General features: G+C 44.1%; 2 protein-coding genes and 1 long non-coding RNA gene across 6 annotated transcripts in view; 2 read left to right on the forward strand and 1 right to left on the reverse strand.

The window, feature by feature from the left end:
• Positions 1 to 1,026: 1,026 nt before the first annotated feature.
• Irak3 (interleukin 1 receptor associated kinase 3) lies at positions 1,027 to 53,228 on the reverse strand. 2 transcript variants are annotated; one of them, XM_021174672.3, is made up of 12 exons: positions 52,996 to 53,227; positions 35,167 to 35,349; positions 31,144 to 31,247; positions 30,529 to 30,583; positions 28,614 to 28,765; positions 24,292 to 24,356; positions 20,284 to 20,398; positions 18,937 to 19,055; positions 6,035 to 6,233; positions 5,502 to 5,564; positions 5,249 to 5,413; positions 1,027 to 2,559 (listed from the first exon to the last, which is right to left on the reverse strand). In XM_021174672.3, exons 1-12 carry the CDS (start codon positions 53,126 to 53,128, stop codon positions 2,083 to 2,085), a joined length of 1,830 nt encoding a protein of 609 aa, XP_021030331.1. In that variant the 5' UTR covers positions 53,129 to 53,227; the 3' UTR covers positions 1,027 to 2,082. The 2 variants fall into 2 exon arrangements, with proteins under 2 accessions (XP_021030331.1, XP_085699332.1); XM_085843206.1 differs by lacking the exon at positions 35,167 to 35,349 and having other exon boundaries at positions 52,996 to 53,228.
• Positions 53,229 to 53,291: 63 nt separating this feature from the next.
• LOC115032118 (uncharacterized) lies at positions 53,292 to 54,809 on the forward strand. Of its 3 annotated transcripts, none has more exons than XR_015048474.1 (4): positions 53,292 to 53,353; positions 53,560 to 53,685; positions 53,775 to 54,381; positions 54,621 to 54,809. It is a non-coding gene; the product is annotated as an uncharacterized LOC115032118 (long non-coding RNA). The 3 variants fall into 3 exon arrangements; XR_015048475.1 differs by having other exon boundaries at positions 53,353 to 53,685; positions 53,775 to 53,869; positions 54,188 to 54,381; XR_015048473.1 differs by having other exon boundaries at positions 53,353 to 53,685.
• A 5,428-nt stretch (positions 54,810 to 60,237) lies between these two features.
• Tmbim4 (transmembrane BAX inhibitor motif containing 4) overlaps positions 60,238 to 71,498 on the forward strand; it is a 17,665-nt gene continuing 6,404 nt past the window's right edge. Inside the window, exons 1-3 of the mRNA XM_021174437.3 lie at positions 60,238 to 60,426; positions 67,852 to 67,960; positions 69,412 to 69,517. Of these exons, the coding sequence (XP_021030096.1) occupies positions 60,330 to 60,426; positions 67,852 to 67,960; positions 69,412 to 69,517 (312 nt within the window). The 5' untranslated portion in view covers positions 60,238 to 60,329. The remainder of the gene's footprint in view (positions 60,427 to 67,851; positions 67,961 to 69,411; positions 69,518 to 71,498) is intronic.

Genomic DNA, 71,498 nt, shown 5'->3' on the forward strand with positions numbered 1-71,498 from the left:
CTTTGTTATTTCTATCCATGGCCATAAAAAAAAAAAACTTTGCTAATTTACTAGGTAATATTTACTACAGTTGGATTTTTATTATCTAAATCTGTAGTTATAGCTTCATTAAACACAATTCATAAGAAAACACCAGCTCTGTGGGAGCTCTCGTGCTAAGTCCTGAAGAGATAGCCCCTAACACGCGGGAAGTGTGATGGAGTCATGGCCTATGCTCCAAAGCCAGAAGAAACCTGTGAGTATTTTATAGCCCAATAGATTAGGAGGTTTGGGGTCAGGAGTAGTGATAATTTAAGGACCCTAAGAAAAAGAAAATGTCATCACCTCTTTGAATGGACCCAATGCAATCACTAGGCTCTTTATAAGAAAGAAACAGAGTGTCATAAATGAAGAGATGTCATAAACGAAGAGAAAGAAGAGGAAGACCCTGAAAGAGAGGGGGAGGAGCCAGAGGGAAGAGAAGGGGGGAGAGTCTGCAGCCTGGAGATATATACACTGGTTGCTCTGGTGGAGAAAGAGTCTACAGACTGAGCAGTTCAGGGATAAAGGTGGCTTCCAGAGCTGCAAAGGACAGGCAAAGATTCTTCCCTGGAACCTCCCCGAGGAACACTCGAGCCTTCACACCTCCAACATTGTAGAAGTCAGTTGCATTACACCACTAGCTTTGTGCTCATTTGTTCCAGCAACAGGAAATGAATATTAAGATTTCGCAATCCAGTAAGTGGGGTGACATGAGCCATTCTGATATAATTCAGGAAGCAAACAGCACAAAATTAATACAAAGAAACCGCTGAGATCATTTATGCAGCAAGTCCTTCACTGAGGAGGTGAAGCTGAGGGGAGAAAGGCTCCCTGCAGGAGGGCTCCTTCGCAGAGCCTACAGCTGAGCGCAGAACAGGACCAACTGCAAAGTGATCTGGACTCTTACGATCACTTCTTTACCCCAGGGGAACAAAAAGGACTTGATTTAAATTTCCCACATTCTACTGAGGATGTAACAGGTTTCTGAGTTAATAAGACAACAACAGCGCTGTAATTCTTTAATATAATTTTTTTTTATAACAATTGGAATACCACAGGCAACTCTTCTAAGAATTTAAATACAGAGATGCAGACTTTGGACTGGAATTCCCTCTCTACACAGAAAAAAGCCCTAGCAAGGGTGACTTGGCTCACTTCCCGACAGACCGGTTAACCAGCGATAAACAAAAGAGTAGCAACTGCCAGTCGCTGTAAAAACACAATTCCTTCCAAAGGCACCGGACACCATTTACAAATTAGACATTCCCTACAACCTTTGCGTTTGAGCAACTTCCCTATGACCATGGGAAGCCAATAGACTGTCCGTATCCCTAGTAGAAAGACTAGCATTGAGTGCCAGTGGTAATGATGGTGGGCTTTGTTGTTGTTTATTCGTTTGTTCTTGTGCAAATGATCTGACAACCAAGTAATGCCACAAAGTCACACTATGCAACAGATATCATATGAGAGATATATTGGGGTGGGGTCAGGGAATGTATACAAAAGGCTGCCTCTGAGCAAGGATGGAAAAAGAAAGGGGTGGGCCCTGAAGACCTGGGTTTTATAAAGGGCGTAGGGCATGTACAGAGGGGGAGTGACACTGTATCATGTTTGACTGCTGGCGACTGCTGGCTGCTGATGACTGAATGCTGGCTTGGGGAGAAGGTGGTTCTGGTTCTGGAAGGTGGGTGGTTCTCTGTTCACCTATACCAAGATCTCACTCGGATGAGGAGAGAGAGTGAGAGACTTAAGGTTCCTGCTACTCTTTGCTAGGTTTTGATTGCCAGAACCCAGAATCTTGGATAACTCTGCTTGGCTCCAGTTTAGCTTCTCAGGTTTGGCTGAGAGGCGGTCACTCGGATAAAGCATCTCTTGAAATTATTCTGTTTGGAGGAAGGAATAGACTTCCTTGCTGCTAATCTGCACCATTCAAATTCTCCATCAGTTGGTCCCTTGGCTGTACTCACGGAGCTCAGAGCTCATGCCTTTCCACGGGGACACTATTTGCTCAGTGCCTTCAGCGACGTTTGCTTTTATTTTTTTCTTGATCTTCTGGTGGATTCACTGCTTTTTGGACTGTTCATGCTCACTGCAAGAGAGCCCAGAGGAACACCTCTTCTCCATTGGCTTGCTCCCATAAGAATGGCCTGGTACTTCCCAAGACGAGCCCAAACTGATCACAGTAGGCCTTAAGTCCTGGGATGGCGCCACAAGCTCTGGGGACCAGCATTCCTCACAAGAAGAACCGGGCACATTGCAAGCTGCTTCACTTCCCCTGTTCCCTCTGTTTCGGTCCAAGCCTAGAAAGGTAACCTCAGACTGGCTGCATTCAAAGGGGGTTTTGTGAGTCACTCTATCTGTCCCCAAAACTTCCTTGGGAGGTACTGAATGGTTATTCTGGTTTTCATCATCTTCTACTGGAATACTTGGGACATTATCCAAGAACAGTGGAGAAGGACACCTGAAGGACTTCAAGGAAGTGGGAGGGTCTTCTGCAAAATACAAGCTAGGCTGGGTGCTCTCCAGAGAGGATAGGACCTGAACAGTAAGGAAGCAAGCACACAAGCACAGAGGGAAACTTCAGTGACAATCCCATTTACTTTTCTCACTCTACATCATAGAGAATGTTCTCTCATTTTCCTAATAAGTAAATTAAATAAGTAAGATAAAAAACAATAAAGTAAGTGCAAACATAGAATGATGATTTAGAAAAGATATTAGATATTGGAGAAGCCCCTTTATTCTGAGGGCCACATCAAGGGATTTGAAGGAAGGAATAAAAGAAACTATAGACTATCAAGACACCCGACTTCACCCGTGAACTAGCCACTGCCTCTCTCTAGGCTGTCAGATGGGAATGGGTGGATTTTCAACCACAGAAAGTAGAGGATTCTCATGGAGCACACCAAGGGTGACCTAGCCTCCAGGTGCCAAATGCCATGACTCTCCAGTAGACTTGGGATAAAACCCAACTCCAAGCAGAGAATGAATGTCCCTCTCTCACCTGGAAGCTCCTAAAGTTTTAACTCCTCCTGTTTCCTTTACCTCATCTCTCCTACATGATGCTGAATTTATAACTAAGTCTCTCCTCCATGATGCTGGCTGCCCAGGTCTTCCAGCTAAGGCTCACCTCCATGATGCTGGCTGCCCAGGGTCTTCCAGCTAAGGCTCACCTCCATGATGCTGGCTGCCTAGTGTCTTACAGCTAAGGCTCACCTCCATGATGCTGGCTGCCCAGGGTCTCACAGCTAAGGCTCACCTCCATGATGCTGGCTGCCTAGTGTCTTACAGCTAAGGCTCACCTCCATGATGCTGGCTGCCCAGTGTCTCACAGCTAAGGCTCACCTCCATGATGCTGGCTGCCTAGTGTCTTACAGCTAAGGCTCACCTCCATGATGCTGGCTGCCCAGGGTCTTACAGCTAAGGCTCACCTCCATGATGCTGGCTGCCCAGGTCTTACAGCTAAGGCTCACCTCCATGATGCTGCCTGCCCAGGTCTTACAGCTAAGGCTCACCTCCATGATGCTGGCTGCCTAGTGTCTTACAGCTAAGGCTCACCTCCATGAAGCTGGCTGTCCAGGGTCTTACAGCTAAGGCTCACCTCCATGATGCTGGCTGCCCAGGTCTTACAGCTAAGGCTCACCTCCATGATGCTGGCTACCCAGGGTCTTACAGCTAAGGCTCACCTCCATGATGCTGCCTGCCCAGGGTCTTACAGCTAAGGCTCACCTCCATGATGCTGGCTGCCCAGGTCTTTCAGCTAGGGCTCACCTCCATGAAGCTGGCTGCCCAGGTTTTACAGCTTAGGCTTGTGACCTCTGAGTCATCCCTCAGGAGTGCTGATCACCTCTTCTGAGGATGTCCTCTCTCCTTAATGTTACCCATATCTGACCTGTTCCCAGATCATAGCTAAGCCATCACCTTCAGTAAGGATCTTCTGGTTGCCACAGACTGGCAACCCAACTCTATTCTGACTCTACCCTTCCTGGTCATCCTGGAATTCTGACTGCCATCATGCCTGCCTACTGGACTGAAATATCATGTCTATTGATCTGATTTCTTTGTATTGCAAGCTTGAGAATGGTCACCATATTTTGACCGCCATGTGTAGCAGAATTTCCCCTGTCCAATTAATTTAATTATTTATAAAACAAGAAGCCTGTGATTGGACAGAGAAAAAGGGAGGCAGCTTGAAGAGCTGCATAGATGGGGACAGAGAAGACAGGTAGGGACAAGGAAGCAAGATGGAGGGAGATGAACAGGGTGATACAGATTCCAAGTAATTTTAATCACCACAGGTAGATGTGTTATCATCTAGGGTTAGAACAATTGGGGCAACTTGTCTAATCTAGGTGGGCAGCTTGTACCATTATCAATTGGTCCTGAATTGATTGTGCAGGCATCCTGTGAATTGAGAATTTACTGAGATATAAATCTGGCTGATTAATTATAAGCTTCTAGAGTTTTGTTTCTACCAGGTTGCTAGGTGTGGTGGTGGCTGATGTTGCGTGGGACTGGCATGGCCATGACCTGCCAAGGGAACTTAGTGAGTCTGGTACAGACATTTCAGGAGCTCCAGGTCAAAGAGACCATCAAGTTCAGAGCACCCCACTGGAACCATGTGGCCTAACAGTGCCTGGTGTAGCACGAGATATTGATAGTCGTTTTAATATTTCCAGCAACAGCTATGTATCCCTGGTACCCCAAATACAATATTTGCTTATAAATGAACAGATTACATATATGGAAAATACATTTTAAAACAATGAAAACAAATATGTACCTTTTAAGGGGTCAGACTGTTAAATAAAATGCCCCTTTCAAACTACTTTTCATTAGATTTAAAAAAAGATTATCAATGAAGGTGGGAGTATTCTGGGGAGCTCACTGGAAGGTGACAGGATAACTTATTGTTTGCATGCGTTCTGGGGAGGTCAAACTCAGGTTATCAGGCTTGCCTGGTAAACATGCCTTTACCTACTAAGCCACTTTACTGGCCCCATATTTGATATTTTATAACACTCTGGTTCTACCTAGAAATGGCTTCTACAACCACAGCAGAGTGTGAGGTGTTTGTTTGTTTTAAGCTAGAAAGGTTATCTATTAGTCTAGAATTCTCTGTGGGAAGCTGAATTTGTCTCACTAATGAAGAATTTGCTTGGATGCACAATTTATCGGACTCAGATTCCCCATGGCTCGCCTTTGAATAAAACCTCATATATCTTACTTCATCCATCGTGGGTCTTAACTTGGCCCTCGTTGCCGCACACTGGCCTGCCAGAGAGAAGAGCTTTGCAGAGAAGTTCCGAGGACAGGGCGGTATCTTCCTGTCTAAGAAGGACAGGCAGGAGTCTAGGCCTCTTTTCTCCATCAGTTCCATGAGGAGATCCCGCTAGGAAGAGGAAAGGACAGAGTTGATTCCTGGAACTCTATCAGACAACTAGTTGGCAAACGGGTGCCCGCATGAGCGCAGTTCTTACCAGCTGAACGTGTTTCGGATCATCCAGCACCACTTTGCAGCCCGTTAGAACCTCCATGATCACCTATAAGGTACATCCATCCACCAAGTCAGCCACAGAGGTTGAGAATAACTACAGAATTAGTTTCAACTATTTGACATGACAATGGATTCGGTTCTAATTAATATGCATGTATTTTGTTACTTCAAGGATTATGCGAAAATTAATGTGTCAGATAACGAGTAACAGAAAACCAATAGGTATAAAAGTTAAAACTCTTAAAATTTGTCCTCTAAGCCAGTGGTCCTCAACCTGCCTAATGCTGTGACCTTCTAATACCGTTCCTTGTGTTGTGGTGACCGCCAGCCATAAAGTTATTTTTATTGCTACTTCATAACAGTAATGTTGCTACTCTGATGAATCTTAATGTAAATATCTAATATGCAGATGACCTTAGGGGACCCCTATGAAAGGTTGAGAGGCACTGCTGTCGGGATTTAGAGCCCTCATGGCAGTGAATTCTCTTCTGTAGCTAACTAGCAGGTGACACTCACGATTCCGAAGCTGTAGACATCAGTTTTAACGGAAAGTCTTCCCTGTCTGATGTATTCTTCTGGCATGTACCACAGATGTTTCCTGCCACTGCCAGTCATATTTATGGTAGAACTCTGCTGCTCTGGATTGGGTCGGAAGTGTGCCGCGGCAAAATCCGTTAGTTTGGGTTGGAGCTGGTCATCCAAGAGTATGTTTGCACTGAAAGTGTGGTCAAAGACAGACAGGACAAAACATCACAGAGGCTGAGCTACGACATGGCTGAGTGATTCAGAACACTGTAAGATGAAGGCAAACATAAGTCCCCTTGAGCGAGGACAAATTCAAACCTTTTTCTTCAGGCATAAACATAAATTTAAGTGAAGCCTAAAGAGAAAAAAAAATCTGACCCATGAACAGTGGGTATTTCAGAGTTTGAAACATGTGTAGATGCAGTGCCAACAGGACAAACTAAGATTAACCACAGCAGCTTGCTTGTACTCTTACGGGGACCATGAGCTCAGTTTTAAGCAGCTAGTAGTGGAATCTGTTATATGCAGAGAGCTGTGTTATGGAACGCTTAGGCTTCCTAGAACCATTACCCTAGAAAGACTTGAGGAGTCTTTGACAGCCCCTATTTCAATGGTTCCCAACCTTCCTGGCACTGCACCCCTTTAATACAGCTCCTCGTGTTGTGCTGACAGCCGGCCATAGAATTCTTTTCATTGCTACTTCATAACTGTCATTTTGCTACCGTTAAAAATTGTAATGTAAATGTCTGATGGGCAGGATACCAGATATGTGACCCCAAAAGAGGTCACAACCCACAGGTTGAGAACCACTACCTGACTTTAATACTCATCCCACCTCAGAGTTCCATCTCTCTGAGTTTCATTTTAGCTTTGAGACTCACTCGGAATGTGGAATACTGAGGAAGCAAAGGCAGAGAGCATAGAATTCATTTGGGGGGGGGGGACTGTCACATTAAAAACAATCATGTCACATTTTAAATGGGATTACATGTTGGTTTACTTTATGCCTCAAAAGTCTGTCATAGGACAGCAGGAGAGGAGAAGCCCAGGGGGACATACATTCCACACAGCAGAAGTCCTTCCCCAGGTTCTGAGACCTTCAGTTCTTGCATCTGAGGCCAGAACAGCAGAATCCATGACACTGCTCATGGAATATAAAGTCCCTTGGCTGTCTGGGATGGCTGGATACATTGTAGCAGGGATGGCTGGATTCATTGTGGCAGGGATGGCTGGATACATTGTGGCAGGGATGGCTGGATACATTGTAGCAGGGGTGGCTGGATACATTGTGGCAGGGATAGCTGGATACATTGTGGCAACCATGAGGACTGTCAATCAGCCATAAGGGAGCAGGCAGAGGCTGCCACAGTGGTTGGAGGCCTTGAGTAAGTAAGTGACCTTTTGTTTCAGTTTTGCTTAGGGCTCTTCAGAGCTTGTTTGTATCCTGATGTTGAGACATTTTCTACTTAGCTTGCTCATCCAAATGTCAAGGCACAGATTTTGCAGTACTATGCTCTATTATCAAATGTAGTAGCGGCCAGTGGGTAAGAGGTTCGTAAGCCTGAACAAACACCAAATCCTACAAATGTCCCAAAGGCCTCTGCTATCCCAGTACAAGAACATGACTAGGCAGGGCAAATTCTGAACTGTTACCCTCCAGAGGAAGACATGACTGAGAGGCTACGGTGGGATTCATAGTGGATTTGAGCACATTAGTTCTGTGTTCGTAACTAAGGCCTCAATCCAGACTTTGCCTAGGAACAAGTTGACAACAGATGAAATGAAGTGATGTCCTAGGTTCTTTTAAGAATAAAAACGTGAAGGGGAAGGGGAAGAAAGAAAGAAGGCATGCTTAAATCTCCCGTAACTGCACACTTCAGTTGCTCAAATCTGGGGCTTCTGGACCTACCATGATGCTTTCAGAATTTGGGAGAATATGAACATGCGAGTTTGAAGATGCATGAAGTTGTTTGTAGAACTACATGTAGCACACCAGGCCCAAGAAAGCTCACTGTATGTAAATCAGCCAAGAAGCCAATAAACATCCCAGCTCCACATGGGAGGTCCTTGGAGCTTTTGCCCCTTTGCCTGCCATGGCCAGCTTCCTCCTCTAGAAACATAACTTCTTCTTTTACCCAGTTTATACTACTTTCTATGTCTCTGTCCATTGCCTAATTCCAAAACACAAAATAGTAGGAAACTCTCAGGCGTGCCCAGTGAACTCTCCTATCCAGTGACATCATGAGTTACTCTCCCCCATCCCCACCTCCCACCCCCACCCCCACTCCAGTTTTTACTACTCTGGGAGGCACTTCTGAGTACCCCTGTGTCATCTCTGCCCAGAGGAAGATGTCAACACTCTAAACGCCACTTTTTTTTTGTCTTGTTTTGTTTATCTGTATAGCCCTGGATGAGGTTAGCCTCAGATTTAGAAATTCATCTGCAGCCGGGCGTGGTGGCGCTCGTCTTTAGTCTCAGCACTTGGGAGGCAGAGGCAGGCGGATTTCTGACTTCGAGGCCAGACTGGTCTACAAAGCAAAGTGAGTTCCAGGACAGCCAGGGATACACAGAGAAACCCTGTCTCCAAAAACCCAAGAAAAGAAAAAGAAATTCATCTGCCCTGCCTCCCAAGAGCTGTTGTTAAAGGCGTGTACCATCACCATCTAGCTGACTGCCACATTTTCAATGTCTTCCTCCTTCACCCCAGTTCTCCAGAAGTCATGGTATTCTGATTAATAGGTTAGGCGGTTGAAAATGACAAACCCGAATCTAAACACCACATAGGATTCCCTGGAGGGTTTTTTTTTTTTAAGTATGGGAAAGGAGTGTGGGGAGAGGGAGAGGGACAGCAATAATAACAAAACCTATAATCCTAGCCGTGAACTTGACCTACAGCAAAACAATTGGAAGCTGACAGCAACAGGTGAGTCACAGGACTCTGAGAGCAGAGGTGATCTGGGTGACCACAAACCATGCCACCCAAAACACCCATGGAGGTCATGGGGTCAGCGAGGGGGCATGGGTCAGACAGGATGACCTAAGGATACTTCCCTTACATGCTGAATCTGGTGAAGAGGTGAGTTCTTGCCAGCAGGCCTTAGTGCTGAGCGTACATTTTGAAACCAGTGATTTATTTGGTTCTAAAGAAAGGTTACAAGGAGGCGAGAAAGAGGAAGGCTCAGGTTTAGGAAAGTGGGACTGGTAAAAACTTGTAAAACCTTGTCAGGTTCTACACGAATGCTTTCCCCTGTCCTCTACTTCAACCTAAAATAGAATCTTCAATTATCAAGTGTCTCCAGCTACCACTCAGTATATTTGTTCTGCAGCATGAGAAGGGACTGACAAAAAGAAGAGACAGTTGAAGTCACACCAACACAAAGCCAAAGCGCAGCGTGCTGGTGATTCTGGCCGTTACAGAGGCAGACAGTGCAGCTTTGGCCCACACCTGCACCTCGTGTTTCTACTTCCCATTCCCTACCCCTTACTCTAAAAGTATTTGCTGTAACAGAGAGGCCAATGGGATTTGTAATTCTTTAAATAGAAGGATCCCCGACTGAGACCTTGGGGCAATCCTGACCAGGTGGTGACATTGTACATTACTCAGGTGTAGTGATTTAACACTATTTTTTTTTTAAGGAACATGATTCCCCAAACATACTAAGAACATCTTTCTCTGCTCATCACTAACTTTCCTGGTTTAGTAGAAACAGGCCTTAAAAATTAGGACGATATATATAGATTAAAATGTAAGATTTGAATGTTAAGTTGTGTCTAACAAGGTTGTGTTTGACCCAGAGGATAAGAACTGATCTTTAAAGACACTACATATATTTAGAGGGACTTTTTTGAGTCTCCGTCAATTGTCACATTCTGAAATCAGGTTTCTCTTCACCTTCAACAACTTAGTGCCTATAGGGGCGGGTATAAGAGGATTAAAGAATCAATCCGTCCAGCTGGTGTTGCATCTACTAGGTGTTCTATTAAACACTAAACTGACTCTCAGCCTTCACAAATCTGCAGCTCTCAGCTGACCTGCCCAGGAGGACTGGGATAAAGGCTGAAAGAGGCAGAGTCACCAAACAAGAGTGTCCTGTGGCCGGTAGACCAACCTGTGGCTGTCTATCCACCCTACCGGCCTCCTCCCATACTTATAGACCAGCACATAAGGAACGCTGTGTGTGCTCTCTCCCGCACTCTAATCTTGTGTCTCTGGTCAGTTTCCAGTGTTCAGACATCCCCGTTGAAGCTCCCTGTCTCCCTCCTCTAATGCAGAAGCCTGTTTCACCATGGGCAACACCATCCTAGGACCTGAGTTTATAGGACCTGTTGGAAACACTCACTGAGGTTAAGTTCCTGATTTGGAGCCATTAGCAGGAATGAACGTCTGGGATGGGAACTGCTGCGGGTAAAATGTCTCTCAATGTAAAGTTATCTATAAATGTGAACCCGCAAGGTCTAGCGCTATCAGATGCTTTAACGAGATCCTGTAATTGGAAAATATCTTCACTTCCTAAAGATAAATGTGAGTCTTCTGCCAATCCAATTCTGGATTCTCTCTTTGGATCCTCTCCTTCTCAACTCCCACCATCTGGTAGTGAGTTTTGTTTTTATAACATCCTCTTAAAGAGTTCAGATTACTAAGATATTTTTGGGCTAAAACTGCCAGAGTTGCTGAAAACACCTCTGGAATGTGGGCTTCGCTTCCTCCTGTGGGTGTTCCTCAACAGCAAGCTAGACATTTTGTTTGTTTGTTTGGTTTGGTTTTTATTGTTTTTTTTTTTGTTTTTTCTTTTTTTTGTTTTTTGTTTTTTTTGTTTTTTTTTTTTTTTTGAGACAAGGTTTCTCTGTGTAGCCCTGGCTGTCCTAGAACTCATTTTGTAGACCAGGCTGGCCTCGAACTCAGAAATCTGCCTGCCTCTCCCTCCCGAGTGCTGAGATTAAAGGCGTGTGCCACCATGCCTGTTGAGTCTGGTGACATTTTCCTTCTTAGAAAGAGAAATCTCTCTCTGCTGGAACAAACCAGACTAATGGCGTGGATCTCCAGACCTAATCTCTCTCCCCCACAAGAGTCTGACATCAACATCTCAGAGAGTGCCCATGGTGCTTCTCTCTCTCAATTCCTGTGTCTGTTGATGAGGCCAACGCACCCCTTGTAAGCCCAGGCCTTTAAATTCCCTAATAAGAGCACGGTTGTTGGGAATACAGAGACATGGAAAGGCACCTTCCCTTTCTCATCTGTAGCCATGTGACAGGCAAGTCATGTGACAGACAGGTCACATGACAGGCAAATGCCTGGTTTTTCTAAGCCTTAGCTTTCCTCCCAGAAATTCATTTCAACTACAAATGATAATGATGAGTCCTACACTCAGGGTTAGTGATAAGGGCTTCTGTGGGATTCTGTATGGGATCTGAAGTCCTTGGCTTAGACTGAACACCACAGTCCACCTGCAGTCTAGCTCCAATCCTTCGTGGATAAGTATTTACCAATGCCATAGGATAAATTGCATGTGGCTGTCTCTGGTGACCTTTGTGCTGCTCCATGCAGAAGGCCCCTTCCCGTGTTATTCTTACCCAACATCTCTATGTGCCACCAGAATCACTGCTGCCATGAAATTCTCTGCTGAACCTCTCTGAAGCCCACTGTGCCTCCTGCCTTTTTTTTTTTAAAAAAAAAAGATTTATTTATTTAATGCATGTGAGTTCACTGTCACTGTCTTCAGACACACCAGAAGAGGGCATCAGATTCCATTACAGATGGTTGTGAACTACCATGTGGTTGCTGGGAGTTGAACTCAGGTCCTCTGGAAGAACAGCCAGTGCTCTTAACCACTGAGCCATCTCTCTAGCCCATGCCTCCTGTTTCTGTTCAGAAAAGGAAATGAAGATTTTTTTCCATTTTTCACTACTCTGACCAAAAAACAGCAGAGTTACTCATGGAAAATGATTCCATTCAACACAGATCTTCGAGCCAAATGTCAAGAACACATATGGCTCCCTTGCTAGAAACTGTCTTTCCTAATTATGACTTTTCAAACTGCATGGCAAACACAGGAGAGTCGGTGACTTGGGACCCTCCTAAGAGCAATGGGCTAAGAATTAGGGGGGTCTAATTTTGAGTGAAGGGAAGGGGTCTCTTCAGAGATGCAGGAAAGTGACTAAGGTCAGCCAACTCACTTGGCCAGGACTCCTACAGACAGATGCTGTTACCATCTGACAGATGTTTGGTGGCCTAAGTGAACTGAATTGGTCTTGTTCCAATTCCTAGACAACAGGTGTGCATATCACCAAGTAAGAGGGAGATGCCTATGGCTGAAGTTGGCACCAACGAATATTTTTGCTGGCAGCTCAGCAGAAAGGCTAAGGCTCTGAAGGGGCTTGGTTTGTGCTGGAGCAGGCATGGACGGTGATGAAACCACGCGAAAGCATGATTCCTAGGTACAGGTCCACAGCCCTGGGATTTACGTCTTACACACTTGCTTATGTGTGTGTGTTTGTGTATGTGTGTCTATGTGTGTATGTGTGCATATGTGTTTGTGTATGTGTGTGTGTCTGTGTATGTGTATATTTGTATGTATATGTCTGTGTTTATGTGTATGTGTGTATACATGTTTCTGTGTGTGTGTTTGTGTATGTGTGTCTATGTTTATATGTGTGCATATGTGTTTATGTATGTGTGTATGTGTGTGTGTCTGTGTATGTGTGTCTATTTGTATGTACATGCCTGTGTTTATGTGTGTGTACATGTATATACGAGTGTATGTGTGTTTATTTGTTTGTGTGTATGTATGTGTGTTTGTGTATGTGTGTCTGTGTGTACATGTGTGTGCACATGTGTATATGAGTTTATATGTGTTTGTATGTATCTATTTGTATGTAGCATCTATGTTTATGTGTTTGTATGTGTGTGTATATGAGTGTGTGTGTTTATGGGTTTGTGTGTATGTATGTGTGTTTGTGTATGTGTGTCTATGTGTCTGTGTGTACATGTGTGTGCACATGTGTATATGAGTGTATATGTGCTTGTGTGTATGTAGCATCTGTGTTTATGTGTTTGTGTGTGTATATGAGTGTATGTGTGTTTGTGTGTGTATGTGTGTGTTTGTGTATGTGGGTCTATGTGTCTGTGTGTACATGTGTGTGCACATGTGTATATGAGTGCATATGTGCTTGTGTGTGTCTATTTGTATGTAGCATCTGCGTTTATGTGTTTGTCTGTGTGTGTATATGAGTGTGTGTGTGTTTGTGTGTGTATGTGTGTTTGCACATGTAGGAGACACTGAGCTCCTTATTTTCATAGATTAAAACTAGGACAACTTGGAATATTAAACACACAGCATGGTTCCTTCAAGGCAGGGGATGCCCTGTGGTCCACACAGAAGGCTGGGAGCTGACGTGGTTAACAGCCTGGTGACCTTTGTACTATCTGTGTGCCCAGAGATCACACCAGACCCTCCCTCCAGACCTTTATGGGAAGCTTGCTTCTCAGTCTCTCTATAGATCTATCGTCATGGATATGACATGAGCTTTGCAAAGTCTTTCGATGCAGTCATGTCCGATCTTTAGTTAGCCTACACTGTGCCTCAAGTTCCTCCAGCAGATTTATGTATGTTTTATCGCAAACACAAGATCAAGTTAATTACCCACAGGAACATTTTCATCAAATCGTGCCTTGCTCAATGATGCCTAAAACAAACTACTCCGGGTCAGACTCCTGAAGCTTGAGCCAACACTGGCTACTTAAGTCATGTAGAACTGAACTGCCTTCTTGCCTCCTGCAGATCATTATTCTGCGGGCTGTGGAGGTGGCTGAGACCCTTGCAGGTGCAGCCTATGGATGGGCTGCGTTAGAATCCTCAGACCTTGGAAAATCTGTCATGGTAGTCAGCTTTCCCCCCACTCACAAAACACCCGAGAGAAACAATTTAATAAGAGCGAACGATTTATTCTAACTCGTGGTTTCAGTCCATGGTTGGTTGGTCCCATTACTTTGGGTCCGTGGCAGGAACGTACATCATTGTGTGAAAGCAGAAGAGGTCAATCCTCCCGGTGTTGGCTGAGAAGCAAAGACCAGTAGCAAGGTCCAGGGTCCTAATATCCCTTCAAGGAGATGCTCCTAATGACCTGAGTTCCCATACCAGACTCCACTTCCTAAATGTCCCAACACCACTAATACGACCACTGTAGAGACCGTCAAAACTTCAATGTAGGAGCCCTTGAGGGGAGGGGAAGATCGCATCCTACATTTCATACCTGTTGGGATAAACTTCTTGTCTGCTGTGTACAGGTTGTCTTTGTACTATTTAAATGTCGATTCTTGTACCAGCAGAGAGTGGAGAACAGGCTATCATTTTTAGGAAGCATCACCTGTCTCAGTGTTTCGTGAACACTCTTCTCCATCACCTTCTGAATGGTTCAATAAAGACCTATCACAGAGTAGTAGAGGAAAAGCAGGACTTCCGGGTAGAGCTAGGAACTCTGGGAAAAGAAGTAGGCATGGGTGATTGGCAGCCAGACACGGAGGAAGAGACAGGCACAGGGACTGGTGGAGAGGTAAGGGGCCATGTGGCAAACATAGATTAGAATAAATGGGTTATTAAGTTACAGGAGCTATCTGGGAACATGCCTAAGCTATAAGGCCTAGGATTCATAAAGAAATAAAGCCTCTTTGTCTTTATTCAGAAGCTGGCTGGTCGAGACAGTCTGGCAATGCATACTGGCTTCAAACTCGTGGCAATCTTCCTGCCTAGGCTCACAAGTGCTAGGATGAGCCACCATGCATGTTCTTTCAGATACACATAAGATCCAAATGGTAACAGCCAGACAGGGAACAATCATGAGTCCATCCCCCAACTATAAAGTAAATAAGCGACTCGCTGTATTTCCACACACTCTGCTCTCTGACTGGTTGCTTATCTGTCAGCTTCTGTGTGTTTATCACCAAGATTCTGTCTAGCTGGGCTATTAAACAGCATTAAATTTAGCATAGCAAGGTAAGTACCTGGGCTATTGTCTTGGAAACTACGAATGTTTCTACTCCTACGTGTCCTCAAGACAAGCTTGAGTCTCTCCTTTGAGTTTACTTATCAAACCTAGTTCTCCAACCTAGTCACCGCTCAAGCCCGTCAACCCCATGACCATCACGTTCTCTGTCCTTGTCACCTCAATTTACCTTATTTCCAAACTCCATCTGTTCTCCAGCCAACAAGCCGACCTTTTTCCCTTCCTCCCTCCCTTCCTTCCTTCCTTCCTTCCTCCCTCCCTCCCTCCCTCCCTCCCTCCCTCCCTTCCTTCCTTCCTTCCTTCCTTCCTTCCTTCCTTCCTTCCTTCCTTCCTTCCTTCTTTCCTTGGCCTCTGCTGTATGTGAGGCAGTTCTTTGCTTTGACCCCCTTGAACAAATTTACTGCCTCCACCAGGAGTATTCTCCCTGCTACTTTCAATCACTCTGTGTTAAAACAAAACAACAAAACCCCATACTTCCTCTAGGACTTGGCTTGGGCTTCTTTAGCTCCAACTCAGCCCAGGCACACACTGGGTGTTAGCATTCTGTCTAAGCTCCTCCACACAGTTACCTGGCAACAGCCAGGTAGGCCTGACCCACTATAAAAGGGGCTGCTTGCCCCCCTCCTCATTCTCTTGCTCTTGCTCTCCCTCTGTCCTCTTGTCCCCTCCGCCCCCCACATGCTAATGGCTGGCCTTTATTCCATTCCTCTCCTCTCCTCTCCTCTCCTCTCCTCTCCTCTCCTCTCCTCTCCTCTCCTCTCCTCTCCTCTCCTCTCCTCTCCTCCCCCTCCCTTCCGCTCCTTCCCTCCCTCCCAGCCCCCTCCCCTCCCCACTCCCTGCCTTTACTACCCTGTTCACTCCCCTCCCCATGCCCTGAATAAACTGGTCCCTCAGGAGGAAAGGATGTCTCAGCATGTCCCCCCCATGCACCCATTTCCCCCACACCTGACTACACCTCCATAGAACACATTCCCCCCCCCCCTCTTTATCTTTTTATAAACACATCACTGGGGATGCGTTAATGTGACATATTTTCTGCCTACTGTGGTTCCCATTAAATTTTGCACACAGCAGATTTTGATCAAATAAGAATTTGACTCCCAACGTGTTCCACCTGCACACACTAAGACATGAGCGACTCTTTCAAAGGCAGAGCTTGTCTGCTGACTGTGGAAGTGTGTGGAGGAGTGGTGAGCACGAACACTCATTGTCCCTCCCATCTCAGCCTCTGCCACTGCCAACACCTCTGGACCAAGTACAGGAGGTATCATTTGCGGAGTGTGTGCTCTCCTCGGTACGGAGACACTATATGCCATTTAACCTGAAGAAATGACGTTCTTAAGAAATGAAGTTATTGGTCTATTTGGCCTTTTTTTTTTTTTTAAAGATTTATTTATTATATATAAGTACACTGTAGCTGTCCTCAGACACTCCAGAAGAGGGCGCCAGATCTCGTTGTGGATGGTTGTGAGTCACCATGTGGTTGCTGGGACCTGAACTCTGGACCTTCGGAAGAGCAATCGGGTGCTCTTACCCACTGAGCCATCTCACCAGCCCTATTTGGCCTTTTTAAAGAGGCTGTGCTGTCCCCCAGGGTCGCAGCTTAAAAGGAAGCTCTGGTCCCTCAGGTCTTCCTGATTTAAACATCGGGGAACCCTGAGTTGGGAGGTAGGAGAACCCAGGTGAATGGTTCTCCTCTTTCAGAACTCTCTGGGGCTGACTCTTCTTCTGTAGCTGTGCTCTGTGCTCCCATCATTGCTGCCCCATTCCCAGGCTCTTGCCTGGAGCTCTTGCTCCCTATCTAGCATGGAGGGTTAGCTGGAGACGGATCACACGAACATAACCGAGTCCCCATCTGGTACTGAGCACAGAAGAAGGGAGATGCTGCCCTCAGGTTACAGCCCTGACAGGACACATGCCCTGCCCTATTTGTTGGTGTCTTTGAAAAGCCACCGAGGCTTCAGAGGCTTTTCCATGACATCAGTTAGAGCCTCGATAGTGCCCAACAGTATCCCAACAGCCTCTCCTCCCTCCTTTTCTTTACCCATGTGTTTGGTTCCTTTAATTAAATTAATTAATTAACTAATTGGTTTTTTGAAACAGGGTTTCTCTGTATAGCCCTGGCTGTCCTGGAACTCACTCTATAGACCAGACTGGCCTCGAACTCAGAAATACGCCTGCCTCTGCCTCCCAAGTGCTGGGATCAAAGGCGTGCACCACCACGCCCGGCGATGGTTCCTTTTATTTTTACCTGTACTAGAAGTGGAGCACACAGCCTCACACATGCTAGGAAAGTACTCCATGCCTAAGCGCTGGATAGATGCTTCCTCGTCTCCTTCCCTAGTGTTACCTGGAAGAGGCCTTAGGAAGTGGGTGGGCCTCCATCTGTTGCTCTCCCTGGCCTGATGCTTCCTCTACCCCAGTTTATGGATGCCCTTGTTTCTCTCCCCTATTGAGAAATACTCCTCTGTCTGTTCTGCAAACGCTGCTTTCAAGAAAGGGAACTAAGTGATGAACTGAACCACACAAAGGGAACCAAATATTAATACTTCACCATGTGAGATTTAAAATAAACCAGTGCTCACTTTAAGCCAGAGGAAGAAGGCGCAGGCAAGACTCCAACACTGCTCTCCTTCAGTAAATAGAGCAAATATTTGTGTAGTTACTGTACTCGTTAGTGATTATAATCTGGGGGGAAGAGACGTGATTTAAGGTGGGGGGTGCATTCTCAGCCACATGGAATGGACCCCACTGGTGAGCCCCCTGACCCCTGGGACCATCACTGTTCGCTCTATCCAGGTCCTGTGAGGAGCCCTTTGATTCTGCTCAGACTCTGGGAAACCTCTGACAACTGCAGTAGTTCCACACAACAGCAGGAACAGGCATCTCTGGGCCGTTTTCCTAGCTGCCCCAGGATTAAGGAGAAATTTACAGACCTCTTGTTTCATGTTCATTTCTCCAGAAAAAGTGAGCCATCCGCTTCTTTGGCTCATGTTAAAGGTGCACTAAAAACCTTCACGGTACTAGGAAATGGTCTGGGAGAGGCAGCGGCCTGCAAACACAGCTGCCCCTGGCACAGGAAAGGTGAGACCTGGGCCTTCTGGATGAGCTCAACATAAGGACACAAGGAGGAAATCATCAGGGGATTTTACTGCAGGAGTCAACTCGGAATGTGTGTGTGTGGCATTGGATCAGGGATTGTTGGATCCATTCTGGCTTCTCACAGAAAGACAAGCAGAAAGGCCCAGAGGGCTAGAGGAGGCAGCCACATTGTAACAAGTAAGACTCTACTGAGTCAAGGACCAAAGATTTTGATTCACTGCTATTGTACTCCGGGAATCCCCATATACATTGTGTCTCTTTTTGTTAAACTTGAGCTTAAGAGGGCTGGAGAAGATGGCTCAGTGGTTAAGAGCCCTGAATGCTCTTCCAGAGGTCATGAGTTCAATTCCCAGCAACTACATGGTGGCTCACAACCATCTATAATGGGATCTGATGCCCTGGTGTGTCTGAGGAGATCGACAGTGTACTCATATACATAAAATAAATAAATAAATCTTTTTTAAAAAAACCCTCAAACTTAAGAGATAGGGTGGGGAGGTCAGTATAGGTTCCATTGCTCATCTGGCTATCCAGTATGATTAATAAAATACACAAAATTATTCATTAGTAGTTCATAAAGGTACTCAGTCTCCCCTTTGAGATGTAAATGTGATTTCTAGAAATCTGGGGAACACATTTTTGTTGAGAAAAAAAAAGTAGGACTTTCAGTATGTAGGTGAGAGGGCTTATTGCACTCCTAAGTATTCTAGGAAGAGGCCTGGCCGAAAAGGACACCCACCTGCAGGGCTGACAGGGATTTAGGTGGAACCCAGGGCTCTCAGGTCATTTACCTGGAAACGTTGCCACAGATGACGGCGCACGGCTGAGTGTTGTGCAAGTATTGGATGGCTTTGGCTATTCCTATCAATACGCTGATTCGAACGTGCCAGGAAAGCGGGGTTGTACCATTCTAAAGAACAACACAGGTCGGTTTAGTTGTATTTCCTTAGTGCAAATTGCCTATATATTCCCTATGCAGGCATATGGTTCTGTAGCCACTGTGGGCATTTTGTCTAGGCTCCGCCCCACAGTTGCCTGGCAACAGCCAAATGTGCCTTACTCACTATAAAAGGGGCTGCTTGCCCTCTCTCACTCTCTTGTTCTCTTCTCCTCTTGCTCTTGCCCCTTATCCTCTTTCCCCCTCTCCCCATTCCCCTTCTCACTCTCTCTCCACGTGCTCATGGCCAGCTTCTACTCCCCCCCCACCCCTTCTGTCTCTATTACTCCCTCAGCTCCCACCCCCCCCCCATGCCCTAAATAGACTCTATTCCATACTATACCATCTGTGGCTGGTACTTCAGGGGGAAGGGATGTCTCAGCATGGGCCTGCAGAGGCACCCCCTCCCCCCACATCATATCACGTCGCCACCAAACATATCCCTGGCTTCTCTTCTCTATCTTTTTATAAAACACAACAGCCACCGCTGTAGATGGCACGGTGGAAGGAGAGGCGAGGCAACATTTCAGTTTGCTACCACCTATTTTTAATTCCAAATGGGTTTTCCTCTACAGCTCAAGGGCAGTGGTTCTCAACCTGCAGGCTGCCAGCCCCATAGGGTTCACATATCAAATATAACATATATCAGATATTTACATTACAATTTATAGCAGTATCGAAAGTACAGTTATGAAGTAACAACGAAAATAATTTTATGGTTGGGGGAACACCGCAACATGAGGAACTGTGTTAAAGGGTCAAAGCATTGGGAAGGAAGGTTGAGAATCACAGCTCTAGGGAAATACCCAACAATTTTTAACATTAGTTTAGTCAAACTGTGGCCAGTGGCCTGGGGTTACAGCTCAGCGGTAGAATCCTTGCTTAGCATGCATGACGCACTGGGCTTGATTCCCCAACCCTGTGCCCATCTGAGTACCACATGCCAAGGAAGCTGAGGGTAGTGGGTATAAACTCACTGTACATATGTGTTAATATTACCCAGAACCCAGGAACCCATGTGTTCAAGCCGCCTTCTAAGGGTAAGAAATCAATCTCCTGGGTGGTCCTTCGCTTCCCTGGGAACCATTGCTGAATACCCGCCCCCCCCCACTCCCAATGCACATGCTCAGATCTCGCCCCTCAGCTTCCTCCAGTGTCAACAGCCAAAGGACCCAAGGGACTGGTGGTACCCACGACTTACTGTGCACTGTAATCTGTCAAAAAGCGTCCCGTTGCTCATATAGGGATAAACTAGACAAAGCTTCTCAGTCTCCGTGAAATATGCAGCCAGCTCTAGTATGTGGGGGTGACGGAACCTTGAAACGGAAAATTTTAAACCATCAGACTCTCCACGGGAGACCAGATCAGGAGGGGTGGGAACAGTTCTAACGTAACTAGGTTTGGCTGAGAGACAAGTAATTTCCTTGGGAGTTCAGACAAGCACTAGTTCCACCCTTTCTAATCAACTGTCAGCATGTAAATCAATATAATATATTAAAATGCAAGGCAGAAAATTTAAGGAAGCATCAGTTTCTTGAGCCTTGGGATACTGAAAATGTCATACCAAAAATTTATATAAAAACCACAATTCAATATTCACTTATTCTCATTGATATGAAACTGTGTCACCTCTTTATTTGTTACACAAATAATGGTTGTGCAACGGAAACCCATCTGATTAAGTGTGCAATGCAAGGAAAATCATGAAAACACAGGACTAGAGAAGACTGTCTTCATCCATCCATTGCTGGATCATTACTATATCAGGTGCTGGGCTAAGGCCCAGTTACATACAGGCAAGGGACAATCATGCCTTTACAAAGCTTGGATTACTATCCACAATCCACATAATAGTGTCTTCATCTATAAAAATATGACACTGGTTTTAAATTTCAGATTTCTAGTGTAATATATATATATATATATATATATATATATATATATATATATATCTTAGGCTCCTGTCCTAATCAGTTATTAATCATCTAACCCAAATAAATTCTACTCCTTAGATGTCATTGTTATATGACGGTCAGTATAGTCCAGGCATGATAGTGAGCCCCAAGACCAAGTTCTCAGCACAAAGGAAATGTATTTGTTCCAGAGGGACAGAAGGCAGGGAATAAGAGACAAAGACAGGAGATAGAGGATGAGGGAGAAGGGGAAGGGAACAGGGAGAAGGAAAAGGGGTATTTGTCTGGGGGGGTGGGGGTGGGAAGGACTGACTGCACCTGAATAGACAGAGGATAGACTGTGGCCCAAAGGTAAATGACAGTTTATAAGGGCAAAAGGAGAAACCTCACGTTAGGCTGAGGCATTTAATTTTGATTGGACAGGCTAATTAGGGCAGCCCCAAGGGAGCTTTTGATAGCTGGACCTTGGTAATTAGCCTTAGAGGAGAAAGTGGGCAAATAAGGAACTAGGTCATGATGGCTAGCCTCAGGAACCTAACATGATGGTTTTTAGCCAGACGGAGGGAATGGGGGAATAGGACAAGGGAATGGGGGAACAGGGCAAGGCCTGTTGGAGCTGTTTGCTGGCTAGAGTCCCCTAATCGTCACTCTTCGCTGTCTAGCTTCAGAAAAGCACAGCTTTCGGTCAGCACCATCTGATGGACTGATGGTCCCGAAAAGAATCAAAAGGACAGGGCAAGCTGAGCCCAAGAGTCCATCTCTCTGTGCCTCCAGCCTGGACTCAATGAGACCAGTTACCTTGCAATCCCACCACAGTGACTTCTTGCCACGATGCGCTGTCCTCTCAAACCACCAGCCAAAACAAACCTTCAGCCTCTTAAGTCGTTGTTTTTTGTTTTGTTTTTGTATTTTAATCATGTGTCTTGTCACAGCCATAAAATGTGAAACTGGCCAATACTGTGAGTTTGTAAGGGTCCAAAAATCACTGAAGACCCCCAGACCCAGACAGTATGCAAAAACAAAGAGCATTTATTCTGCAGAAACAACCATTCTTTGAAATGGGGACCCCAGACAGAGGTGCACAGGCCTTCTTGTAGAGAATGGGGTGAACTCTCTCGAAGGATTGAGTAATCTAAAATTTCATTGGTGGGTTCTAGGGGGTCACAGGTGGTCAGCAGTCTGCATTCCTGTGTTCTGAGCGTTTAACTGTAGAATGAGATAAGGCTGCTGAGCACAGAGGGCCCATTCTGAGATAAGCTATTTCTCCATTTTTGTGGTTATGCCCAGGCTGTTCTTTGGGAGAGAGTTTTATGATTTTATTTATGGTTTGTTCCTGGAGCTGGGGCCTTAGGGCCTTCTTTTCAAAATTAGGCCTGGTCCTTAAATGGAGACAAGTGGGGTTTATGTCGTGTTTTTCTGGATGCCTACTATGTTTTGGACATGTTTGAGAACATTAAAATCAATGAAGCTGTAAAAAATGTTCTACTTTTAAAGGTCTATTATTTGCTTCTTTTATAGTGAACTTCCTGCAAACACAAATATACTCTTCTTATGTACACATGTACAGTTGACACAATTACAGGAAGAGCAGAAGGTGAGCGAGCAGAACCCTTTCTCAAAGCAACATCGCAAGGCTGTAGTAATCAAATCGGTGGGCATTGGCAGAAAGCAGCCCTTGCGGGTCAGTGCCACAGAACAGAGGGTTCAAAAACAACCAAGCCCTAAGTACATCCTCAACTAAAACCCTGAGTAGGAGGTAAGAAAAACTCAAGAGGAAAGACATCTGTTCAGTGACTGATGCTATGGAAAGATGCAGGGAAAGAGGATTTGTTTCTCACCACATGTAAAAATTAACTTGATTGACACATCCCAAACGTAAACAAAAGATCTGATGCCATAAGGTCCTAAAATGTCTTCAATGCTGGCCTTGGCAATGATTTTTTTTTCTTTCTTTTAAGATAGCACGGCTGTTACTGCATTCTTGAGTCAAGAAAGATTAGAGATTTAAGCCTCTCAATAGAAGGCAGGTCAGTGACACACAGAACAGCAGGGCAAACCGTGCGCTACCTGTTGCTGGAAAGGAGAAAACTGAGAAAGGAGGAAACTAAGAAACCAAAGTGTGGGTGTGAGGGTGATCTAGCTGGGACAGCTGTCTCTCCGTTGATTTCCAGGGCTAAGCGAGCTCAACTGGCTGGCTTGGCGGGGTGGGGGTGGTGGTGGTGGTGGTGGTGGTGGTGGTGTACGGGCGGGGGTGGGGGGCGGGGGGGCGGAGCTTCCTCTGCACCGCTCTGTGTCAAAGATCCCGGAACAAAGGCGCACAGGTCCAGGGCGTATGAGTCGCTGCGCTCCCGCTCCCGGGCTAGAACCGCCAAATGTGCTCTCGAGAACCCAATATGTTCTTGCACACTCGTAGCACACCTCCAAGAATGTGTTTTTAAAAGCTGGCAATAAGGTTGCCTTTGGGAAAAAAAATCAGCTAGGTAGTGAGAGAAAACACTCCTCTAAGTTTACCCTTTGGACATCTCCTCAGATTTTGAAATGCCTGAATCTTACCCTCATAAACAAGTAAAACTTGAATGCAAAAAATAAATCTATTACTACAATTTCTGGATTGAGAGCTTAATTAGCTATTAATATTAGCGTCTAATATTCTAGTCTCTGGTGCTGGCTATGAGAGGGACCGAATACTGCATAATGTCTGCTCTCCCTACTTCCCTCTCCACCCCTACATCACATATCAAAAGCACTAGGAAAAAGAATTCCTTTGTGAAGGGCGATGAACTTCACAGGGTTAGAGTCCCTCCGTGAGGGAGGCTGCACAGCTGTACTTATGAATTTATATAAAACTGAAGCCATCTAAATTTGTCTCCCAGGACTCCCAGACCATGAATGAATTCCCAGGAAAATCATAAGCACATCAAAAGCCTTTGATTTCTTTGTCTAAAACTTTCTGAAGAGAACCACTCTGATGAAACCCCTGTCTCAACTGAGACTTCTCTGAGGGAGGGGAAGCATTGTGATGCTAAGAATTACCATTCGGCCATGTTAGTCACACAGGACTTCACCTAACTTCTTGTGACATTTTCTTGTTTCAATATGTCCAAGTGTATCACGGAAGGGCTCCATTCCATGATTCCGTTCCATCCCAAAATACGTTTTAAAATGCACTTTAAGGAGAACGCCAAAGCAGATGTCAAAACTGTATTCGATGTTCTAACATCCAACCCACGCTAATTAAATGCTAGCCATGCCAAACCCTGTGCTCTCAGACCCCAAGATGAACCAAGTACACTCACAGGAGTAAAACTTCCAGTTCTGATAAAAATCTCTTCCAGTGCTTCTTAAGTTGCATTTTTTTCTCCTAAATGTCACAGAAGAAAGAAAAAGGAAACAATTTAAGAGATGGCTCTCTACTTCTGGGAATCTTTGTCTAGGATGAGTTTCCCTGTTTTGATGTAGAGTTGAGCCCCACCCCTGTAACCCCATCCCACCCCCCAGGAATCCTTAGCATTCATCGGATTTTCAAAAATGTTTTAAACTCCTAAACAAGACTTACAACCATTACTCTTCAGTTGAATGTTTGCCTGAAATCTGCCACATTGTGATTGCCATGTTCAAACTCACCAGTTTCACATTGACGGAAATTCAAAAATATTGTGCATTCACAGAAAATACCACATCTGTAGAAACTACTCACTGATCTCACAGGAAAAAAATGTTATGCTACCCGTGTTCTGCGAAAACTACCACCGTCTTAGCACTCAAGAGTGGGCTCATTTGCACACACATCCATTCGAGTTGGTTTTTGCATTAATTCTGAAAAGATGTGTGCCTACTATGCAAGGAAGTTGTAACCTCCTACTATAAAGATTCAAACCTAGACAAATGGCATGGGGCTTTAATCTCACCGTTCAGGAGGCAGGTATGTTTCTGTGAGTTTGAGGACTGCCTGGGTCTACACAGTAAGACCCTGTATAATAATAATTAATCATCATCATCATCATCTAGCCTAGATCTAGGCACACAGATATTGAATAAATTAATAACCTCAACAAGGTTATACTGAGAACTTCGCAGTAGATGACACACCCTAGGTGCGTTCCTTGCTCCTACCATTAAACTATTAAATTACGATGCTATGTGGTCCTAGTTATTTACAATGAAGGGTTTAGCGCTCATCGAAACCCAAGGAGAATTCTAGGCATCGCTGTCCAGGTTGAATTAAAAATAAAAAGCCGGGCTGGTGAGATGGCTCAGTGGGTAAGAGCACCCGACTGCTCTTCCGAAGGTCCAGAGTTCAAATCCCAGCAACCACATGGTGGCTCACAACCATCCGTAACAAGATCTGGCGCCCTCTTCTGGAGTGTCTGAAGACAGCTACAGTGTACTTACATATAATAAATAAATAAATAAATAAATAAATAAATAAATAAATAAAATAAAAAGCCTAGCTCACTAATCATTTCCCAGAACTATTTCTATGCTTGCAGAGTCTCTCTCCGGGAAGAAGAGGCCCCTCCCTCCCTTGCACTGGCTGTGTTTCTAATCCTTTGTCACCCACAGTTTGTCGAGTGTTTTGTTTTAAATCTGGTAAAGAAAGAGGCTCCTGTTTGTGTCTCTGCAAACCTTGCACTTGAATGTGATTTAAGAATGAAAGCCTTCCTCTGGGTTGCTTGAACTGCAGAGCAGCACTGTATTATATTCTCAAGAGTTTTTAATATTGACGTCTGCCACCTAAAGACGTTTTACAAATCCTTATACCTGGCACCACAGCCACCAGTCTGAGTTAACCAGATGCTATGCTGCCCCTCCTCCGCCTGAAAGTTTCCAGGGTGAGTCTATCAGAAGCATAGCCAGGAGCACCAGCTTAAGTCCTGTTTTCTTGATAGTGTTCACACCAGCGATAAACCTCTAGCTAGGCTTTCTTCTTCCAGTCTCTTGCCAAGTCTCCTGCTAACGTCTCATCCACCGTCTACGCTCTAACTAAAGTTGTATTTTAAACATAGATCCAAACCTTTCACTTCCCTGCTTCATCAGGCTTCTCTCTTCTGTATTATTGTCTGTGTTTCCTTCCCACCCCCCCATATGCCACCAAATGAATCGCTACCCACAAGTGGAGTCCTGCGTCTGTTTCCCTAGCACGTGGGCTTCCGTTCCTTCACTGTTCACCAAAATCCTACGCACTGTCTCAACCCAGAGGAAAGGTCAGCTTCTTCCATCCACTTTTGAATTTGCTCCTGGGGAATGTTTATTGGAAGGGTGCTGTATGCTGAGTACTCTTCTGGCTGCTAGATTGTCCCCTCTTTTGGGTGCAGAGATGCTACATGTCATATGCTCCTGGGGCCTTTTGTACAAGCCTCTGATAAAGTACTTGTGGCTCAGTTGTTTCATCTTTTACTGAGCTGGGTATTTGCCCTCAAACACCATGAACTCCTGAGAACAGAAGCAGGTCCACTCCACGGGAGTTTAATAAGCAGTTCTTGAGCTGTGATTAGCTCCACTGGCTCTCATCATCTGCTCTCGCCACTACTTGTGTGGCTTCAGGATGATTTAGGTACCAAGTATCCCCTATGAAGGCTCGTGTGTTGGAGTCTTGGTTCACGATGCACCAAGGTTCATAAATGGGCCATTTGGGAAGGACTTAGATCCTGAAGGCCCAGACGTCATGAGTGCATTAATCCCTTCATAGAGGCACACTATCCGGACATTATAGGGATGGAGTTAAAAGAAGGAAAGAGAGAGCTGCAGAGGCAGAGCAGCCGTTAGGATCACATGGTGCTCTCCTAGAGGACCTGAGCTCCGTTTCCAATGTCTATATCTACTGGGAGGTGTTGCAGGATTTTCCCTGTCCAATTACATTAGGGCACCAAGAGGCCTGTGATTGGTCAGGGAAAAGGGAGGCGGAGCTAAGAGTTGAGAGACAGTGTAGCAGAGAGGAGAGAAAGGAGAATGGAAGCGGAAGTGAACCCGCGTGATCTTAACCAGCCACAGGTAGCTATGATATCATAAAGTTAGAATAATTGGGATAAAGCTTCTATCATTATCAATTGGCTCTGAAATTATTGTATTAGCATGTGGCAAATTGTGATTTTATTGATACATAAATCTGATTGGTTAACTGTAAGCTTTAAGAGTTTTGATTTACTTGGTTACTGGAATGTGGGACTGCCAATGGCCAAGAGGAACCGCAGTCCAGGGACAAGAGAGCCAGAATCTGCGGGGGCTAGCTAGAGAGAGTTGCCCGCAGCGGGAGCACTGAAGCATGGTCTGGCCCCACCGGGGAGTTAGTCGGATGAGAGAAACAGGAGCACAGGGAGCTGGTGGGTCATTTTTTATTATTTCCTGCAAAAGGGAGGCTCACAACTTCTGTTGTTCCAGTTGTAGAACACACAGACACATGCATCACACCTACATCATATACACACACATAGACACACATTACACACATACTCACATATATATATACGTACACATCACACACACACACGTATATATACACATATCATACACACTCATACATGCACATACATATCACTCACACACATACCTATATATACACACATCACACACTCACCACACACACACATAAACACAAAAATAACCATATTCTCCCGATAGATAGATATACATATATGTGTACATCTATGAGTACGTGCACATCTAAGTGTATATGTATACGTTTTTAAAAGTTGGTTAAAGCACTGAGGCAGTACTCTATAAGAATATGCCCTGGTCCTACCCTCTCTGTTTCTTAGCCATCATGGGCTGAGCAGCTGGACTCTACCAAGTTCTACCATAATGTCTTGTCTGTCTCATCACCTTCCATAGCACAGTGTCACCAGTTGATCATGGACTCAGTCCCTCCAACTGTAGCTAAAACAGTTCTTTCCTACTTCAAGTTGACTCTCTCAGGTATCTGTCACCGTGATGGAAGCCTAACTTGGTCCTACTAGAAGCTCCTTCCTCCTTACGTTCCTGAGCACTGATCATCTGTCCACCTGGGCTCCAAGCTCACCGGTATCGTGGCTGCAAGGCCTCAGCTATGACACAACTGTGAGACTTCATCTGTAGCATGGCTGAGAGGCCTCACCTGTAGCAGGACTATGAGTCTATGCTGAGAGAAGACACAACTGGCACTAAGCAGCTACGATGCACATTCTGATCTTCTTGGTGTTCTGATTCGTTTGAGGTCACACTGCATAGCCTTAGCTTGCCTAGACAATTCTTTGTAGACCAGGCTGGTTTTGAACTCACAGAGGTCTACCTCCCTCTGCCTTCCTAGTGTGGAGATTAAGGGAATGTACCACCACGGGCTCTATCTGATCTCCATTAACGTTCCTGGGGCCATGAACGGCTTTTAGAAAAGACTTTCTCAGGCAATACATCTAAGGATGGGAGAGACTTTGATCTTACACACCACATCCGTTTAAGACAGGCAGTCGTGCCTCGGTCACTTCTCAGCCCCACCCCCATCCCAAGGCCTTGTATCTCATTTTCATTTGTGAAATTCGATTTTCCAATATTTCTCCTATCAATGTTGATTTTTTAAAGTGGCACCTTTTAGTATGAAATAGTAGTAACCAAGAGGAATGGATGGCAATCACGATTCTCTCCTTACCTGTTTAAACAATTTAACAGCATATGTCTGGTTTCGAATGGTCACTCTGTAGACTTCAAATATCTCCCCTTCTCCAATCAGGAAGTCTTTGTGGAAATGTTTGGTTCCTTCTAGGATACTCTGGAAGCTGATAGGGGGTTTCTGCAGTGTTCCTTGGGAGAGAAAAAGAAAGACAATGAGCCGTCTCTTCCAAGAGTCAATGTCACTGTTACAAGAAGGTGAAAGTACATTAGAGTGGAAGGTCTAAGTGCAAGGCCCAGGAGCCCTCAGTGAAGCCCACCATGTGTCCTCTGTGTGTTTCAGTGCCTCCGGCTCTCATCCTTCAATACGGCAGGGGGCTTTTTAGATATTTGAACAGCAGCCTGATTTTTATCTCCAATGAGGTTAGCCAAAGAAGCCCAGCTGAGGCCATGATTCTGGGGACTTGTCTGTCCTTAGGTCAAGCAATGCCTTACTTTTGACTGACTGGAACTCTTGGGGCAGCTAAACAGTGCCCCCCCTCAAACTTTACTGATAGAAAAGCTTTTGAGGTGCCAAAGCCTCTGAGTGTCACTTAGCTGATTTTTTTTTTTTTAGAGATTTATTTATTTATTATATGTAAGTACACTGTAGCTGTCTTCAAATACACCAGAAGAGGTCATCAGATCTCAATACGGATGGTTGTGAGCCACCATGTAGTTGCTGGGATTTGAACTCAGGACCTTTGGAAGAGCAGTCAGTGCTCTTGACCGCTGAGCCATCTCTCCAGCCCCCACTTAGCTGATTTCCTCAGAGAAAATGAAGACATGTCACCTCTGAGCAGATCACCCAAAGGAGGCTGGTTGAAGATATTTAAAGATAACCAGATGCAGATTTAAGAAGATGGGAGGGCCTAGAGCCAGGACTGGGTTGCAGGGAGCTGGCTGAGCATCCCAGAGGTTCTACACACAGAACTACAAAGGATAGAAATAAAAGATAAAAACCATAGGTAAAACATAGCTTAATTTTAACTATATCTCAACAAACATCCTCTAAGGGCATTTATGCTTTCATTTATAGATCAGGGCTAAAGACTGAAAACCTCAGCTGATGTCCTAACTCTCCCATAACCAGAGAATCTGCAGGCTTGGGGCAAATGCTTAGGCAATTGGCCTTAAGTAATTTTTAAATTTTATCAGAATCACTCCTAGGTGGAACTAACTCATTTTCCCTATTAATAAACTAAAGAAGCTAATCTAAAATACAAGCGGCTTTTCACATTGACCTTCAGCATTACGTTATGATTATCTCAAAAGGTCTGTGCATCTATGAAAATTTCTGAGGCTATGTAAAACTCAATACAGGTTTTTCAGTACTTTCTTATGGCACACAAAACCTGCAAACTTTCGTAACAAAGTCCCTGGGTGTGAAATTCCTCCATGGTATTCATTAGTGCCAATGGATAATAACGATGGTGGTGATGATATGTTCTTCTCCTCTTCCCCCACTCTTCCTCCTTCACTTCTTCCTCTTCCTCCTCTTCTTCTTCCTCTTCTTCTTCCTCCTCCTCTTCTTCCTTCTCTTCTTCTTCCTCTCTTCCTCTCCGTCTTCTTTCTCCCCCTCTTCCTCCTCCTTCTCCTCCTTTTCTTCTGTTTCAGAGGTTCCCTGAGGCAAACTCACTTCTTATTTTCCTTTAATTAATGCACTAGTATTGTGTTTTATAAAGACAACTTCAGCCGATGGATCCTTATATTACAATATGTCATCTACCACAACTATAGTGTCCATCAAATTTTAAAAGATTATTTCATACCTAGGAAAATGTTATAATTAATTTGGAATAGAAACAGTTCAGTTAATTCATTACTTCCCCCTACAAACTCACATATATGAATGTGTGATTTAATTAATTGTGATGTAATTGCTTTTTAATTTTTTTCCCTTTTTTTTTTCTTACCTTTTTTATTATGTTCAGGAACAAGAACATTATCCACTGTTACACTGGCTGGTTCCTGAGAGAAGAAATATATAATAAGTAATTCCATTTTATAAGCCTAGAAAGAGCAGAGCTCAACAGAAATCGATAGCTCCCCGTGAGACTCTACACTGCATCCGAGCAGAGTGGAGTTTAGAAAAAAAGCTGGAGGAAAGCTAAGTTATCTCACTTTGTTCAACAGTATTCACTTCCTTACAGACATGGCTTCCATGCCCACTGACAACAGCAGAGTGCCAACGCCATCACTGCCAGTTTTAAGTGGATTGTAACACTTTCTAAACAGTGGCCACTGGTGATCTGTTGTGATAAAAGCTAGCAATTCCATAAAATATCACACAGGAAAGGGTAATAACAAGCTGAGGTGAGATGAGTGTGTAATTCCCCTCCCCCCTTCCAGCATCTTAATTCTATGCCTCAGCTCTGCTGGATCCTGGGAGCAAAAACCCCTCACTCCTTGAGCATTTACAACTAAAGACAGACAAAGCGAGAGGCAAAGCGTTTCTAGTTTTCAGACTCTGCCTGTATGTCCAGCTCTTTCCCGCCAGAGAATTTCAATCTTTATGCAAGTGTGTGCACCAGAGGTCCAGGGTCGTTTTCTCTGCACGCATGCTTCACGTCAGGTGAGAAGCTAGGGAATGGAAGCTCGTGATGCATCTGCACTGAAGGAGTCCAGCTTATGCCTGAAAGAGAAGCAAAGGGAGCTGGGTATAGAAATGTTTATGTCCCAAAGGTTCACTTGCCTTGAGGTCATGGAAATAAATATAACACTAGTAATGCCCATGTCTAGAGTTTATCTTCATTCAACTGGAATAGATACAGTCACACCTGTGAAATGTTTCCTGATGCTGAAGTACCCAGTCACACCTGTCTTCGCTTAATAATACGACTAGCTACATTCAAGCATTCTTAGTCGTCGTGAAGACTAATAAAGCCTGAAACACAACGCAGAAAGCCAAATGTCAGGCTTCCACCAGGCTCTGCAGACATTTCAGTGTCGAGGTTGGGTATTATGTTTTGCTTTTTTACTCTTTTTACAACAAAGTATCAGAGATTACTATGTGTACACACACACACACACACACACACACACACACACACTATCAATCATCAATACTCACACCCTTCCCAAATATAAGCTCTATTTTTACTTTGTAGATTTCTGTCAGAACTGAGATGCTCTGTGTTGTGTCTCACAAGAGATTAAAATACTTCTGTCTTTGCTGTTCTAGCTAATATTTTGATTCAACCTTAAGGATGTTTTTGTTTTTTATGGTCTGGTTACTCTTATTTTCTAGCATTTATCAAATTATTTGCTTACAAAACTAGCAACCAGACACCACCAATTAATCTTTCAAAACCCTCAAATATTGTCCAAAAATCAACCAACAGAACCTATTTGATATCTATAGAACTTTCTTTCCAAACACATAACTCACACGTCCTCCTCCAGAGGACACCAAACATTCTCCAAAACAGGCCACATGTTGGATGATAAAATGAGCCTCAGTATATTTAGAAGACTTGAATTATACAAAGTACATTTTCTGACCACTGGGAAATTAAAGTAGAAACCAGCTATGAAGAGAAAATTGGAAAAACTCACAAAAATAGGAACATTAAAAAAATCATGATTAATGAGTCTAAAAATCATGACTAATGAGGTAAAGACAATGGTTGAGAGTAAATTAGGAAATAATCTGCAATGAGTCAATAAATTTTTAAAAACAGCCAAAAACTTAAGGTAGGGAGCACAGAGCAGGGCTGAGAGGGGACACTGTAACTGAGGAGTTCTGCCTTAAGATGGAAGAAATAGCTCAAACCAGTAGCATGTTTTCACTTTAAGGAACTATTTTTTTTAATGGCAAAATAAACAAAAGCAAATGGAAAGAATTCAGGTCAGAGTGGAAAAGGGGAATTTTCAGAAAGGGAGATTCATAGGAAAGTAAGAAGTGCTTTGAAAAGATCACCAAAACTGGCAAGAGTTTGGATAAGATGAAAACAGAATGGAAGAAGGAAGGAAGGAAGGAAGGAAGGAAGGAAGGAAGGAAGGAAGGAAAGAGGGGAAAGGAAGGAGAGAGAGAGGTCAGGAAGTGGGGAGGGAAAAGGAAGAAGCAAGGGAGGGAAGGAAGTGGGGAGGGGGAAGAAGGAGTGGGGCAGGAAGTGGGGAGGGGAAGGAAGGAGGGAGGATAGGAAGTGGGGAGGAAGAGAGGAAAGGAAGGAACAGAAGGAGAAAAGAAAGGAGAGAGACACATTATTAAAATTAAAAACAAAAGAACAACCTCTATTGATTTCATGGTTTTACTGAATCATTGGTGTTATAAAGGAATACAAGGACATCAAGAAAATATAATGCACACGAAATTAGATAACTCAGATGATAAGAACAGATTGCTAGGGTTCTATCTACTAAAATTAATTCAAAGGATAATCTGAATGGACAGGTAATAAGTCAAAAAGTGAATAGTGTTTTCTAATGTCTTACAGAGAGAAGGTCCAGTCCAGATGACTGTATTGTTTAATTCTACCAGCCACGAATGGACAGTTTAGCACAAACCCTGTACAGACTTCAAATGCAGAAGAGGACAGAACAAATCCTGGATCATTCAATGGGCCATCGTTATTTTGATACCAGTACCAAACACAGGAAGGAGCAGACATTAGCCTGTACAAGGATAGGTGCAAAAATCCTCAACAAAACACCAACAAACCAAACCCACAAATATGCCAAGCACCACATGTCACAACTGAGTGGAATCTATCCTAGAAAGCCACGATTTGCTTAAAACTGAAAGTCAAGTTATATAACAGTCACACCAATAGAATCAAGGATACAAAACCACAGGTTTAGCTCAAGAGTTTGAAAAATAAATTGAAACCCAGTACCTAGTACTCTAGAAACAGGGAGTTTTCTCAATTTGATATAAGGTATCTATGGAAAAAAAAAAAAACATAGTCTGGTCATGCTTAATGGTAAAAGACAGAATGTTTTTTGCTTAACGTCAACAACAGGGCAGAGCTGCTTGGTCTGACTATGACTGCTCATTATTACGTTGAAAGTTCTAGCCAGCAGAGCCAAACTAGATAAAGAGCTAACACACCCTGAAACAGGTATTGCTACGTGCAACATTTCAAGTCTGGGAGCTATAAAAGCATTAAATTTCATTATCTGTATGTTGTTAAAAGAAAACAAAGGTAACATTTCATTGTCAGAAAATGATAGCTTTAAAATGGTTCCTCTGAGAAGCCCATAGAAAACTGTATATTTTCTGTTTTCAAAGATGTTTAAAAAACTAAAACAAGAAAACACTGATTTGGGAGATCACACAGCTGCCGAGGTGCTTTCTATGCAAGGGTAAGGATCTACATTCAATCTCCAGAATCGTCACGATGAAAATAAAACCAAAACAGCCAGGCAATGTAGACATCATTAAAGCCCAACACAGAGGAGGCAGACAGACTGATCTCTTGTGTTTGTTAGGCCTTCACCCTGCCTGATAGCTGAGCTCCAGACCAATGAGAGACACTGTCTTGAAAAACAAATTGTATGTCTTGAAAGAACAAAACAACAACACAAAGATTCAGGAAGTAAACAATTCAGATGGTTTAGGAAGTCCCTGAAACTGAGCAGATGCACAAGCCTCCCAACTCCCCAAGATTATATGAAGGTAGAAGGGAGGTAAAGACATGAGAATCATCCTCCTATAGGTTCACATACTAGCTATCCTGGAATATGGAGTACAGCAGAATCAAAAGAAGCAAGCCCTAGAAACTATCCTCTGACTGGCACACTTGCACTGCAGCGTGAACGCAACACGAACGAAAAGAAACAGTGGTGCACGCCTTTAATCCCAGCACTCAGGAGGCAGAGGCAGGAGGATTTCTGAGTTTAAGGCCAGCCTTGTCTACAGAGTGAGTTCCAGGACAGCCAGGGCTACATAGAGAAACCCTGTCTCCAAAAACCAAAACCAACCAACCAACCAAACAAACAAACAAAAAAACCCAAAAAGGACAAACTTGAGTGAATGGCAGGTAAGTAAGGCACAATTAAAGGACATGATCTAAAAAGGAGAATCACAACTTTATTCTGGAGGTATCATTTACATTCAGAGAAAACCCAATTATTGTATTGTCTATAACTGGGACATCCAATGTTGTTGCTAGCTTTTAATATTAAACTAAATAAAAATAACATTATATGTATTTTATTTACATATTTTGATTCTTATTCTGAGCTTTAGACAAAAAGCTGATGTTTTCAGTTACTGAATGAAATGTTAAAGTCCTATAGCTGCCAGGGGAGTGAGGCATGACTTTAATCCTAGTACTCAGGAAGGAGTAGGAGGCAGACATCTGTGAGTTCAAGGTCAGAAGGGTCTACATAGCAAGTTCCAAGCCAGTCTTCAAAACAAAACCAAGAAAATTAGAAAGGAATGTATCGTATTGTTAAGGTATGAAGGAAGAAAGTGTCACACTCACAAGCAACAGGTCACTGACAGACAGCAAGGCAGGCCAGTGTCTGTGGGAAGTACACTCCTTATATTTAGAGATGATAAGTCCCCATCGGATGGATAGAGAGCCTCAGTATGAGAACATGCTCACCATAGTTGATGAATAAGTGGATAGCTCGTTGATGCCCCATGTCCTGGAGAACCTCTAAAAGGTCGCCGATCGTCTTGTTTTTCTGTGCCCAGGACCAGAGCAATTCTCTTGTTCCACTTTTACCTTGGTTTACGTACTTTTCAATATGACGAACATCCAGCCAGCTGTTTGAAAGTCGCTCCGCTGTGGAAATTGCAACAGAAAGAAGACAGGAATAGACTACCTTTATTCATATACTTGGGATTTGTCTTGTCACCGTGTATGTTTTATTCTATTTGAATTGTAAGGTTTTATTTGGAGCTAATGTATTATATACTCCTGCCCTGCCACCTGTATCCACAGGACTAACCAGGACAAACTTGTGAGAATTAGTAACAAGTGAACCTTAGTCTCTCTAGTCTCTGCCTGCTGTCTCACTAGTGGAGCTGTCTCCTCTCCAGTTCTTGAGTTTCTGCATTGCATTTCTTCACCTCTGCGTCTGCTCTGCTCTCTGGCTCCTTGTCTTTCAGGCCAGTGGATGACAGTGTATCTTTTCCTTATCCTTCAGGCCAGTGGATGGCAGTGTATCTTCAGTGTACACGGTCCAGGGCTGTGGTAAGAGTATCTTATCTCCAGGCCTGCTTACTGCAGTACTTTGTTACAATGTTGCCTGCAGAGTCTCTCTGTTACAGGTTATCCTTTTACCTACTAAGGAGAAGACACTGCTCAGATTTTTTTTTATGCTGCTCAATAGATCTTGTTTATCACAATTACTACTACAACACGTTTGCTTAATGATGATCTTTTCCGTCTTATTCATTAACAATATTTTTTTGCAACAAACTGTGCAGTCTTATTTATTTATTCACTCTGCTCTTAATGTATATCATAATGGACTTACGGACATTTGGTTCTAAAGGGTAAAATCTAATAGTATTATGTTGCTGCTGAAGCTGTTTTGTGTGTCCATCTAAGTGGGTTCTTGTCTTCTGGCAAGGTCTATAGGTTTTTTAGCACTTCCTCATTTTCTGGCTCTCCACAGTGTTCTCAGCTCATTTGTGTGTTTTCCCCTTCTGCGAGGCTGAAGTTAATCGCTTGCTCAAAGAACTGTACTTTCTCTACCAGGAATGGTAGAAAGCTGTCTACTTGGAAAGCTAAGGTCTACTTGCTAGATAGGACTCGAGCTTTGTCTCCGACAGACCCTAGAAGCAAATATAGCTGGCAAATGCTTTCATGTGCACTGATCCAGTGTCTATATTCTCAGCCTGTGTGCTTGCACATTACAAACTAAGTGTCTATTCTGGTACCCCTGGTTTGAATATAATACCACAGGTTTGAATATAATACCACAGGTTACATGTTCTTCCTTGGAACTTTGTTCTTGAACAGCAAGAAACTTTGCTCCTGAGCCAAGCGGTAGTGGCGCACGCCTTTAATCCCAGCACTTGGGAGGCAGAGGCTGGTGGATTTCTGAGTTCAAGGCCAGCCTGGTCTACAGAGTGAGTTCCAGGACAGCCGGGGCTATACAGAGAAACCCTGTTTCAAAAACCAGAAGAAAAAAAAAAGAAAGAAAGAAAGAAAGAAAGAAAGAAAGAAAGAAAGAAAGAAAGAAAGAAAGAAACTTTGCTCCTGTTACTGACACTATTTCTACTTATTTGGCCTTACTGTAACCATCACGTACTTTCCAAATTGTTGAGACACCCTTGTGAGAAATATGGGAACTAAACTGAAGTACAATAGCTCTTGCTGCCCTGAGCCAAAAAGCATCCAGTTAAGATGTTGTTTACCACCTGCTTAGGTTAATCCTGTCTTACCTCACCTCTTCTTTGTGGTTATTACTCACTTGTAATACATTAAATTTATACTTATGCAATATTTGTTTAAATATTTGTTCTATACTGTCTTGGTGTTGAACATTTGTGTAACTGAAAGCTAAGATCTGGGTACCAAAGTACTGCTTTTATGGTGCCTGAGTTTAATAGGATTTACCAAATGAAAATTTGTGCCGCCTCACTGCACAACTGCAAAATGTTAAGTGCACTGAAAAGCAGAAAGAAGGAAGAGAGAAGGAAGCTGAGGGAAGGGGAAACTTATTTGTTCTTGTGGGAATAACCCAGGTTAGCGCAATCCCGCTGAGTTCTAAGGTAAGTGGTGTGTTTGGAGATGGCAGATGATCATGGTACCACCCCACCATGCCTTTTCCTCCAAGAAAGACTATAAAAGCTAGGGTCCTATACATAGGTCTATGAATGAAAGTCAGTTACCACCTGAGAATAATCGTGGGCATCCTGATACACTACCATGACCAGTTATTGGAACTCACAACATTTGCTTTCTGCCACATTCAAATGTGGAATAAACCCTCCAGCATTAACAGCAGTGAAAAAAAGATGATATTCTTTACCAGGCTAACAGGGACTCAGATCTGATAACAACGGTAAACTTTATGAAGACTTCTTCTGTTTAAAACCAATTTTGGGGCTGTTAAATTTTTAGGGAGTTGCTCTTTTTCATTTATAGTGTTCGAAATCATATTAAAGAGATAGGTGTTTCTGATTTAATATGGTAGTCTCTGCCCCCGCGTTTCCATTTCAGTGAGCCTTTGCTGGCATACACAGCTTACTTGTACTTTATAGCCTTGTTAATATTCTCAGAAAAACCATAAAGCCGAGGGAGATAATACAAAACCACAACTCCTCCCTGTTCTTTGAGTCCAAACTGACTTTGCCCATCAGTAGTCACCAAAGCATTCCCGATCGTCTACTCCATTGTTGAAGACTGAATTTCACTGCCTAGTACAGTTATGAATGGCCAAGTGTCATTTCTACCAGTGTTGAAGATTCAGGGTACAATTCACCAGGATTTTATTCCAGTCATAGCACAGTACAAGGACATGCCAACTTTGGGTGATTCAGGATTGGCACAACGTGGCATGCTGGGTCAGCACATGGAGTACAGATGTACTGGACCCTCAGGGCTCCTCTTGGTAGCTGATAAAGCGCGGTCACGCTGAGCTAAGCCGCTGAGGTCTCAGTGCTGCTTCTTACTGTAGCACAACACACAACACAACATCGTCTATCCTGACTGATACACGCAACATAGTCTATCCTGACTGATACACGAAACATAGTCTATCCTGACTGATACACACAACATAGTCTATCCTGACTGATACACACAACTGTGCACCTTGAATCTTCTTGTCGTTTAAGTGATGTCTTGTTTTGAAATAGAGTGAAAGATAGTGTCAGCTTTTGTGATTACATATTAAGTGCGTGGGTAAGTGAGACATGCAACTTGGAGGCATGAGTAGTCTGTAATGAACAATATATACAACTATATATATATGTATGTGTGTGTGTGTGTGTGTGTGTGTGTGTGTGATTTTTTAAGGGTTGGTGTCTTACAAAGAGGCCAGAACTACAGATCTCAAATATGTTTTAGATGTATGACCATTACAGGAAGAAAAAAAAAAAAAAGATGGGGAGGGGTCTTTTAGGCAAAACTTTGGCAAGAGGCAGTAATATTATTTTAATATACAGTTGGCTCTTCTTATCTGTGAGCTCTGTACCCGAGAATTCAACTAAGTAAATGTAAAAGTATTTTTAAAAGTTGTGTCAAGCAATTCACGGCAAGACTCTCTATTGCCCGTACATCACATACTTGAGTCATAAAACACTGAAAAGCCAAGCTGGTGATTATCTGGGGGGTTCATCCCTTCTGGCTTAGCTTTCATAGTGCTGTGTAGCTACCAGATTAGCACTCAATAGGCTTACCCACCTGGAGCTCTGGGACCTACAGCAGTGAGTGTGGGCTGACAAGTACACCCACTGGTTCAAGAGTGAGGAGAGTGTTAGAGGAGTTAGCAAGCACCTTCTGATTGGATTAAGGTTCACTCCACAAGACAGTATTCATGCCTGGTACCATTCAGAACCAAGAACCCCATGGTTGGGCAAGCAATAGACCCTAGAAAAGAACCTGAAGCTATTGTTCTGCTAAATAAACATAATAAATGTCCTTGAAGGTTCTTCTTTTTATACCCATAGATTAGTGCATCTCTCAGCCCCATCAGAGAGGTCTATTTCTCCAGTAGATGCTGAGTAGCAACACAGAGACACTCAAATGGACAACATGCAGAGAACAGAGACTTATGAAATTGATTGACACTTATATCACATCCCCCCCCCGCCCCCCAAGGTTCAGGGATCTTCACAGAAAAAGGGGTGGAGAGACGGTAAGAGCCAGACTGAGCGGATAACTGTAGTGAACCAGTATCGTCCAAACACAACAAGGAAGCTGAACATAGGAATTTAGAGTGGCTGTAACTGCATGCACAAGACTTGTACAAGATCAAGCCAGATCAACTCCCAACAGGGATTGGGGGGGGGGGGGGGAGACTGGCAGAGCTCCACATCTAGCCAAGGAGGTATGAGAGAGGGATGAATTCAGGGAAGCACGCACACGGCCCCCAGAAGCCACCAGTAGATGGCCCTTCACCTAGCTACACACTGGCCTCAATGAAGGCACTCATCCAGTTTAGAGATAAGATCTCACGAAGTTTGGGGGGACTCGGGATGGGGAGGCTAGGGAAGAAATTGGAAGGGAGGAAATTTGGGATGCGTTCATAAAAAGAAGACACATTATATGCATTATGAAATTCTCATATAAAAATTTTTAATTCTACCAGGAGCTGGGGATATAAGCCAGTGGTAGTGTCTACCTGCTTTGCCAAGGCCCAGGGTTTCATCCCTGACCCTACAATCAAAATCAGCATTAAACATGCTCAGCTGTGTTCTTACTTCTGTCCCTAAATCATACAGCATGAGTGTTTACTTATTTATGTTGACTTGTGTATTATTAATAATCTACAAAACGGGTGTAAAGTGTATGAGAGGACTATGTGTTTTATAGGCAAATTCAATGCTGTCTCACATAAAGAAACTGATGGGTGGGGCTGGAGAGATGGCTCAGCGGTTAAGAGCACTGACTGCTTTTCCAGAGTTCAATTCCCAGCAACCACATGGTGGCTCACAACCACCTGTAATGGGATCTGATGCCCTCCTCTGGTGTGTCTGAAGAGAGCGACTCTTATGTACTCATAGACATAAAATAAATAAATATTTTTAAAAAAGAAAAGAAACTGATGGGTAATTTGTCTCTTTCTCAAACTGTTGCCTGTGCCCTGGACAGCTCACCACCTGACCCTACCTGCCCTTGGGGGTTGGAGGTGAGATGGCTTGGAATCAAAGACACAGATCTGGAAGCAGGTGAGAAACACTGCAGCAAGCTCATCTGAGTGCTGCTGCAAGCTCCTTTAACACCCTCCACCCATGCCCTATTGGTCCCAAGAAAGTATCTCTTCTCAACACTGGCATTGTCTATGTCAGCAACTCTTGGTCTCTCAGGTAGTCCTCAATTAGGTCATCCTGCAGGAGATGCCTTTGCCGCTGCACTGTGTGGTCCTTATGTTTACATAGAGGTGGCCACTGCTGTTAATCCTACATCAAACTCATCTTTCCTTTTGGTTAAAGCATGGTTTTCCTCAATAGTTTACTTAGCTATCTCGACAAGCTCTTAAGAGCAAATTACTGTCATTTAAACACCGTTCTTCTCTTCATTGTGCCATTTATTATAGTAACTGTAGGCACCAAGTAGGAATGGAGCAGGGGAACAGGTTCCTAAATAAAGATGGAGACACCAGGGATGGATCTCTACACAGGGAGTTTCAGGAACCCTGATTTAGTTTAAAGCAATTATTATTTCTAAATAAGTGCTCATTCTTAAAGAGGCATTAGCCAGTGGATGCTGCCCAGGGGAATTTCCATTGGAAAACATGACAAATCAACTGCAAACTCTGTACACACAGTTCCCGACTTCCAGGGACAATAGTCTCCCATCAAAATGGAGCATGACTATGTACCTTGGGTTCCCACAGGAAGATGAGTGTTTAGTGGCAGCTCTGCCATTAGCACACACGGCAACTTCAGTGAGTCATGGACTACGAATGATTTCAAACTGCTACCTAACTAAAATGTTTACACAATTTGTCTGCACTTTCTCTGTCTGCTTTTAAGATTGTAATGAGCACTGACTTCAAAATCCCCTTTGTTTTTTGATGGTGGTCAGTGGCAGATAAATCACCATGCTCAAGACCCTGGGATAAGAACCTAATACTGAACAAGAATAAACAACAACAACAACAACAACAAAACCCCTAAAGCGAAAGAACTACTTGTCTTCTTTAGAAAACTTTCTACTCTCAGAGTAACATTCCAAGGAAAGTGCTCCCAGTGTGTGGGGTTTTTCTTCAGCCATTAGAAAGTTAATTTTCTAATTATTACCATTTTCAGGGTATTGGGCATAGCGCACCACACAAATTAATAATGTTATTTCTAAAACTGATGACAGGTTTTGCATTTTTTCTTTAAATAAATAAGGTTGGTTCCCTTGTACTTTACATCTTAGGGATATGGCCAAGGGCATAATTTTCAGGGGACAGAGAAAGAAAGACCCTGCCTTGAGCCACTGCAGTCAGGGAAGGGATGGGAAGTGAGTGCCAGCCTCGAAGCAGGAGCAGCTAGGGCGAGGTTAGCTCAGACTGAGGGATGAAGACAAGGTCTGTGGGAAGGAAACCCACAAAGTTCACAAAGGAGGAAGTGTCACCGAGTAAAGAAAAGGGAACGCTTAGAACTTGGGTTCAGAGAGAAGCGGCCCAGGAAAGTTTTCATCACCTTAGTATGTCACATGCCAGTACCGACGATGTTCAATTCACTTTTGCCAAATGACAATGCAAGAAACCCTGAGTACAGGCACGAGAATTTGAGAATTTATCCCACCAGCAACGAGACTGACCTCAAATGTCTAGAAAGTAGCAGTTGGTAGCTCCAGCTGTACACACAGAGACTACGCATTGTTTTATGGCTCAAAGTTCTCACAAAGAGCAAAGAAACAACGCACAGGGATTAAGGAAACCGGCTAACTTTCCAAAGCCCAGAGACACCGGCTTTCCTAGGTTCCAATCCTCATTTCCCTTCCTCTTTTTTCTTTCTTTCTTTCTTTCTTTCTTTCTTTCTTTCTTTCTTTCTAAAAACTGCTAGATTTCCGTTTTAAAAGGGCATCAGAGCGTGACCCTGGGCTCTTCCCTCCTGCCAAGCAGCCCTTCCTTCCTTAAAATATGCACCCAAGACTCAGCTGAGGTGTGAGTGAACTGGTATGTTTCAGCTACATAACACTGAGCTGGGCAGAGTGTAAGGAGAGCTAGATTAGGGAGGAAGTTTTTTTCTGTAGGAGTTCTTGGTAAGAGACTAGCAACGCTGTTCGAATCAATACTGCCTGCCTGCCTGCATGCATGAATTGCTTCCAGGACTAGAAATTAAATATGTTTTCTCTTTCTCTTACCGGTGATTCATGGTGCAACGTTAATAGCTTTTCCCTAAAGATAATGAATTTTGAATAGAAACACCACTAAAGAAAGACTAATTATCCACAACCGTAAAATGTATAATTCATTTAAATCCAATTCTATAAAACAATAACTCGGATTTGTTGCAACAGGAATGCAAACTCTTGGTAAGTTAGCTACATTCTGCAATCTTGCTTTCCCCCAATACTTCCTTCCTTCTCTTCCGAATGTAGGACTTTATTGCTTCATAAATCAAAATCAAAAAATCAAAGAGGAAAATTCCTGATGCTTAAATGTGTTGTTAAAGAGCGTTCTAAATTAAAAATATAAAGTAAGAAAAATGGGCCGTACTTGTTGAAAACCATTGTCTTGGAAGGTGTGATGGCTGTACCCAGTGGTCAACTTAACTGTATCCGGTGGGAACAACAATCCAGAAATAGAAGGCTCGCTTGTGATCCAGAGCTTGAGGCTTTGGAAGACACAGGCTTTGGATGCAGATTTTGAAGGATAGTGGCCATGAAAAGCTTAGGCCCAGCAGGCAAGGTCGTACAAACCTTTAATCCCAGGAGACAGAGACCAGCAGATCAATGAGTTCAAGGCCAGCCTGGGACAGAGCAAGATCCAAGTAAACAACAACTTAGGTCCAGGAACGGGGGGTGCACACCTCTAATCTGGGCCATACCTTCTGCTGGAGGCCTACATGAGAACAACGGGAAAGGAAGGCTTTCTTTATCTTTGCCCGCTTTACTTATTTGCTAACACACCTATTGGAACCTACTCCTTCAGGATTCCAGCTTAGACAGAAGGCCAGCGGAAACACCTAGCCTCCTGGGACTGAGCCGTTAGCGACTAGATTCTTGGCCTTTCCCTTCACAGCTGCCCATTGTTGGGTTAGCTGGACTGCAGACTGTAACGCATCCAGCTGATTTCCCTTAATCTATAGAGGCATTCCTTAAGTTCTGTGACTCCAGAGGACTCTGACTAAGACAGAAGACAGATCTTTCTGAAAGGGACCTGGGTACAATATAAGTCACAAGGATGGGCCTGAGAAGTCGATAACTCTATTTACCTGGAGTATAAGTATCACTAGATGCTCCAAGGTCGCGGCAGGCCATTTTGAGCAGGCAGAATTGTCTAGATAGTGCTAACCACTGGGGAATTCAGTTACAGAAATCATGTCTCCATATGCAAATATGTCTCTGGAGGGGTTTTTTTAGAATAACGCAACACACCCCAGTTTGCAATCTCTGTATTTGCATGCAACCGCTTGCCAAAGCCTTACGAAGTTAAGATAGTGATCTCAATGTTTGTTTTTAGGCAACCTAATGGGAAAACAAAGAGGCTTCTTTTCAGGTTTTCTACAAAACACACAAAGAAATAGGTTTGGTTTCGGCAACAGCAAGAACAGCCAGTCTTAGAATCTTTTTAAATCCCCAAGCAATAAAAACAAAATCCCAATGTGTCAGTTACCTATACATTTCTCATACCAGACAGTGTCAACACGAGTGTATCAATTTTGTAAGAAATAGTCCTTATCTACACATAAGCACATGTGCACTTTTTATTTTGTATCTGAGTAGGATTGTCACCACCACAAATGTCTCTCCACCTGTAGGTTTTGCTAGACCCACATAGGGACTTGAAGGTAGCCGCCCTTGGGTGCTCACAGGAGAAGAAGCCACCCTCACATTAGCATGTCAACCTGAAATTTAGAGTCTGAGTAACATTAGCCAGGCAACGTGGTGCACACCTTTAATGTCAGCACTCCTAAGGCAGCAGCAGGAGGATCTCTGAGTTTGAGGCCAGCCTGGTCTACAGAGCAAGGTCCCGAACAACTAACTCTGTGTAATGTCATTGACTGATAATGACCAATGCTGCTTTCCCACACGGCTTTCCTGTGCTGGTCTTCCTTACGACTTTTATGTAAGTTTGCTCTAGACTAACTTGGAAAATCTTCTGGAGCCGGTAACAGTACCATTCTAGCACCGTCTTCGTTGAACGTTTTACCTAGTAAGGATTTTACTTGTTTAAAAATGATCCCATCGACTCGGTTTTGGACACACAACAGAATGTTCCCTTCCAGCTCTTGTGTTAAATGCTAAGAGAGACACCGTGTGAGATAAGACAAATTAAAAACATAAACAAACAAAAAACCGGAATAGTTGCCTTGCCTGGGCTGTGCTGCTCAGACTCTGTGATGTTATGACAAAGAATCTGAGCAAAATAACCTAAGGAGAGGAAACCTGTTGGGCTCACAGGCTCAGAGATTTCAGGCTAGCGCTGTTTAGGGCAGTGGTTCTCAACCTGTGGGTCGCGACCCCTTTGGGAGTTCTGGCGCCGGAATCCATAGGAAAACACAAAGGTTTACATTTTGGTTCATAACAGTAGTAAATTTACAGCTATGAAGTTAGCCAAGAAAATAATTTATGGTTGGGGCTCACTGCAACATGAGAAACTGTATTCAAGGGTCGCAGCTTTAGGGAGGCTGAGAACCCTGGGGTAGGGTGTGGTGAGCCCGGCAGCTCTGTTCAGGGCTGCCTAGGAGTATAAGGAGACGAAATGTCTGACTCCAGCCCTTTATTCCGTGCCCTAAGGTGCTTCCCAATCCAATCAGGTTGACAGTCAAGAAGGACCATTACTATGAAGCGTATTTCTGGATGGACAATGAAGCGAGACGTGGAAGAGATGAGAGTAAAAGGGAAGAAAAGAGCGTAAGGGAGGCTCGAGTTTACGGGGTTTCTCTGGGGAGCCCTGGCTGTTCTAGAACTCACTCTGTCGACGAGGCTAGCCTTAAACTCACAGCGATCTGCCCGCCTCTGCCTCCCGAGTGCTGGAATCAAAGGCGTGCGCCACTACGGCCTGGCTTGGGAGTCCAAGAAGCAGCCAGGGGCAGCCGAAGCACAGAGCAGGTGAAGAGAGATACCTCGAGGTTGTCCACAGGACAACTGCCCTGTATGCTCAAGAAACAAAGAGTCACCATTGAAGAGAGACGGGGAAGAGGATTTACGGAGGAGCTGCAGGTTCACCCAAGGTGAAGTAGAGAACTACCACAGGGTTAGGATTGAAGAGGCATTAGTTGCATGTGTAAAAGGCTCACGGACAGCTGTTCTGAAAAAGGATCTGAGAAACACCAAGGAATCTGACTCAAGACAGCCACCTGACCCAGGTAAATGACAGAGGCTGTGGTGGCTGCGGTAAGTGGTTATATTACTAGTTAGATCAAAACTGCACAAACCAACAACATATCAGTTGCTTAGAGACGGGATGTGGTTTGGGGGTGAGAGGGGGTGGTGAGGAAATGGAGAAGTTACAAAATATTAATCTTTTGGCCTAAATAAATGAAAGGTGGGGGTTGCTATTCATTAAAATGGGAATGCTTTGGGGGGGGGTAGGGTGGAGGAGAGACAATCTTTGAGTGTTAAGTTGAAGACATCTATCCAGTAGGTGAATAGAAGGGTGGAGCCGACATTTAATAAAGACCCAGGTGAGACAGTTGGGAGTTAGCGACATCTTAATAGATTTTGGTAGAGAGTGAGCCATGGATTCGCCCAGAGGCACCACAAACGATAGAGAACCATCTGTCACAAAGGGAGGAAAAGAAGACTGGCATGTGGCTCTAGAAACTCAGAGCGCTCTGTGGAGAAAGGACAGTCCGTTGTGTCAAAGAATATGGAGCCTGGGAAATGAGCACCGCCTTCTCCCACGCTAGGGAGGAGTGGCAACAGGACCAGGGAGAGATGGAAGCCAAAGCAGAGAAGGTTCCAGAGAGGATAAAGGCAGTAGACCATGTAGAGCCCTTCTGAGGGAGAAGGGACAAATGGGCTGGTAGCTTTGAGTTGAAGTACGATCTAGCAAAAGCTTCGTAAGGTGTGGCGAGATGGCTCAGTGGTTAGCAGCACTGACTGCTCTTCCAAAGGTCCTGAGTTCAATTCCCAGCAACCACACGGTGGCTCACAACCACATGCCCTCTTCTGGTGAGTCTGAAGTCAGCAGTATATATATATATATATATATATATATATATATATATATATATATCTTGGGGCTGGAGTAAGCAGGGACTGAGCGAGCAGAGTTGACCGGAGAGAGCAGAGGTCCTAAAAATTCAGTTTCCAACAACCACATGAAGGCTCACAACCATCTGTATAGCTACAGTGTCCTCATATACATAAAATAGATAAATAAATCTTTTAAAAAGAAGTTTTAAGATGTGAGACATGACACTGAGGTCAAAGGCTTTGTTCTGTCTTCAGGAGGGGATGCTTGGCTGCTCCTGAAGGAAAGAGAACACGCAGCACCTCCTTCTGAAAGGGACAATGTGGAAAGAGGAGGAGAAAGAGAGGTTTTATAATGTGGGTACCCAACAGACACTGCCTTCGTCATGGTAAATGCAGGCAGAGATGCATCAGAAGTATGGACCCGAAGGAATGACCATCCAGAGACTGCCCCACCTGGGGATCCATCCCATAAACAACCACCAAAACCAGACACTATTGCAGATGCCAACAAGAGCTTGCTGACAGGAGCCTGGTATAGCTGACTCCTGAGAGGCTCTGCCAGTGCCAGTGCCTGACAAAGAAGTGGATGCTCACAGCCATCCATTGGACGGAGCACAAGGTCCCCCAGTGGAGGAGCTAGAGAAAGGACCCAAGGAGCTGAAGGGGTTTGCAGCCCCATAGGAGGAACAACAATATGAACTAACCAGTACCTCTAGAGCTCCCTGGGACTAAACCACCAACCAAAGAAAACACATGGTGGGACTCATGGCTCTAGCTGCATATGTAGTAGAGGATGGCCTTGCTGGTCATCAATGGGAAGAGAGGCTCTTGGTCCTGTGAAGGTTCTATGCCCCAGCATAGGGGAATGCCAGGGCCAGGAAGCAGGAGTATAGACCCTTGTTAAGCTGTGCTGAAAATGGCCGTTTACCTCTGTGATTTTTATCCCCCCAGACTCATAACCTTACTGTAATAATGATTAAGGCACCGATAAATCTCAATCGAGGAGCACTGTACTGGCTGGTTTTGTGTGTCAACTTGACACAAGCTGCAGTTATCACAGAGAAAGGAGCCCTCCATTGAGGAAATGCCTCCATGAGATCCAGCTGTAAGGCATTTTCTCAATTAGTGATGGGGTTGAGGGAGGGCCCATTATGGGTGGTGCCATCCCTGGGCTGGTGGTCCTGTGTTCTATAAGAAAGCAAGCTGAGCAAGCCAGGGAAAGCAAGCCAGTAAGTAACATCCCTCCATGACCTCTGCATCAGCTCCTGCTTCCTGACCTGCTTGAGTTCCAGTCCTGACTTCCTTGGTGATGAACAGCAATGTGGAAGTGTAAGCTGAATAAACCCTTTCCTGCCCAACTTGCTTCTTGGTCATGGTGTTTTGTGCAGGAATAGAAACTCTGACTAAAACAAGCACTAAGCGCGCCTCAGAACTGTCAAGATCATCCAAAACCAGCCTGAGATGAGACAGTTCAAAAGAGAAAGAGTGTGTGTGCGGAATTGTGACGTGGTGACTCAGGGGGAGGGCTGGGATGGAGTCCAAAAGAGGATTGGGAGTCTGGGAAAAAAATGAAAGGAGTGTGAACGGAATATGGACTTCAGTCAAATGATTACATGTCAGGGTTGTAACACACATACCATGCTCATGTGAAATACTAGTAATGGGAGATTCTGGGCCCAGATTTCGTGGTAGAACTTCTATGCAGAGGATACATGGGAACTCTCTATCATCTCCTGTACCCTTACCACAAGCATAAAGCTGTTTGGTTTTTAAAAAAATATTTATTTATTTATTTATTTATTTAGTGTATGTGAGTACACTGTAGCTGACTTCAGACACACCCGAAGAGGAAATCCAATCCCTTTACAGATGGTTGTGAGCCACCACATGGTTGCTGGGAATTGGACTCAGGACCTCTGGAAGAGAAGCCAGTGCTGTTAACCACTGAGCCATCTCTCCAGTCCCCACATAAAGCTGTGTTAAGAGGTAAAACCATTCGATTTTTGAAACTAAAAGGGGAGGAAAAGATGAGTTCAGAAGTGCGATCATCTCACCAGAGTCCCTGCTGGTCGCTAAGTTCCCTCAAGGCAAGTCACTTAGACTCCCCAGCAATCCATTCTTTTTTCTATCAATAAAATGGGAATGGGGTCTCACTTTTACAGTAGGTACATGAGATAGTCTATGTAAAGTACTTAGTACAGGGCCAGGCGACAGCAAATGCTTGAGAGTGGTAGCTGTTAGTATCACTGTTCTTATTGAAGACCTTTATTAGATATTCAAATGCGATTTGTTTATTTTTAAGTGACTATTTTGCATAATCTATTTACTTTTAAAGTTTTTTTTTTAAATAATATTAACTATGTGGACATGTTGGGGGTTATGTACACAGGAGCACAGGTACACAGGAAGAACAGAGGCAGGGGACTTCAGGTCATTACAGGTGGTTGTGAGTCACCTGAAATAGTTACCAGGTCCTCTGGAAGAGCACTACACACTCTCGACCACTGAGGCACACCTCCTGCTCCTTATTTCATTTTAAAAGAGAAAAAAAAAAAAAGGATACAGTCTTGCATAGAATCTATAACACAATAACAATACAAGTTTTCCCAGGAATATCTTAGGTGTGGAGAGGTTTGCCTCTGTGAATTGTCCTTGATCTACTTTAACTGGCAGTCTATGGTAATGAAATAAATGAATGCTTCCAAGAGGCTCTGTGTGTCCATTATGACGTCACGATGACTGCAAAGCAAGCAGTCACCGCCATCGACCAGGTACCATCTCGAAATTATACTAACTTTGATAACAACACTCAACCAAAGTGCTTTGAGGAATCTGGTCTATGCAGTGTGCTAGGCTTTCCACCCACACGTATGAATCAGCTGCTCCAGGAGAGAGACCAAAGCGTGTGTATATTAAAAGTCTTGCGTGGGTGATGCTAGCAGGTGAGCAAATAGGCTACTTGATCCCACACACACTTAACCCATCACAGAGGCAGCTATGAGACTCACCTGTGTCTGAACTGTTTTTGCTAATGTAGCCCAATCACCTCGTCACTGTCCTCAGAAATCATGATCAGCCTAGGACAGGGTCCCCATCATTACAATAATTGTTTTCCATTTGAAATCGGGGGCCCTCTGTATCTTCAGATTCTCACTTGCTTTGTGCATAAAAAGACTGCCCACCCATGAGTGTGTGTGTGTGTGTGTGCGCACGCAAGCGCACAAGTGCACATGCACATGACCGTGTGCTTTGTCTCAATGCACATTTACATGCACGTGTACTAGGGCATCAAACTCAGAGCCTCCCATATAAGAGTTTGCTCAGCTACTCCTTCAGATCTCAGCACAGCTTCGAGGCTCAGTCCTCCATCTTTCTTCCCTGTTGTCTCACAGACCTAACTTCCCCTTCTGCACCTCCTCCTTTTCTGTCCTCATCCGAGCAAGGCACGGGAGGTGCCCAGGGTGCCACTCACTTGCCCAGGCAGTTACAGCTACATTAAGAGTAAACCCCAGGAGAATCACTATGCAAACGCATTATATCCATACTCCATAGAGAGAGAGTTTTGGTCCACAACATGCATCAATTTGAACCTAAGAAATCAACCTGCTATCTCCAGTAAGCATCCCAAAATTACCTGTGACAGTGAGTCCAGGGAGCCCGCAGCCATTTGCCCTATACTGCCAAGACTTGATTGGGAACCCATAGGTGCCTAGATTTTTACTCCAACTAGAGACAGCCAACTATGTACGCCTAAAATCTCCCACTTAGTTGTAAAGCCTCCATTTTTATCTCCCAAATTTAAAATCTCCCACCTAGCTGCACAGACCACCTAGATATCCCTGGCTCATACTTGAATAGAGTATCTTCATTTATTTCCACAAGGGCAAAATAGAGTTGTGTATATAAACAGCACACTGAATTGTTTTTGGTTTTTTTTTTTTCAAGCCAGAAATGCTACAGTCTTAGGGGCCTGTGAGATGCACTAAGAAAGCAATATAGCAGTTGGGGGAGGTGTGCAGTGTGGCTTGTAGTTAAAAGCATGATGCTTGGATACAGACTTCCTTAGTTCAAGTCCCGGCTCTGCCACTTCCTACTGTATGAACTGCAGTTTACTTAAACAATTTGTAGCCCAGTGTCCTTATCTGTAGAATCACTTGCAATGATTTCAACATCTGACTCACAAGTGTGTGTGTGTGTGTGGGGGGGGTTATGAGGCATAAGTATTTGTCATTTAGTGCTATAGAGAAAGACAGGAGGTGAGAGAAAAGAAGCCAGTTAACGGAGCTGGGCTTCCTGAAAGGCAGCAGGAACCAGGTCCTGATGTGTCGATAGCTCCCTTTAAATAGGACGCATGCTCTTCCGAATTCATGACCCTCACCCACTGGCTTCATTCATCTATGACACGATCTGGCCCTATCTGCACTTGAGCACTGGACCAAAAATATTGTTCTTGAAAATGCAGTAGCCTTACAAATACAGAGGCAGATGCTCACAGCCAACCATTGGACTGAGCACAGGGTCCCCAATGGAGGAGTTAGAGAAAGAACTGAAGGAGCTGAAGGGGTTTGCAACCCCATAGAAAGAACAACAATATCAACCAACCAGACTCCCTCTCCCCAGCCCCAGAGCTTCCAGGAACTAAGCTACCAACCAAGGAGTACACATAGTTCCAGCTGCATATGTAGCAGAGGATGGCCTTGTCAGGCATCAATGGGAGGAGAGGTCCTTGGTCCTGTGAAGGTTCTATAGATGTCCTCATAGATGGTGGAAGTGGGTGGGTGGGTGGGTGGGTGGGTGGAGGAACACCCTCATAGAAGCAGGAGGAGGGGGGAGAGGAAAAGGGATTTCGGGGGTGGGGGAGGACCGGGAAAGAGGATAACATTTGAAATGTAAATAAAGAAAATATCCAATAAAACAGATATATAAAAAATGCAGTAATCTTAGTAAGTTTATAGACACAAGTACTCACTATGCCATGATCTAGCTTGAATAGGGAACAATCTGACAGGAGAGGAATCTTCTCTCTCAAATGAAGGCTGGAAATGGAAACAGCTTCGTCTTCCTGAAGTTGGGAAGACTTGATTCCAAGTAGCCTTTTCTGAGATGTTCACTGAATAAGTTGTTTAGGAGCCAGGGATGGAGCCAAGGACTTTCCTCATTTGAAGAAAGCAGCCTACTACTGAACAATTACCCTTAGCCCAATTCTCTAAACCATTTTTACACAACTGTTACAGTTTCAGAAATTATAAACATATTGTTTGCCAACCACAAAGAAAAAAAACCCCACTATTTTAGATAAAGCTGCTTTAAAATACTCATGTTTATTTTCAAGTAACACTAACTACAACAGCATGAGTCATCATCTAACTCCAAAGAGAACACTTGTACTTAACAAAGCCTAGTCTTTGCCTGAGCTTTTTTGTTACTATATCACCACTTTACAATATGTAGTTGCTCAGTTTACCAAATCTGCATAAAATGGATTTTCGAAGATGACTTTCTAGATTAACATGAAGAGGCTTTCTTTACAATTTCATTGCAGTAGATTTGGCAAATAAGCAAAATATATTTAATTAAGAAAAGTGGAAATCACATCCACTGCAAACAGTAGCATTTCCCTTGTAGATTATTGGAGACTTATTGGAAACAGCGAAGTGGGTTATGCATGCCTGGCCATCTGAGTTCTGTCCCAGGATCCCGTGGTGGAAGGAGAGAACTGATTCCTGGAAGTTGTCCTCTAGATGCCACAGGAGTGTAGGATACACACACAAAAAAAAACACCAAAGAACAGATATCTTAAAGTTCTAAAAGAGAGAAAGGAAGGAAGAAAGAAAGAAGGAAAGGAGAAAAGAAAGAAAGAAAGAAAGAAAGAAAGGAAGGAAGAAAGAGAGAAAGAGAGAGAGAGAGAGAGAGAGAGAGAGAGGAAGGAAGGAAAGAAGGAAGGAAGGAAAGAAGGTTTGCTTTTTGTTTTTGAGATGGGGTCTCATGTTGCCCAAGCCAGCTTGGAACTCTCTACAAAGAGAGGATGCTCTTGAACCTCTGTCCTGTCTACTTCTACCTCTCAAAGGCTGGCACTACCACTGTCTGTTTTATTCCAAGCTAGGGAATCGAACATGCAGCTTCATACATCCATAGGTAAGCACTCTAGCAACTGTGCGGCATCTCAAAAAAAAAAAGTTTTAATATTAAAAAACTCTGATGTAGGGGTTGTAGAGCCAGTAGCCATGCCCCGCATATGGTAATATTTGCATACTGATGCGCACACTGCAAACCGAGTGCAGCGAGAATCTCTTCCCAGCACGGGATGCTTTCTTGACATCTGACGCACCCGATCCCCTAACTTGATACAACAGTACCCCACTGTCAGAGAGGGAAGGGGAGTGAGTGGCAGGTCCCTGGGTTTGCTGAGTCCCTCGCGGGGGAGGACCGACAGGTCTGAGTCGCACTCACCCAGGCCCCGCCAGCCGAGCGGGCCATCGCAGCTGTCCAGGATCCCGCAAAGCTCTCCCAGCAGTGCGGGCGGCAGGTCGAAGAGCAGCAACTGTGGCGACAGAGCGCCACGGGCCCCGCACCGGCCGGCCATCGCGGAGTCCCGGACCCCACGCAGAGAAGCAGGGAGGTCGCCGCTGCCACCGCCTTTCACAACCGCGGAAATTCAGCTCCACGACGGCTGCCCGGAGCTTGCAACACGCCGTCGCAGGGCGGGCCCCACGTGACGTAGGGAGCCGCTCCCCAGGGATGCCCCTGCGAGACCCGGGCTGCCCTTGCTCCTAGCCGCTGTCCCTCGACCCTGCGCGCCGCACTCCAGGTCCTCTTGTTACGAACCGTTCTGTCCGTCCCGGTCTTGGGTCATGACCCAGGAGACCAGCCAAGAAAATGAGGGCGGAGGGACAGCGGCTGGAATCCGGGAAAGCCGCCACCCCTCTGCTGCAGTGGGACGGGCGGCCTCCTGGCCAGGATGGATCTGAGAGGTTTTCGTTACATTTTTTTAAAAGTTTCTCTTTGTCCCGTCAGGAAAAAAATGCGTGCTCACCGAGAAACACGTTTTTGCCAAATAAATTTAAACGGAAGGAAAGAAACGTGTACACGCCGGGCGAAATGGACGTAAAAAGAAAACCACAACGAACAGGCCAAACCAGGGTAAACAAACTGCTCATCCTTGCCGCAGAAGGCAACCCCTGCCGTCGTGCCGCTTGGTTTTACTAAGGTCTCCTTTTCTTTCCTCGCAGTGCTTCTACGAGTTTGCAACATGAAGTTTAGGAAACATTGGTTGGTGTGTTGAAGTATTCTACCGTTTATGCTGTAATGACCCACTGCAGGAACGGTACGGATACTACTGACAAAGGAGGTAGGAAAATGAAGTGGGAGATTGTACGATAACCAGGCACTGAAAAACAAACTCCTGTTTCAATCAATCCTCTCAGAGCTTCCTCTTTGGAATAGCGCCCCCTGGCGGTCAGCAATGGTGCCTGGGCATTCAGTACCCACAGTGGCAAAGTTAGAACTCTTTGAGCAAAACTTGAGTCTCTTCATTCTAACGACTACGGTTTTATCAGGCTACACCCCTAAAAAGGTCTCTATGCCACCATGCTGAGCATCAGAGGGAGAGAAGATTGATACAGGGTTCTTTTTGACTTTCTAGACCAGACAAAAGCAACCCGAGACGTGTGCCTGCACAGGAAATCGCCATGTGTGGTTGTGTTAGCTTTCTGACAAAATGCCCCACCGAGCAGCTTCAAAAGAAGACGTTGTTTGGTTCACAACCTCGGAACTTCAGTCCATGGTTGCTTGACCCCAATGTCTTTTGAGGTCTGTGTGAAGCCAAAGTGTCATAGCGTAAGTGATCCATGGCGGCAGGAAATGAGAGAGAGAGGGAGGGAGGGGGACAGGGACAGGGTACCAAAATTCCCTTCAAGGGATCTGATTTATTTGCATTAAGACCCATCTGGTTCCGGTTTAGTTGCCTATCAGCACTGTAGGCTGGCAAGCAAGCTTTTAGTATATGGGCAGTCAGGGAATGTTTAATATCCTCACCATAACAATAACAGAAACACTCAAAATGTTCATATCACCAGATCTTCTAATGCAGCATGAGGCAAGGAGATTGGGGGCAAGATACACCCTCCGAAGCCACGCCTCCAATGACTTAATCCATCGCGTGAAGTCACTACACTACACCAGCTGGGAACCACGTGGCCAAGCGTGCACTCTCAGTGCTTCCTGTCCACGCCATAATAAACGTGTTTCTCATTTCTAGAGGTGAACCGTCTAGTCCCCTAGATAAGTCTCATCTTTTCCTAGCGCTCTGGATCCTAAAACCCTTTCCTTCTAACTGAAGGGAATGCGAACAGCCGTTGTCGTTTGTCTCTGAGATTTTAACTTTGCTTCACTTGCCTGGCTCATCTCCATCACAATATAAATACGATACTAATTTTTCGGCCTTCAAAACAAAATGTCTTTTGGGTTCTGCATTTTTCTTCCTCATAGAGTTGAGTAGTCTCACCACCACTTTCTCTTACCCTACTCTCAATCGGGCCACTTTACACCTCTCAAATGGTTCTCCTCAATGCCACCCATGTCTTGCACAGCATTGGCACTCACATCCTCTGGGCAGCCTCGGTCCTATTACTACCTGCCGCTGTCAATTGAAAAACGAAGCTTGAAGAAGGATGACGTCATGAGCTAGGAGAGCTTCATTCTACAAAGGGAGCCGGCTGTGATAAGAAGGGCTCGGCTCCCTCAGCGTGTTGCCTGCCTTCTTTCTTGCGTTAAGATCCCTTCCATACAAGCCTCTTGACGCTCTCAAGTAACTTCTCAGTCGCGTTCTGAGGCTGGACAGACATGGCTACTCGATCTTCGATCTTCAGATTCCAAGCTGTGTGCTAGATAAACCTCGGTAGCTCAATAGTAGCCCAGTTTTTTTTTTTTTTTTTTTTTTTTTTTTTTTTTTGGTTTTTCGAGACAGGGTTTCTCTGTGTAGCCCTGGCTGTCCTGGCACTCACTTTGTAGACCAGGCTGGCCTCGAACTCAGAAATCCGCCTGCCAGTAGCCCAGTTTTAAACGCAAAGGAATCTAGGACATCAATTGTATGCTTGGATGCATGTAAGGTTCCCTCAGTCTCCATTTTGTTTCCTGTTTCTGGATTAAAACACCCTGATGAAAGCAGATTCGGGAGAGAAAGGATTTATTTCAGCCCACGATTCTGGGCCGCAGTCCATCATTTTGGAGTGGGAAAGGCAGCAGGGACTTGAAGCCACCAGTTCCATTACATTCCAGCCATGAGGAGAGAGAGAGAGAGAGAGAGAGAGAGAGAGAGAGAGAGAGAGAGAGAGAGAGAGAGAGAGAGAGACACCATGGCTCAACGGTCAAGAGCACTAGCTGCTTGCTACTCCAGGAGACCCAGGTCTGATTCCTAGCAATCACACGACAGCAAACCAACATCCATAACTCCACTTCCAAGAAATTAGAAGGCCTCTTTTGACTTCTAAAGAAATCGGGCATGCACCTGGTACACAGACATATATGTAGGCAAAACAACCGTACACATAAAATTATTTTTTTTTTTAAAAAAAGGAGTGGAGACCAATGAATTAGTGCCTATACACCAGTGCTCATCTGGCTTCCTATTGTAAGGCTCTGGATCCTGGTTCCAGGTGACAGTATCGACTTGATAGTTAAGTAACCATCACACTCTTCAAGTTTTCTGATTCATTAGAATGAGTCACAAGACCCAGGAGAGGTTTATGAGGTCATTCCCCACCCTCACCCCCAGTACCTCAGGGATTAGTTCCAGGGTTCAGTTTTGGAACATGAGATTGTACTAAATATCAGGAGGGTGTGGTTGACAGTTCCAACGTGTTACTCATGTTCTTAGTCATTCTGGCACGAGTGTCATGCACGTTTCTTCAAACTGCCTAAGGACTCAGCACATATCACCTCTGGAGGCAGATTCAACTGTGGTATAAGACAAAGGCAATCCCGCCATTTCAGAAATTCCAGCAAAGAGGGAGAAATGCAGTTTCTTATGCCACGCAGTCACAACCACAGGAGGACTCCTTGGCCTAAGTATCAACGCTACCTGCTTTTTATAGACAGGAACTGAAGCCTATGGATGTACAAACCTATGCTGCTCTTCCGGCTCAGTTTTCTCAGAGTTCTTATCTCCAAATGTATCCATGTTAAAGTCACCGGGACCTCTCCATCCGAGAGTGGAATTGGAATACCATAGGAGTCTATTTTTTGATGGCTATGTTCATTCTTCTCTCTCTTTTCACACCCTTCTTTCCCTCCCTCCCTCCCTCCCTCCCTCCCTCCCTCCCTCCCTCCCTCCCTCCCTCTGATAAGCTCTTCAAATTCTCAATAGTTACCAAATCCTACCTACCCTATGGCAGCCAATGAAGCAGGAGAGTTACCCTTAACTTATGTGTGCTTTATGTGGTATCACACTTAATACTCTAGCAACTCCAGTGTGTGGGTATTCTAATGTTTATTGAACACTGGAGAAAAATCATGCCTAGAGAATTTGCTTTGGACTGTAAAAGCTAGGGTGCTCTTTTCAATATTCTGCCAATCTTACAAACTTTCACAATTGTGCCCATTAAAGCCAAATTGTCAACAAGACTCCTTAAGTTTAAAAGAAGATGTAAACGGGGTATGGTAACACATGCCTTTAAACCAGCACTTAGAAAGGCAGAGGTAGGTAGATGGCCATGAGTTTGCAGCCAGCATGGTTTACATAGTGTGCTCCAGGTGAACCAGAGATATGTACACAGTGAGATATTGTGGAAGAGGAGGAAGAGGAGGAATATTGGTAGAGGAGGAGGAGGAGGAGGACATGCAGGAGGAAGAAAGAAAAATTAAGAGAAAGGAAGCAAAAAGAAAAAAATGTAAAGTCTTTACTGGTTTTAGAATTGAAAAAAATAATATGTGTTTTTTAATTGTGTTGTTCTAGAATTAGTATTTCTTTCCACTGAGAAGTTGCTCTGTAACATTAGAGATTAATTTTTTAAAAGGCTCTTTAATATATACATGCTCAACCCTGGCTAAAGCCCAAAGAGAAGCTGGCTTGAATCTAAGATTTTACTAACTTATGTACATACACCTTACATTTATGCAGTCCACATATGCTATCATCTTGAAATCTCTCTCAGGTTCTGGCTCTAGGTTACACCTTGAACAGTTTAAACACAGACAGAAGTCTGGCCACTAAGGCAGGAGGCTACAAGTCTGTTTGCTAAGGCAGACGGGAGATGTACGTGACTAAGATTTTACATATTGTCAGAATGATTTTAAGTATACTAATGTTGTTTTTTTTTCAAATATTGTTACCCAGAGTCATCATGCTCACCTGGTAAAAGTATGCTTTTCTCAAGAAGAGAGCTAGGGGCTTTAAGGTAGGCTAGGAGATCAAGTCAGCTAAGACCCTGTCTCTCCTCCCCTTTCTTTCCATGCCTTTCTGTTCTGAGTAAAGCCTTTGCTGATACCAGAAAGGAGCACTAGTGGAACAAAAGGATGTAATGAGATTTGTTGGTGGTCCACAGTTTTTGGAACATTGTATCTTTCTACATTCAGGGTCAGTTCTGCCACCATCCTCCCTTCCTTCTTTCCTTGTGCTCAGCAGCGATCACCAATTGACTGTAGCTTAATTCCCATGCATTCTATATACAGCTGGATTCTCTGCACATCAGACATCCTGAATGCTGAGATGCAAGCTTTGGCAGAGGTGGACGCCATTGTTGTATGTGCCTTTCCCATGTTGCATTGTGCTTTCAGGGTTCACTCTTTTTGTTTGTTTGTTTAGTTTTGGGTTTGGGTTTTATCAAGATAGGGTTTCTCTGTGTAGCTCTGGTTGTCCTGGAACTCACTCTGTAGACCAGGCTGGCCTTGAACTCAGAAATTCACCCGCCTTTGCCTCTCAAGTGCTGGGATTAAAGGCATGCACCACCACGCCCAGCCAGGGTTCACTCAGGGTCCTTCTGAGGGCGTGATCTCTGCAGTGTCCTAGGCAGCGCCTTGTGATTTGTGCTGGTCATAGCTATGTCACATATGTTACATCTGGTTTTTCCAGAGTGTGACATTGTCAAGCCTTTAGTTTTAACCACTCGATGAATGCTTAGCAATGTTTCCTTTTGGTATTTAGCTACATTTGTTTCTGATCATTGGTGAGAGTAAAGCATCTCTCCCTGTGCTTATTACCTAGTTGGCTTCATTCTATGCATACAGTGTTACCTGATCCAGTCTCTTGCCCCGTTTTCTCTTAGCAGTTTGCTTTAGAGAGTAAGTCTGGATTTGTGGTCATTCTTTTTATGGTATGGAATGGGAACTTTATATAGATGTGTATATTAAAAATATTTCCCAGTTCATAGTTTGCTTTTACTCTTTTATAATAAAATTTACTCCTAGGTGTTCTCAATTTTATATAGTATGTCAATCTCTGTAGATTAAATGATCTTTGCTTTTCTTCAAATTATAAAGAGATTATTTTATATAACTTTAAGTTCTAATATTTTGTCTTTCTCATAGGGGGCACAATCTAGCTAGAATTATTTTTTTCTGAATGAAATATTGGTGTTGTCTTTAGATAATAAAAAGGTAGGTTCCCAATTCTTCTCCAGCTTGCCTTCTATAATAAATACTATTCTTACCGCTTTATTGAAGTGAGTAACAACATGTTTAAAAAATAATAAAAGGCTAAGCATTTTTCATTCTTGTTACTGTGGAACATATTTGAAAAAAGTTTTCTGAAAATATTACATTTTTAGTTTTAGAATAGACAGTTCTTCAATATTTTGAATCCCACTTGCTGGGTTTTTGGGGTGAGTCAAAGTAAACTCATAGAAATAATTACAAGTGGGCCGGTTGGTACGCCTTAAATCCCAGCACTCATGAGACAGAGGCAGGTGGATCTCTATCAGTTCAAGACCAGTCTGGTCTACATAATGAGTCTCAGGGCAGCTAGATGCGTATTGAGACCCTTTAAAACAATAAAGATAAATAAAGTTAGTGGTGTCCTGGAGTATTTCTTTGGCGAGTCTACACCTCATGCTTGCAATAGTGTCATGACAGATGCATTTTGTTATCGCCACCTTCTCTGTCCTTCTTCCTTTAGTTTCGGACATGAATTCTATATTTGGCATTCAGTGGTCTTGCCTTTGTTCATCTGTCCAGCCTCATTCTTTGGCACTTGTCCTGTACACCACCACGATTACTTTGCCCTCTCAATTCGCAAACATCGATTCCGTGAAAACCTGAATTACGCCCAAGGGGTAGGGGTAGGATGGGGGGTGGGGTGGATTCCTACTTGTCTTTCAAGATGAAGGATTATTTAACTTTAAAAGGAGGGGGGTCTGTTTTAAAAGAAATGGTCAATAAACGAAGGCCTAAATGTTGCTTTAAAATAATTTTACTTTAAAGTGCATTCCTGGACCGAGTATTGAAGTGAATTAATGAGGGGTTGTTGAATTGATGCAGTAATCTTTCTATCTTGTTTGGCACTCTTTCTGGAAGAGATTCTCTAGAGGCCTAGAGGAACTTTTTAAAGAAAATCCTAGAAAAATTTCCCTTGCGATGACGTGGGAGAGAGCAATCTGTCTCCTACTAGAAAGCAACCTCCTCTCCTAATAGAGACTTTTCCATGGGAGCGATCGACTGGTTCGGCGCTCGCTGCAGCGAGGCAGTTCGGCTAGTTCTGTCTGGCGGCCATCCCGGAAGTGGGTGAAGGCGGTTGTGGTCAGTGTAGGCTCCCGCCTCCGCCGGGGCAGGTACGGGCGGGCGCTGCTGGCGACATGGCTGACACGGACCCGGGCTATCCCCGCTCGTCCATCGAGGATGACTTCAACTATGGCAGCTGCGTGGCGTCGGCCAGCGTGCACATCCGCATGGGTATGTGGCGGGGGTCAGGGGGACCAAGTGACCGGAGGGAGACATAGTTGTCTTCTAGACGTGTGGGCCGGGTCGCCTAGGCCAGCGGTTCTCAACCTGAGGGTCGCAACCGGGACCCTTTCACAGGGGGTCGCCTAAGGCCATCTGCAATCAGATATTTACATTTCGATTCGTGACAGTAGCAAAATTACATTTCTGGAGTAGGGACGGAGATAATTGCATGTTTGGGGTCAGCACACCAGGAGGATCCATATCAAGCATTGGAAATCACCGGCCGATGCCCTCATTTATTTGTTCCCCGTGCTGAGACCTTACCATCCTAGTCATTCCTGTCTCCCCGTGGGGTACAGAATTCGGCATACGTGTCTGTGATGACTGAGAAGTTTCCCAGACCGACGCATAAAGTCACGGCGACTCAAAGTTATTACTTTGAGTTTAGGCTGTTCGTTGACGCGTAACGAAGCGGAATTCACTGTCCACCAAAGGTCACTTTACAGAAGTGGACCTGATGCAAGCCTGCCTGGGCAGCTCAAACCGGTTCTGGATTTAAAAAAAAAAAAAAAAAAAAAGAAGGTGGTTCTGACGCATCTAGAATCTTGGTACTTACCTAGCCCGATATTCCTGTAATGAATTTTGAAATTATTTTGACAAGTGAGCTCAGCTTTTAAAATATATTCATTATGAAAAAGTACTGGTAGCCAAAAATGTGCCACCCTAGACACCTTTGAGGTTCCAAGCAGTAATGTTTTGTCGCCCTGTTGTATTTCCTATCCAGCCAGAGCTTAATCATCTTTCAAAGCAAAAGTGAAATTGTAACCATAAGTAACTCGCCATTGCCTGCCGCCTCTGCCCTGGGCAACTCCCATTTCTTCAGTCTTTATGAAACTGTTAGAACTGCCTCAGTAAAAAAGAAATCATACACGTTAGCCTTTGTGACTGGCATGTTTCTATTAATGTCTTCAAAGCTCACCCATGTCATAGTGTATGTGTGTCTGGCTGTCATTCTTCCTTTCTCTCAGGCTTAGTCCAGAATGCCACGGTAGTTAAGATCATATCTGTTGGGTTTTCTTTTTTCCCTCTTCAGATTTACATTATTCACTTGGTACTGCCGTGTGTATTTACGATTCCCCACCCCTATCCTCCATGGCCGGATTGCTCATTTAGCCCTTGCTATTGAAGCATCCTCCTCTTTCTCTTTGCGCCTGCATACTTTTCTTTCTTCAACTCCAGGTCGTTCTCTTGAATGCTCAAGCGTTTGGGCAGTTATGGATAAAACTGTTTTGTAAACTCCCATGGGTTTTGTGTGTGTGTGTGTGTACATAGTTTCAACTCATTTAGATAAATACTTGGGTGCATGGTAGCTGGGTGGTACACAAGAGTGGACTTTGTACTGTAAGAAACCACTAGACTGTGACCCTGCATTCCTAGCAACAAAGAATGAATTCTTCTTCATCCATGCCATAATTTGTCGCAGTCATTATTTTGGATTTGGGCCATTTTAATAGGTTTTCTCTTTTTCTTTCTTTGTTTTGTTTTGTTTGTTTGTTTGTTTTGTTTTGCTTTGCTTACCAGGTATATCTTTTGCAAATATTGTCTCCCAATCGGTGGCCTGTCCTTTCATTCCCTTGATAGTACCCATTTTAAAAAATACTTTGTTGTTTGAGCATGTAGCACATGCATATGATGTGCATTGATCACATCTATCCCCCAACCCCAGCCCCCTCAGTTCCTCCTTATCCCTGCACTGCTTTTCCCTCTGAACTTCATGTGCTCCTTGTTCAAAACAAAACCCACTGAGTCCAGCAGTGCTGCCTCCATGAGCATGGTGGTAGGACATACAGCATGGGTAGCCACATAGTGTTGTAGAAGGAAACTGGCTCTCCCTGTCTTAGTCACTGCTCTATTGCTGTGAAGAGACACCATGACCATGGCAACTCTTACATTGGGAACATGCTTATAGTTTGAGAGGCTCAGTCCACTATCATCATGGTGCAGAGCATGGCAGCGCGCAGGCAGGTCCTAGAGCAGTACCTGAGAGCTACGCCCTGATCCATAGCAAAGAATGAGACAGACTTGGGGCTTGTTCTGGGCTTTTGAAACCTCAAAGCCCACCCCTAGTGACACACTTCCTCCAAGGAGGCCATGCCTCCTAATCCTTCTAATCCTTTCAAATAGTTCCATTCCCTGGTTACTAAGCATTTAAATATAAGAGCCTATAGGGGCCATTTATACTCAAGCCACACCCCCAGGAGTCAACTGCTCATAGCTTCTCAGGTGATCCTTTTGAATCCGTTTGAATCATGGCTTTTGGATTGCAGGATTTCATTTTTTTTTTTAGCCAATATTTCACATTTATTCTTTGACAGTTCCATACATGTATACAGTATATCCTGCCCAGCCCCACTCCCTCCAACAGCCTTTTCTCACCTTCCTATCCATTTGTTTGTTTGTTTGTTTGTTTGTTTAATACAGGGAATCCACTCAGTACTACCCACATTCGCATGGGAATGGGGCATCTACCTAGGCCACTAGGCAGGCAACTTACTAGAAGCTGTGGGGGAAGAAAACTGACTCCCACCAGTGGCCATCAACTGCTCCTTGCCTCTTGGTTTTCAGACCCTTGAGTCAAGGTTCTTTCTACAACTCTGCTATTCTCTAACATCACTTTAAAAAGGCACGTGTCCCACTGTGACCGAGGAGCTCAGCAGACACTTCCTCTCTTCCCATGAGCTCATCTCCCGTAGTCAGGGCAGGCTCTGCGGGAATCCCACCCACATCTGTTTTGACCGCTTGATCTTGTGCAGGTCGTGTTCAGGGAACCCTAGGTACTGTCAGCTCGTGAGAGCAGCAGCTGGGCCAGGACTTGGAGACAGTGTTTCTCAGGACTCTTCCCATCTTCCCACCTCTTCTTTAATGGTCCTGAGCAGGGGCTGGGGGGATGAAATAGACACCCAGTAAGGGGACAAAGGCAGGGGTGAGGAGAGGAGTGGGGAGGATTTTTCTCAACAGTCCCATGTTCTCAGCACTTGGAGTGAGTGTGGATTAAGCTGTGGCTTCTTCTTTTCTTTTCTTTCTTTTTTTTTTTTTTTTTTTGAGACAGGGTTTCTCTGTGTAGCCTTGGCTGTCCTGGAACTCATTCTGTAGACCAAGCTGGCCAGGAACTCAGAAATCTGCCTGCCTCTGCCTCCCAAGTGCTGGGATTAAAGACGTGTGCCACCATTGCCTGGGATTATTATCATTATTAATACATCATTCTGACTACACACTAGAAGAGGACACCAGATCTCCTCATAGATGGTTATGAGCCACCGTGTGGTGACTGGGAATTGAACTCAGGACCGCTGGAGGAGCGACCAGTGCTCTTAACCTCTCTGCCATCTCTCCAGCCCCTTCATATATGTTCTTTATCGTGGTGAATTGGTTTCTTTTGGTTCCTAGCTAACACATGATGGTAGAATTTTATCACATGGTTTTTCTGTGTCAGTTGACAGCGACATGACATCATTTCCTCCCATATCTGTCATTCTATAAATGTAGTATATGACATTTGATTGACGTTCATGTATTGAACCATCCTAGCCTTCCAGGAGTAAATCCCACTTAGTGGTGTTTAATGTACTAATATGCCATCGACTCTTCTTTGTTGTTGTTGTCATCGTTGTTATTGTTGTTGTTGTTGAGGACTCTTGTGTCTATTCATCGGGCATGCTGTGCCGTAGTTTCGCTACACTGTTAACTTTGCTGCTCTTCATAGAAATGCTTGAAAGAAGAAGGGAGCTGGCCTATGTAGCAAGTACTGGGAGTGGGTAGGACTATGTAGCAAGTACTGAGAGAGAGTGGGTAGGACTATGTAGCAAGTACTGAGAGAGAGTGGGTAGGACTATGTAGCAAGTACTGAGAGAGAGTGGGTAGGACTATGTAGCAAGTACTGAGAGTGGGTGGGACTGAGAGTTTCCTGATGACATGAGACAGTGGATGGGCTCAGGGAAGGACAGGGACAGAAGGTGACAGACATGACACTACAGGAAACTATCAGAAACAATACATGAACACCAATCAAACTACAGAGGTGGTCCTGAGAGTGTCCGTGAGTGAGAGAGGCCTCGGTGAGGCAAGGTCAGACTTAAGGACTAATTTAAACCATTAAGGGATATTTAGCAAACACATTTGATTTTTTTCCTCAGCAACTCTGTACTAGATGCAAAGATAGATAAATAGAAGTTTTGCCGGTCACAGTTGCTGTTCTGAAAACACTGACTTGGCCAGCCCCTGAAATGACTTCTTTGTGGCACCTTGGCTAAATTCTGAAGTGCCAAATGCCAGGTTTGGAGGGGCTTTTGGGAGGAATGACACATCTGAGAACTGAAGTAAGGTAAGGAGGAAGTGGGACTCCATCCCTCGGAGCTTACACTTTACCTGTGAGGGAAGCTCATGGGGAGAGGTCATTTCTGCTGAGCTACTCCGTGCTGGGAGCAACACACCAATGTCACGTGGGAAGCGTGCCTACTTAAAGTGAGGTTAGGAGAGTAAGATTGTGTTGTAGACAGACCCTTGACTTGAAGCGTCTGAAGATTAAACACAGTCTGCCTGGTAGTATGCAGGCAAGCTTTGCCTCTGTGATCCCTCATCTTTAAAGCAGACAATTGCTGCATGTAACCGGATGCTTTAAGGGTCAGACAATTATTTAAACATTGAAACTTCTTAGATTTGGGAGAGAAGTAGTTTAGCATGAGACTCAAAAGTAGGTTTCACAGTCCCTAGAAGAACCTCCCCCTCCCTCTTCCCCCTCCCTCTCTCCCTCCATCCCGGCTCTACCCCCCCCACACACACACACTTTTTTTTTTTTTTACTTAGTTTTATTTTTGATTGATTTCTGTGTAGTACACATGACTATGACTGTATGGATCTCAAGCACTCAGTAAATTTGTTAGTATGACTAGCTAAATATTCAGGACCATTTTAGTTAGGAACCCTGGAAACTGGGCTGATAGCTAAGCTGACCACTTCTGGGTTTATTAAGTGATTCTCAGCTGTTTCTTTGTAATTAGAAGGATACACGAAATGCTTCCTTTAAAAATAAACAGAGGCCCTCTATTTTCCTCCTCCTCCTCCTCCTCTTCCTTTTCCTCCTCTCCCTCCTCCTCTGTGTGCACACCTTTTCTCCCAGCCCCCGACCCCATTTCCCCATGACGACTTTCCTGGCCTCAGTCCTTGGGGCCAATGATCTCGCCCACCTGAGAGTAGCTTCCCAATAAATGTGCCTTTAATATAAAAATAAAATAAACAATGGAGCTATTTATAATGTAAACATTTTCCAAAAGATACTTTTGGAATGCTGTACTTCTAATCAAGATTCTCTGGTGGAAAACAGCAAACCCTAAAGTTATAATAGAGAAATGATGTGAGAATCAGTTTCTGAGTGTGGTGTTCACAGCAGTGAGTAGTCACTGTAACACACACAACAGTGTGTTAACCTGGTCTCTTATCAGCATGCTGTGTGTATGGAAAAATTAAGATAGTACTATTTTGGACACGCATGAATGCACCTCATAGTTCACAGGTGTTATCTACAGACCTGTCTCATAATTGTATATGTTCACTTACTGTATCTTACATTTGAAAATAGCTATCCTTACAGTTGATCAATCTTGTAAAACATGGTGCTCTCCCATAGTGTATATTACCATGATTTATTTAACCATCATCTCTTGAGGGTCACCTTTCTTCATTCATATAGATATAAAGGTTAAATGCATTTTAAATTTGATTGACATTATCACCTGTTGACTTCAGCAAACAATACAGGAAGATAACCTTTTCTGCATCCTTACCTTTTATGAAGACTTATGAACTGGCAATCTGATAGATCTGGGAGTGGCCAAATAATAAATATTTCCAGCTTTGTGTGTGTGTGTGTGTGTATATACATATATATATGTATATATATATATGTATATATATATATATATAGTCTGTATAAAACTGTTCAAAAACAGTTATAGACGCTATCTCAAGGAATGAGTGTGCCTGAGTTCACTTACTCACAAAGCCAAGTTATGGGCTAGAGGGCCATAGTTCTTATAGTCTTGGGGTAGGTTCAAAATGTATCTTAAGTTGGATGTGGCCCACACACTTATAATCCCAGCATTTTGGAAGCTGAGGCAGGAAGATCATGAGTTAGCGGCCAGCCTGAAGTATAAAGAGACCTTGTGTAAACAATTGAATGAGAGAGAATGTGATTTTGGCTTTGGTTTGCATTTCTTTAGCTGTGTGAGTGAACACGAACATATCCCTGTATTTAGAGGTGGGCTCTATACTGGATGTTACATCTAAATACTAGATGTTCGGATGTAGCTGTATACAGTTGACGTGTCAGTCCTCAGCCATCAGGAGTTGTCATGTGGATGGGAAAGCAGGCGGTACAGACCTTAAGTAAAGCTGCTTAAATAAGTAGAGGAACGAAACGGATATGCGGCAAAAGAGACCTAAGTATGGCCTTAAAACTATAGTTAGGAGCTGGAGAGATGGCTCAGCAGTTAACAACACTGGCTGCTTTTCCAGAGGACCTGGGTTCAATTCCCAGCGATCACAACCTTAGCTGCTTACAACCTTCTGTAACTCTGGCCCCAGAGGATCCAATGCCCTTTCCTGGCCTCTTCTGGCATTGCGTGTATGTGGTGCACAGACATTCGTGCAGACAAAACACCCACACACATAAACAAGATAATCGTGGTGACAGCCCTTTTACTTATGGAATGGCAAAGAGCTTTATATTTTTAAGAAGTTTCATCGTAAAGAAGCATTTCCATTATATTGAGCTATATCTTACTCCTGTTTGTCATATCCAAAGTGGAACCATTCTGTAAAACTGCTGCCTTTTTCTTCCCCTCATTTAATGTTTTATGTACAAATAGGCATTTCATAGTTTCTTTTTATTATGATGAAAATATTTGAACTATCTGAACCACTAATTTAGTTTTTCTAAGCTTTATGGCCTTTGGGGAATTAGATATCCCTTCTAATTTTCTAATTATTTCTTTCCCTCTAGGTTTAGTTACAGGTTTTATTATTTAAAAGTGCTTGCTGCCAAGCCGCACCATCTTAGTTAGATCCTGAAACTCACATGGTGGAAGCAGGCTGACATTGGCGTCCATTCTCCTCCACACTGGAACCATGGCTCATGCCCCTCTCATCCACCAAAAAGAAAGAAAGAAAGAAAGAAAGAAAGAAAGAAAGAAAGAAAGAAAGAAAGAAAGAAAGAAAGAAAGAAAGAAAGAAAGAAAGCAAACCAAAACAAAACAATGACAAAGAAAAAGACAAAGACAAAGACAAAATCAAAAAACCCTTATTTTTCAAGAAAGTTGGTCTTGACAGAGGGACAGATATTTTGAAAACTGGCCACGTGACTATTTCCCTCTCTTGCAGCCTTTCTCAGAAAAGTCTACAGTATCCTCTCTCTGCAAGTCCTCCTGACTACAGTGACCTCTGCCCTGTTCCTGTATTTCCAGGCTCTGCGGACATTTGTCCATGAAAGGTAAGAGAAGAAGACAATTCTAAATCGTCTCCAGATATCTCATCTGATGAATGTATTTTTCTATCATAAAAGTCCATCATCTAACCCCTGTGAGCCTGACTCATTTTTGACAAAGGAGAATATTTCACAACACATTATTCTACCTCATCTTAATGTATAGTTTTATAGGGTTAAACCATAGAGAATTAATTAAGGTCTGAACTGCCTGATTTCTCATCCAGATGGCAGCTCTTGACAACTGAGAACTGACATGCCAACTGTATACAGCTGCATCCAAACATCTAGTATAGAGCCCACCTCTAAAGAAAGGGATATGTTCATGTTCCATAGTACTGCAGGCTACTGAGGTGCCTCAGCCTGGGAAGACTGTGCCAGGGGTAACGAGCCACGGAACCCACGAGGTGGAAAGAGAAAAGCGACTCCCACAAGTTGTTCCCTGACCCTTCACACATGTGTGTTGGCACTCAAACACCCATGTCCCTTCTCACACAGCATACAAACAAAATAAATAAAACTTAAAAAAAAAGAAAGAAAGAAAGAAAAGAAAAAATATTTTTGCTGTATGCATCACAATTGTTTCATTTCAGTGTATTTAATTGTACCATCTGTCTTTTTACCGTCTTGTCCCTAAAGCCTAAGACTATACTTGCAAAATAAAATTATGTGAAGAATATGTGGTCGTGTTAATCTTGTTTCGTTGACAGAATTATTTTGCCAAGAAGTTTCTAGAGGAGCTGCACCTGATCTATCACTTAAGAAAGATTTTCCTCTCAGCATAAGTATTTAAGTGGATAAAAATAAGATGGTTTCTTTATTTGAAAGAAAAATAGTAAAGAATGGCTATTATTTAAGAAGTAGATTGTCTCTCTTACCAAAGGAGATCTTAAACTATTGGTTGACTATTCTGTAATATAATTACTTAAATTATAGCCCTGTGGTAAATACCCTAAAAGAGTAGCCATGTGTAAAATTCACTTCTAATTTAATATCTTTTGCTTAATGTATTTTACTTAACAAAATACTATGCTAGTTACAAATATTACTGCACTGTGAAGGACATCAGTAAAGGAAAGATGGATAAACAGCCCCTCCCACTCGCTTACAGCCCCTCTCACCCTCTTACAATTCCTCCTGCTCTCTTACAGCCACTCCCACCCCCTTACAGTCCCTCCCACCTTATAGCCACTCCCACCCTCATAGAGCCCCTCCCACCTTATAGTCACTTCCACCCCCTTACAGCCTCTCCCACTCTTTTATAGCCCCTCTGTATTCCACACTCTTCAACTTTTCCAGTTGGCAAATAAGTTTTGTTTTTTTTTTTAATTTGGTATGGATCCAGATTTTTTTCTTGTAGTTCTAAGAACATAGAGAATACATAGATTTTACTAAGTTGTATACCATCATCCCAGCTATTTTAAGCATGAAATGCTTTTTAATGTTATGTCTTTCAGCCCTGCCTTAATTGTGGTGTTTGCTCTGGGATCTCTGGGCTTGGTCTTTGCACTGACTCTGCACAGACACAGGCATCCTCTGAACCTCTATCTACTCTTTGCATTTGTAAGTACTTTAATACCGTCTACGCCATTAGCATTTAACCTGGGCTTCTGAAATGCTAGTGTGTGTGTGTGTGTGTGTGTATTGGTAACAGTGGGAGAATAAAACCGAATTGTGTGTACATGTGCTTGTCTGTGCATTAGCATGTGGGGATCAGAGGCTAGTCCTAGGTGTCTTCCTCTTTCGTTGTCCACCTTGATTTTGAGACAGGGTCTCCCCAAATCTGAATGTACCGTTTCAGCTAGACTTGATGAGTGCTAAGCCGCAGGGGCCCGGCTGTCTCTGCCCTCCAGCACACGGGTTACAAACATCCCTCACCACACCAGGCTTTACTTGGGCTGCGGGGATCTGAACTCAGAGCCTCATGCTTGCTCAGCAAACGCTTCACCCACGGACAGGTCCATCGCCCAGCCCCGAAGCTTTAGCTAGACTACGTTAGGACATGACTTACGCGTGGATTCTTGCAGCACTCAGAGCCCCCTCTGCTCTAGTGGTTCTTCTGTTCTTAGGATTTAGTGGCAAACACAGCAGCCTGGGATCAGATGGCCGGGCCTCTCAACCCTCTGCATGTGCAACATTTGGCAAGGCCTTTTTGTACACAGATAAAATGAAAATTGTAAGATATGTCATCTGTGTGACACTTTGTGCGTCCAGATTTCGGAAGGTTGGAGCAGGAGCTTGCATTGTGCCTTTAACCGAGAGAATCCAAGCTCACGGTGAATTCTATGTTACTTTCACATCTCCTCTCGGTTCTCTTAAAGCCATTCTTTGTTTTTTAACTTGTTAAAAATTTATAGATGGGAGAACCTAACATTAGGTTCTATTTACTTGCTGAGACAGTTGTTAAAATTAAAATCCCAGTTGACTTCTATAAAAACTTCATTTTAATTCGAGTAAGGTTGGTAACGCTCTGTGTAGTTTTACATTATCTTGTTTCCTCCAATACTGTCTCCTGACAGCTTTCTCCAAGGCATTGGAAAAGCAGTATGTGTTGTCAGATCAGAGGAAAGAGGCCAGTGTTGTGAGTCAGATGCTTCAAATAAAGGCCTGTGTGATTCTGCAAATGGTTCATTGTCAAGTGATGCTCATGACTTTAATAATTATTCATTTAAGTCTTAATTTCTGTAAGTGTATGGGCCCCAGCCCAAGCTGCCTCAAACAGGGAGTTCATTTTCAGTGTGTAAGGGCAGCTCACATAGCCCAGCTCCTAAGAACTAGAGGAAGGTTCTGGGGCAATGCTATTGGATAACTGAGTGGTAGGCTGTGGTCTCTGTGCCGCCTCTCCGTCCCACGCCTGCCCTTGCCCAGTGTTTCCCTTCTCACTCTAACCTGTCATCAGCCCACACAGCTCATTCTTCTTCTCCTGTAGCTCCCACTGCCCCTGCTTCACTCCTCCAGATGCGGAAAGGAAGTATCTGGCTCTGCAGATGACAGTGCAGATGTGAACCAACATGTAGTGTCCAGTCCATGGTCAGATCCCAGTTCCTGTCTCGTCCGTGCAATGGGAGACGAGGAAGAGGCAAACAAACAAACAAACAAACAAACAATGAAACCTAAGGCCACGCACATGGGCCAGCAAGATGACTCAGTCAGTAAAAAGCTTGCAAGTCTGATGTCCTGAGGCCAATCCCTAGAACGCACGCACATAAAAGTCGGAATGAACCAGCTCCACAAAGCTCTTTCCTCTGGCCTCCGCTGGTCTCCATGGCCCTGGCATGAAGACCCTTCCCATGAACATTTAATAACAATCAATTTAACACACCTCGGCAGTGATGCATGGCTCAGGGGTTAAGAGCACTGACTGCTGTTGTAGTTGAGCAGGGTTCGGCTCCCAGCATCCACATGGTGGCTCACAGCACTTTAACCTCTAGTGCAGTTCTGTGGGAGCTGACATCCTCTTCTGGTCTCCATACGTACATAGCACACACACAAGCATAATTACATACAGGGCACAAACAGGCAAACACTCGGACACATAAGATAA

The sequence above is a fragment of the Mus caroli genome, unplaced genomic scaffold, assembly GCF_978045245.1.
Source record: "Mus caroli unplaced genomic scaffold, Mus_caroli_1 scaffold_9, whole genome shotgun sequence".
Classification (NCBI taxonomy): domain Eukaryota; kingdom Metazoa; phylum Chordata; class Mammalia; order Rodentia; family Muridae; genus Mus; species Mus caroli.

What these genes read in the sequence shown, in the direction of transcription:
- Irak3 (XM_021174672.3), bottom strand. Translation starts at nt 53,128, where the DNA reads ATGGCCGGCCGGTGCGGGGCCCGTGGCGCTCTGTCGCCACAGTTGCTG. An exon ending in CCACTTATTCATCAACTATG is followed by an intron (nt 31,248 to 35,166) that starts GTGAGCATGTTC and finishes CTTCTCTTTCAG; the next exon opens with GCATAAGCTGGACTCCTTCA. An exon ending in TTGACAGATTACAGTGCACA is followed by an intron (nt 19,056 to 20,283) that starts GTAAGTCGTGGG and finishes GTTGTTCTTTAG; the next exon opens with AATGGTACAACCCCGCTTTC.